The sequence below is a fragment of the Panthera uncia genome, chromosome D1 (genome assembly GCF_023721935.1).
Source record: "Panthera uncia isolate 11264 chromosome D1, Puncia_PCG_1.0, whole genome shotgun sequence".
In the NCBI taxonomy this organism is placed as follows: domain Eukaryota; kingdom Metazoa; phylum Chordata; class Mammalia; order Carnivora; family Felidae; genus Panthera; species Panthera uncia.
The window spans coordinates 99,309,686-99,370,633 of NC_064808.1; the positions used below are offsets into that span (position 1 = coordinate 99,309,686).

The window sequence follows — 60,948 nt, forward strand, 5'->3', positions numbered from 1 at the left end:
GGCGCTCACAGTGTGGTCACGGACACCAGCGGAAGAAACAGACACATAAATTACAAACTTCAACTCAGAGTAGCAAATGCCATAATAAAAACACAGTCGATTCTCATTATTCACAGAATCTGTATTTGCGGATCTGCCTATTCGCTAAGATGTATTTATAACCCCAAAATCAATATTTGCAGTGTTTTAGGGATCATTCTTGGACATGCACAAAGTAGTGACGCATTTGAGGTGCCCGACATGCACATTCCTAGCTGAGGCTGAACAAGCCAATATTCTGTCTTATTTCAGCGATCCTACTTTGAGTGTCCCTTTCATGGTCTATTTAGTGCTGTGTTTTTTGCAATTTTGTGCTTTTGTCAGTGATTTTACCGTTTAAAATGGTCCCACAGCATAGTGCTAAAGTGCTGAAGTCTCTTGTCACTAAGCAAAGAGCTTGTGATGTGCCTTACGGGGAAAATACATGTTACATAAGCTTCGTTTGGGCACGAGTTACAGCGCTGTTGGCCATGAGTTCAATGTATGAATCAGCAATATATATTAAATAAGGTGTCTTTAAATAGAAACACTCATAAAACCAGGTTGCGTATTGATCAGTTGATATAGATGTTGGGACTAGAGGCTTTCAAGACACTAACCATGTGTTTCCCCCAGGAGCAATGGCTCAGCATTCGCTCAGCATTTGCGATGACTAGATGACCGTATAGACTGCAATCACCAAGAATAACCAAGAATCACCAAGAATAACAAGAATCAACTGTAGGTACAAAGAGCCCAGAGAACCCAGAGGAGGATAAGTCAGCTGTGCCAAGGGAAGAAGCTTCTCAGAGGAGGGACTTGAGCTGATTTGGCAAAGGAAAACTGAGAGCTTCCTGGTGGATCAGAGGGCTAGTGCGATTGAGGGAGGTGAGCCAACACACTCAAGGCTCGAGGGCCTGGAGGCAAATCTGTGAACTACTGAGCTAGAAGTCCAAAGGCAACCCATCATTCTTTCATTTAACAAGGAACGACCGAACATATCCAGAGCCAGGCAGGAATGGATGGGGGCTGAGAGTGGGGGCAGAACTAGGTGGGGCCATTGAGAAAGACCCCAGACGCCACGCTGAGGGGTCTGAAATTAATCCATGAGCAACTGGAGGATCACCAAAGGATCTCAGACAGAAGTATAGAGTGACCTAGTGCAGCCATTGTGCAAAAGGCTTAGGTAAAATCAAACGTTGTCTTATAGTTGCAAAGTAGACTAAGTCACCCAAAGAAGCTATGACATTTCCTTCCCCGGAAACGTTGAAGGGCAGTGGAATCTGTTTCTCAAGACCAGGTTTTGTTATTCCCTCACTAACAGCTTCGAGGGTCTCTCATCTGAATTAAATACAGATGCCTCCAGCCTGTCTGACTCGGCCCGCTTCTCAGAGCCTCTCTTACCACTTTTGCACTTCAACCCTGCACACCAGCCATAGGCAAGGCATCTCAGTTCCTCAGTGAGCCATGCTTTCTACTGCCTTAGGTCTTGGCTGCATTTGGTCTGGAATATGGTGGCCCCTCACCCCAGCCCTATGCCTGCAACACATGCTTTGCTTACCCTCCCTGTCCTCCAGTCTCAGATTAAAAGTCACTTTCTCAGGGAACCATACCCAAGCACGTTCCTACGGGATGCTTTTCACACTGCATTGCTTGACTTGATTTATGGTCCATCCTTGCCAAATAGGCCGTAAGCTCTGAGCGGGCAGGACCACAGGGTTAGATTTACTATCTGTATTCCTGGTACCTAGTACCTGGTACCCTAAAGGTGCCTGTGAGCCCAAAGGCAGGGAAAGAAAAGATTTACTCAGGGGACTTTGGCCTCCAGCTCACCTAATCTATGAATTGGAGGTTTTTCATCACATTGAAGGTTGAAGGTTCCATTCTGTTCTATGGGGATTGCATAGTCCCCCAGGATCCAAGCTTCCTTACACCCCACATTCTAATGATTATCGAGTCACTGAGAATACAGAATTTGCCCCCCAGCCAGCAGGACCCTCTGTGAACTGTGCAACAATTGATTCTTCTCCAATGCACTAAGTGCACTTAAATGTCTATAATTACAGTTGTATTCTCTAGAAGGACACTAATTATCTTTAATTCATGGATTATACTTATTGCCTAGGAGCAAGAAAGGAAAAAACACATTGCAGTGGTGGGGAAGTGTTCTGCTTCTTTGATTCATAGTGGGGTTTTGTAGAATTCTTTCTACTCACCATTCGATGTCCAGCTGCCATCCTGTTCCACTATGGTAGGTCATTCACCCTGATATCTAGGGGCTAAGAGGAGAGAGGAAAACATGGAACACTTCCAGGTTAGTCTCCAGTTAACTTATCTTACTTCAGTGTGTGGTCTTCTAGGCTCTGAAACTTAGTTTATCACTGTGTCCATGGCCGCTCTGGTCATTGATTCACAGTATTCAGACTCCTAACAGATGGAGTCATAATCAGAAAGCAGACTGTTTTCACCTGGTGAGAGGAGTGTGCATTGCCAGAGTTGGTGGTTGTGATCCAGGGGCATTCCTGTTCTCATACCCCAGGTCAAAGGACATTAGATATCTTTGAGGTGTGTTTTAGTCTAGTTTACCCTGATAAAGCAGAGAGCATGATTATTCCCACTTTTCAAAAAGACTAAGGCTCAGAGAGGTTTCACCCAAAGGTCATGATTTTCTGGATCTTGTCATCCTTTAGAACAAATTCAGGTAGAGGCCTAAGTTTTATTAACTGTGATCTAACAATCAGAAATATAAATGGATATATCATATGTGAATTTTTATTGAAAGCCCTAGTAACTTAAGTCAGTGAAGCCTTAACCTGCTAACAGGTGGGGCTCAAATTTGAACCGAGTGCATATAAAGATTTCAGTCTCAACAATTTTCTCTTTGTCACTGTCACTTTGTGACTGTCACTACAGTCACTCACCCTGTGTAGTATCCCTCTCATCTCCAGGCATTTTGTGCTGCTCTTCTCTCTGCCAGGAACTTGTTTCCCTCCCCTCTGCTCGGATAAATCTTATTTCTCCTTTAAGCCTCATCTTACACATAACCTCCTCCAGGAAGCCCTTGCCAACCTTTCAAGACTTCTCTAGATTCTCTTCTGCTTTCCCATCTATACCACATGACATATTAAAGCTGACTCCCCACTTGCCCATGCCCACTTGACTGTAAGCTTTGGGAGGTCAGGCACCAGGTCTGACCTACGTTCCTCTCTATCCAGCACTTAGAACTGTCCCTGGCATTCAATAAATACTTTCTGAGGTACAGGAATTAATAATAGCCTTCTAAGGGTTTAAATTTGGAAAAAATGAAGTTGCAATTTGTTAGAAATAAGTCCATCAATCCAGTCACTGGAGGGACACAGAGACTCCGAGCACAGTGAAGCAAGGCTTTAATCAACGTTCTTACAAGAGCCAGTGTCTGATGGAGAGGCACGATCTGGGCAGTTTCAGCAGACAATTTATCTCCTAGTGTGCAAGTCCCTCCCCTGGTTGCTCATTAGCTGAGCACTAAAGAGGTAAGTCCCTCCCCTGGTTCCTCATTGGCTGAGTACTACAGAAGTTACAGCCTTACCAGAAGTCACCTATGCCCATGTAAGGCAAAAAGCAGTCTGATTGCAACAAATGTACATTCCCTGAGGTGATGCAGAGAATTTCAGTCCCCCCTCCCTTTATTCTTTGGCACATGCTGATTGCAAAGCCTGCAAAACTAAGTCGGCAAACAGAGAGGGGAGGAAGAACCAGGAAGTGAAGTGTCTAAGGGTTTGGGACTCCACTGGGGGAGGGGGCAGTTTGTATGCATTTCCAAAAGATTGTAAACCTACCGTTAAAGTAGATAGCACTGCTTTTTACTTGGTATTTCCGAAAATGAATCATCTCCCTTCTCACAGAGTGCACCACAATAGAGGCAGGTGGGTGAGAGTTGATGTCATTTGGAGTGCTGGGGTTCAGATCTGACAGCCAAGAAAGAATTCCTGAGACATCTTTGGTGCAAAAATGTGGTTTTATTAACGCACAGGGACAGGACCTGTGAGCTGGACTGGGATTGTGAGGAGTGACTGGTTGTATACTTGGGAGTTGGAGGAAGAAAGGATAAGGGGAATTTTCCCAAAAGATTTTCATATGCGAAAGAAGACTCCTAGGATCCTGGAGGCCCAGCTATTGTACAGCTAAGGTTCTTTTTCCCTCTAGAAAAGCATTAAGACAGTTGGGAGTTTCTGGAAGAATGTCATTCTTGGCCTGTCTGAAATATATGTCAACGGGCTTCAGATTATAAGGAAATTTAATTTTATCTACATTTCTTTCTGCCTTTGTTTCCCACATCGAGTGACATATACATTATTGTCCCATTATCATGAACAACGGGAGAGTTTTCGGGCCAGAAAATGTTGTCTTTATGCCGAACAACAGCTGACTTGTTTTGAAGTGACAAGCACAGTGAACCTTCTAACTGACGTTTTCCCTCTTTGCTTTGGGGGCTAGGAAGCTCACAGAACCAGCCCCCGATGAAGCCAAGAGGGCAAATTTTCTAATTCTAAATATGGGCACTAAAGTTTCTTTTAAGGAAAACACCCTGAAGTTGTGAAGTGAAGCCACAGGGGTGAGGTCTAGACCTGAAGCAGCCAAGTGAAATGAAGAGCTGGGTACAGATATTTGGAAGGGGAGGCAAGAAGTCAGGGAGGAGGGGACTGGAGACCAGAGAAGGGACAGCAAACCCACCTGATGAGAGGCAGCTAGAGAAAGTGAGTCACTGAGAAAGTCCCCATAAGGTTAAAGGCAAGGGTGCCCGTATTTTAAGCTGCCGCCATCCCACCACATGAACTCCTTCCATTGCCTCCAAGCCTCAGCAAAGTCTGTTATTCATATATGTTAAGTGCCATGGGATTCCAGAGAATGAAGGGATCGGGAGTGTGGTCAGAGCATCACGTGGTACAGAGAAAGATCAGCACATGCTCAAAGTAAGACAATTCGCAAACTGGAACTCAGTGCCAGCAGGAACACAGACTCAGGGGTCACCTGAAGAAACCTAAGTCACTGCCCCCCAAGGCCCCCCTGGAGGAATCATGGATTGTGTGAAGGACAGAGTTTTGAGCCAACTTCCCTTGAGCCTTGAAGAATGAGATAAATGTAGGTGGCACTGTGTTAGAACTCTATTTTAATAAGTATTATTCTCTGATCCAGGAACCATCCAATGCTGGACCTCACAGCTACTTAATTCAGCCTCTCACTTTACAGCAGAGACACCGGCACGGGAAGAGGAAGTTCCTTGCCCCTGGTCACCGTCTTAATTTTGTCCCCCCTAAAATAGGACGTTTTGACTTTCGCTTTTGTAAACCTGAACTCACAAGGAAGATTACACATTCCATGAGGGTCAGGGTCCCTTCAAGTGAGTGGAATTTCCATGGCATTTAACTAATATTATAGGGCCATGAGAAGGAGACAGAAATACCCTCCTCCTGGAAACATCTTCTTCTTATGGCGCATGGGCACTCACTGTCCCTGCTCTTAAGGAAAATACCAGTCACCCTGCCTTCGGCTTCAAAGTGAGTTGGTCCCAGTACCGTTGATCTTTCTGAAGAGAAATCTTACCTTTGACAGTTCCCATCTCCTCTCCTTTTTTAAATGTTTGAAAACTCTTCTCTGGTCACTGCGCCCAGCGGTCCCCTGAATGTAAGTCTTGCTGCAACAGTGTTTGGATGGAACACACCCAGGGAGGCGCCTTCTTCCAGCCCCCGATCACCCTGCAACCTCCTCCATAGCAGCAGCCTTCTCCACCACCTTCACGCCCCCTGCCTCTGGGACCAGCCAGCACCGGCTTTTGAGCTTCGCCCCTATTGCCCACCAGCCAGGAGCTCCCAGATTTGCAGAACGATTCCACCCACGTGGAGGCCGTGGCCAGCTGCCTGGCCAACCTGCATCTTGCGGGCCTCCTTCCCTACCTCTCTCTGGGCTTCTATTCACACCGCGACGATGTGGCATTTCCTCCGCCAGTGGGCAGACGACCAGCGCCAAGGCACTGAGAGCCCCTTGATGCCAACCCTGCACCGCGGCTGTGCCCTCTTCCAGGACGAGCAGAAGCCTCCCAAGACTGACAGGGCAAAACCCTGAGCTCAGTGGAAGCCTCCGCCACCCCGCCCAGGAGAAAACCCTGAAGCAGGCCCTTCTGGATCTGCAAGCCCTGGGCCCCGCCCACACACACTCGGGGTCTTGCCGGAGGACCGAGTCCTAGAGGAGCAGGTGAACCTCATCGAGAAGATGGGGTGCACCTGCCTGAGCTCCGGGGGCCGGGCTGCGCAGCGCCTCTTCCAGAGACTCACCCTCCTGCCCCCTAGCAGCCTCCGGAGCCCACGGCTTTTGAGGGGCCCTTCTGCACCCCCTGGCGTGGGGGCTTCTGCCAGAGCCTCTCCCCGCAGCCCCTAGGCAGCTTTTTAACCACCCTGGAGCCCTCTCCCAAGCCCTAGGCCAGATAGAAGCAATAATGCTTTTTGCGGGGGGGGGTGGGGGGGGGGGGGGGGGGTGGAGCTTTTCTCTAAATAGAGAAAGACCTCTATAATAACCAACCAGGGAAGAAAGTATTTCCTGAGGTCGGAACAAAGGCAATATTAACTCCCAATTATTTGGGGAGGGTTTGAAATTCAACTCTAACTGGTCCCCTGAATTCATCAGACACTACTCAGCTAAAAATTAAAGTTTTAAGTATTGCGGTTTGGCCAGCAATTATAGAAAGATTTCTTCACTTTTAAATATTAAAATTAAAAAAAAAAGCTGGGTTTTGAAAAAGCACAAAAAACTTCTTTTTCCTTTTTTTTAATAAACAGGAAATAGAAGGCGATGGTGAGTTAACTGCATAATCTAATATTTAACATTTCTTATGCTAATCTTGCCCAAAGCCTCTGTATGGTTTTATTAAAATTTGTATGTTCTGTATAGGCCTAAAAAGGAAAGTTTTACATGTATGTATCTATAAAAATAATTATACATATTTTTTTGTTAAAGAAAAATAGGTTGACTTCTCCCTTCCCCTTTCCCTGGCAGCCTCATAAGTGGAGTACACAAAAGGAAATAACTGTGGAGAGGTTTCCTGTTTCGGAAGGTTTAACTCAATTTAAATTCCTTTCAAATTCAGAAATGAGGGTCTCCAAAAAGAGCCACGTGCGCCCTCTGCTGGCGGCCGTACAGCCAAGGAAACATCTCCATTCAGGGCAAAACTTGCCTAACAACAGAGAAGAGACAATGGTGGAGAGGTTCTGGAAAACCAACTCACTGCTCCCACTGGAATACGTCAAGTAGAAAGCTTCAGTGATTTTGCTCACGGTGCTGTTTTTCTTTGTGACAGACTTCCTTAAAGACCCGGAATATCTAGCACTTATCCTAAGGTTCTGTGAGAGTGTGTTACTTTCTGGTAAGTCCCATGATGCCAGAGTCTGTGAGACCTTCAGCATAACATCCACGGCACCCAAACCCAATGCATGGCACATAACAGGGACACGATAAATGTCTACTGAATGAAGGAACAGCTATGAACAAGGCTCTGGATTCGAGGTGCCCGTGGTGCTGACTTCGATACGATGCATACTCGAGACAGGTTTCCCCAGTCATAGCTGGACCCTCTCTATGACGTGATGAAGAGCTTTTGAAGAGCTTTTTAAAGAGCCTTTGAAGGCCATCCTTACTGATTCCATGAAGGGAATCTTAATGAACTTAGCAACATGTGGCTCAGCAGCTTTCCTAGCAGGGGTATCAAAGTTAATCTGGTAGCTATGTATCCCTTAACAGATTGCAAAGTGCCTTCACAGGTATCTCATTTGCTCTCAATAGCCCTGAGAAATGATTATCACCCCTATTTTACAGAAGGGCCCTGAGCCCAAGAAAGGTGGAATGATGCTTTCACAGCAATCAAGTGATAAGCTAAGATTCACACAGGTTCTCTGTGTCCCAGCTCTGAGCTGTTCCACCTCTTCCTAAGCTCCATAAGATGTAATGGTCCCCTTGTATTCTCCGTGTGGCTGAGGCTAAAATTAGATGGGACAGTCACAGCTTTTAAAGATCATCCCTGGGGGCACCTGGGTGGCTCAGTCGGTTAAGCATCCGACTTCAGCTCAGGTCATGATCTCGAGGTCCGTGAGTTCAAGCCCCACGTCAGGCTCTGTGCTGACAGCTCAGAGCCTGGAGCCTGCTTCGGATTCTGTGTCTCCCTCTCTCTCTGACCCTCCCCCGTTCATGCTGTCTCTCCCTGTCTCAAAAATAAATAAACGTTAAAAAAATTTTTTTAAAAAAAAGATCAGCCCTGTAAGTCATATCATGGGCACTTCCTCTTATTAGTCTGACAGCCAGATGATGGGAATTACAAAGGCTGGGCTGGTCAGGCTTCATGACACCAAATGGGTGAACAACCTTTTTAATAGCTTTCTCTTCCCCGGTCATTGACCAGGACATTACACACAGACTTGCGTCTTCCTGCATCATAAAAGTTGGCTCAGGGGGAGACTGTTGAACGCTTCCCAGAAAGTGGACTGAAAACACTTGTGCTGGGTCAGCGGTCAAAGAGATTTATAAGTTAGCACCAGAGTGACCCCAACTCAGTGTTTGTTACTGACTTGGTTGGTCTGTTTGATTTCAGGGAAAGCAAACAAAACCCAGCAGCCAAATGTTTGCTTAGGTCCTGACTTCACTTGGAGAACAAACCTATGAGGATCGTGATAGCAGGGAGTCATTTCATGGCTTCGTACGCAGTGTTCCTCAGCTTGCCTTTCACTTTCTGTCTGCCAAACACACCCCTGTTTGGCCGGCAAGACCCAGAGCAAATGCCACCTTTCCTGACATCCCCCGTCCAAAGCACCCTGTGCTTACTCATCTCAGAGCTCCTACTTCAATGATTTTCACCGTTTCACCTCAATTTCCCCCGTGACTCACATTTTTATAAGAACAGAGGTCGTATGTTTCATCTCTCTGTATGGAACACAAGTGTTGGCCTCCAGAGAGGAGTCCCAGGAGCTTCCAAACTTTTCTGATCACAACCTACAGTAACAAATACCCTAATCCAGTAACAAATACTTATGGTTATATGTACATACATGATTGTTTTACAAATTCGAAGAAACTTCACAAAATCATGCAATACTGAATTGCTACTATCTGGGATTTTTGTCTTCTGGTTTATTCTCTATTATTTTTTCAAATGTTCATTGATTCATTTTATGACACACGAATGACAATCTGCAGCTTGAAAAATTTTTGTATAATTGAATTCATCTGGCCCCAACTCCAGGTTTCTGTCTGCAGCTACGGGATGGCTTCAGATGGGGGGGAGGAGGGTGGGGTTCTGACCCAGGGATGCCACAGGGAAGAGAGTAATGAGCACGGGCCAAATAGGGAGAAAACAATGTTCTTCCAATTCCCTTTTCAGCCCCTTGACCTGGGTTTGGGCTCCTATTAGTAGGACTGAGTGTTAGAAACTACTAGAATGTGGGGACCCCTGGGTGGCCCAGTCGGTTAAGCATCCGACTTCGGCTCAGGTCATGATCTCACGGTTCATGGGTTCAAGCCCCGAATCGGGCTATGTGCTGATAGCTCAGAGCCTGGAGCCTGCTTCACTTTCTGTGCGTCTCTCGCTCTCTGCCCCTCCCCCACTCCCTCTCAAAAATAAATAAACATTAAGAAAAAAAAAAAGAAACTACTAGAACGTTATAAAACTTTGGGCACAAACCAGGCTACTTCGGGGTTCTAGATCAGGAATGAGTAAACTACAACCTTCGGGCCAAATCCACCCGTCCACCTGTTTTTATAAATCATGATTTATTGGAACACAGCCATGCCCGTTAATTTGCATATTGGCCATGCCTGCTTTTGCTACAACTATAGATCTGGGTAGTTGGGATTGAGACTGCGATCGCATGTACTATTTGTAGATCGAGTAGGTACTATTTGTCCCTTTGCAGACCAAGTTTGCCCACCTCTGGTATAGACGGAAAGCGTCCGCTATGTCTCTGCGAGGAAACCAGCCTGGCTCTGAGACACCCAAAGGGCAGCTTCCTTTTCCAGACAGGCGATGTCATCCCTTCCCCAGCGTTCAGAGGCCAGGGATGTGCACCAGCAGCAGCAGAGCCCAAGCAGGAGAGGCTGCCCGGGGCAGATTCTGGTGTGGACCACGGTTGCAGGTTGGGGAGTGTCTGGAAGCACTTGGGGTGTTATTGGCGTGAGCCGGCTGACACTGGGGGTTCCATCTGCATTCCCACTGCCTGGTTCTAAATCAATAGTAAGTAAATGTATGGCTTCAATGAGAAAGGAATTGGCAAGTGACACAGAAACTATTATCAGAGCTCCTCTGGCAGGCGGTGCCGGAAAAGAGCCTGCGTGCCTGCAGCCCAGGACGATTTCAATTCTCTCTCCTACGTAGTGATTCAGGACAACTTTGCTCTGCAGTTTTGGCAAGTAGTTTGAAAGATGAAGACTACAATTGGGACGCCCGAGTGGCTCAGTCAATTGGGCATCCAACTCTTTTTATTTTTAATGTTTATTTTTGAGAGAGAGAGAGAGAGAGACAGTGCAAGCAGGGGAGGGGCAGAGAGAGAGACAGAGAGAGACACCAAATCTGAAACAGGCTCCAGGCTCTGAGTTGTCAGCACAGAGCCTGAGGCGGGGCTCCAACCCACTGACCGCGAGACCATGACCTGAGCCGAAGTTGGATGCTTAAGGGACTAAGCCACCCAGGCGTCCCTGGGCATCCATCTCTTGATTTTGGCTCAGGTCATGGCCCCACCGTCATGGGATAGAGCCCAGTGTTGGGCTCTGTACTGAGCATGGAGCCTGCTTAAGATTCTCTCTCTCTCTCTCTCTCTCTCTCTCTCTCAAAAATAAATAGAGAGGCCTGGGTGGCTCAGTCAGTTAGGTATGTAACTCTTGGTTTCAGCTCAGGTCATGATCTCTCAGTGTGCATGTTTAAACCCAGCATTGGGCTCTGCATTGACAGGGCAGAGTCTGCTTGGGATTCTCTCTCTCTCCTTCTCTCTCTGCCCCTGCTTGCGCCCTCTCTCGACTCTCAAAATGAATAAAATGAACTTAAAATATAAACAAACAAACTTAAAAAAAAGATGAAGAGTATGATTATCACTAACAATAAATATGATGTGTTTACCAACTGCTAAGCATTATTCTAGGTCCGTTATATGTAGCAATTCCATTTTTTTTCTCATGACAAGAAATTCTACTTAAATCTCAGTTTACAGTTGAGGAAACCAAAGCACAGAGAGGTTATGTCACTTGCCCAAGGAGAAACAGCTACTTGCTGGCAGAACCAGAATCTGAAAACAGGATGATCTTTGTAGTTGAAAGAAAGAAAAAAGGATTGCTGCGATGCCACAGATGTTGGCTCATTCATCAAATCCGGTGGGTTTTCTTGCTTGCTTGTTTGCTGTCACCTAAGAATTCGCTTAGCAAATCACCAAGCATGTGCCTATGTTTGTTCTCTTTCTATCTGTGATTGGTCTAGAGGTGGATGTGTTACTCATCTGGGTCAATAAGCTGTCAGAAACCTGCTGGGGGCTTCTGAGAAAGATCTCCTCACATGAAAACCCTACTCACAGGCAAAGGCAAGTGGAAAGATAGATGTGACCTGGCTGCTTAATGATGCTCTTGAGCCACCATTTTCTCCTGGAAGTGCCTACCTCTGAATTTCTTATTAGTGATACCAATAAACCCCTACTGTTTGGACCATTTTTAGTCAGCTATTCTGTCACTTACACAGTCTCCATTCCATTCCACTGTACTTTGTCCTTCATAGCTCTATTACAATCAGGAAGTATCTTATTTATTGATTTCTTTCCTTATCCCCCACTTTCTCTTCTAACACACAAACTCCCTGGGGCGCCTGGGTGGCTCAGTCAGTTAAGCGTCCAGCTACGGCTCAGGTCATGATCTCTGGTTTGCAAGTTGGAGCCCCACGCCGGGCTCCGTGCGGACAGCTCAGAGCCTGGAACCTGCTTCAGATTCTGTGTCTCCCTCTCTCTCTGCCCCTCCCTTGCTCGCACTCTGTCTCTGTCTCTGTCTCTCTCTCTCAAAAATAAATAAACATTGTTTTAAAGAGCTTTAAAACATAAATTCCCAAGAACAGAGTTCTTACATCCACCACTCACTGCTCTGTCCCTGGGGTCTAGACCATGTCTGGCCAATCTAAATGTAAACCCAAGAGTCTCACAGTGCAGTGGGGAAACAGAAAAATAAAGTTATAATACCATGTAATAAATGTAACCTTCGAGGTAAAAATCAGAGAAGATTGTCCACTAAGGGGCTGTGCTTTATAAAACTGTTGCCAGTGTGGTCTCAGATTTCCCCCTTTACCCAAATTCTCATAGATAAAAGCTCTATTATTTGAAAGCTTGCTTTTAAAAGAGATCACACAGCATCCATTTAAACCAGGCAATCCAGTTATGCAAATGTGAGTAAGGACTGGTCCTTTGGGGAGGTGACCCAAATGCCTAAAGTTTCAGAAGCTGTGACCTTTGTTCCAGGCTAGGGAGGTACATGGCACTTGAGATGGACAGGACCCCAGTCTCCACAAACTTCGTTGCTTCTTTGGGGCCCTGGTGGCTCCTGGGGAGTTAAGTGCGTTCTTGCAGAAAGGAGGCACAGGCCTGGTCATCCCACCTGCTTACAGGAACAGGGATGGACTTGGCCTCCTCCATGCAGCCTGGGTTGGCCTGTTTGTGTCCTTCAGGATGGAATCTCTAGAAATTGCAAATGTGAATGTCCTATGAGATTGAACAATTGTAAACATCCCCAAAATGGACTGATACTGTGTTGTGACATGATCAGCCTACGCAACCAAATGAACAAACACGTGCTGATAATTGGCTCTCATGCTCGGACTGATTGCCAGTGCAGGTGGGGGGATGGGAGGGAAGGACTCTCGCTTGTGGGAAGCAGCGATGTCCGCTGTCAGCAGTCCTGGGAAGAGGGAAATCTAGGGATGAGAAACAGACTGGAGAGATGGGTCTCAGGCTTGAGGGAGGACACTCCTCTCTCTAGGAAAGGGGTAGGCAAACTTCCTCTGTAAATATCCAGATACCAGATATTTTAGGCTTTGCAAGCCACACCTCTGGTTGTTGTCACAATTACTCAACTTTGCCATTATAGCATGAAAACAACCATAGACAAGACATAAATGAATGGGCCTGGCTGTGCTCCAATAAAACCTCACAAGACAGGCAGCAGGCTGGGTTTGGCTCATGGGCCATAGTTTGTCTACCTCTGTTTTAGAGCACCGGGGTGAAGGGATGGGGCCTAGGAACCAAAGGAGGTAGATACACCATAGGCAGGTAAGCCTAACTCCAAGTAGGTGCTTGCCCAAGAGTTATGCCAACAGGCTACCTTCCAGAACCCTGTAAGGATGTGAGCTCTGAAGATACCTGTTTCTTATAGCAGCTATAAGACAGTACCTGTTATCTCTCTTGCTAACTCCTAAACTTGCCTTCAGGTAGAAGTCACAGCCTTGGCCTAGTGTCTTAAAGGAAGCATGAGAAGGGCCTGCCTTATATGGGGGACCCAGGAGCAAAAGGGATGGCTGTTCTCTGACCCCAGAGGCGGTGGTGGCACCAGTGGACCCCAGCAGAGGATGGGGTCCCCAGAGAAGGTGGCTGTCGAGGAACAGGAGAAGCATGTTCCTGAGAGAGAAGGAAGCAGTGGAGCCCTAGGAAAGAAAGCCAATCACCGCAGACACTGCTCTGTTGGCGTGTGTGAGTGTGGGCCGCCATGACTAGGATGCTTAAGGAAAATGAGGTCTTCTTTTCTAATCACGGGCAGTGAAGACTGGGTGTGCTGGTTGCTCATCTTCGGACACACAAAGGAAGCACGGAGTAGGTGGTCAACCAGTTGTTCCTTCACTGACTGACCGTGCCCATCCCATCCTACATGACCTGGAGAGCCCCTGCCGTTAGATTCAGCTCAGCATAGTGACCAGGCAGTTAGAACCAAGAAGTTAACTGCTTTATTTTCAATCACAGGAGTCATACAGATTTGCTCAGCTTCCGCCCCACCAGAGAGAAAAGCCCTTCGTTGTCGCACATGGTGGAAGAATACCTTCGAGAGATCACCTCAAACTGCTCAACTGAGAAGCCAGCCTCTCTCACGGCAGCTTCTATTGCCTCCCGGCCCAGGCAGAGGCTGGAGAACTTCTGCTCGCCGATCATGTAGTAGCTGCTCTTCAGGGCATCCACCACCACCAGGAAGCCCCCCGGCTTTAGCAGGCTGCTGAGGTTCCGGAGGGCTGTGCAGTAGGCAGGGAGGTCTGGGCAGGCGGCATCCAGGCACAGCGTGCTGAGCAGGCAGTCGGCTAGGGGCAGGGGGACGCTGCCCAGTGGCCGGCTCTGGGTCACGTCGCACTTGAGCACCTGTGTGACCACACGCCTCAACTTCTCCTCCTTCTCCAGCTCCTTGATTCTGAAATACACAAACCAACAGATACCACTTGCTACCCTATACTCATGATAACCCCGGATCTCTGCAATCAGGGCTGAAAATGGCAGTATTGTCCCAAATGTTATATCCTTGGGGCCATCCCTGATGGAAAAATGGAGGAAGAAGAAAAATGAAGGATGTTTAGTCATATTAATGTGACTACGTTACCCTGTGCTGGATTAAATCTCTTTATAACGTGAGTAATAATATGGAAATGATAACAGAAGTACCTAGCTGCCCGCTTCGACCATGGACTGTCTCCAAGAAGTTATTCTTCCTCCACTGCTTAGGATAGTGCCTGGCTCATTTATTACTGTTATTGTTATTATTATTATTATTATTATTATTACTTATTTATCTGTTTGTGTATTCATTATTACACTGGTCTCTTCTGCCAAACTGCAACATGGTGGTCATTCGACCGATACATATCAGGTAATAATGGCTTTAAAATGTGGAAACGGTATTTTTGCGTAGCTGCTGATCAGGCTGGGGCATGGGGTCATCCACAGACATTTAGAGAAACTGTTGATAAGCACCAAACAACGGTGGCCAGGGCCCCTCTAGAAAGAAAAGAACCTCTAGTTGCCATTCTCCAGCCACAAAACAAAATGCAGAGAGTGTGTTTTATGAAGGGGCTCATTTTCTTGGTAGCTTTGCTCAGAATACTTTCCTTTTCTGCAAAATCAGTGGGGTTTCCGGAGAGAAAACTAGTTCACGAAAGAGGCAGAGAAGGTGAGAGCTGGAGATGAAATAGAGTGTCTGGGATCCTTTCGGAATTTGTTAGGGGAGTCATGAAGGAACAGGCGGACAGAGGATCCAAATTAAATAAACATGTAGAGTGCACAGGAGAAACTGGAGAAAAAAGAAAAGGAGAAAAAAGTAGCAGAAAATCAGAGGGGTAAGAGAAAAGCAAGAATGAGTGTTTAAAGTGCCCAGAAGGCCACAGAGCCCAAATAATAGGAGCGATGAGTGGGTATCTAGTGCTTTGAGGAAATTAGTCAACAGAGCCCCAGGGGTGCAAATCTAGCCTTACGTTCAGGAAACACACAGTCCATTTGCTGCAGGAGAAGACAGCCTCTTCTTGACGGAGACCACAGAGGAAGGCCCAACATCAGAGCAGGTGAGAGAGGCACGTACTTCGGGACCACTTCGGGTCACAAGGAAGTCAGTGGTTCAAATAAAACTTGAAGATTTACCTCCACATGGAAAGATCTGAGATAATATCAATTGGTTGTGGACCTCCTATTTAAATATTTAGTTAAAATCCTAAGTCCCATGCATAGACTCAGCTATTTATAGACATCCTATATGTTATAATTTTCCTAAGTTTAACAATAAGCCTATGAAAAAAATTCTCAACATTTTTGGCCGTCAGAAAAATGCACATCAAACCATGAGATAGCACTTCGCATCCACTAAGATAGCTGTACTAAAAAAAAAAAAAAACAGAAAATAACAAGTGCTGGCAAAGATGTGGCGAAACAGGAACCTCCACACACAGCTGGTGAGAATGCAAAACGGTCCAGCTACTTTGGAGAAAGTTCTAGAAGTTCCTCAAAAGATGAACACATAGTGTTGTGGATGACCATTGGATTAATTCTTTCTCCCCACCCCCTTCCGCCCTGTACTGGAATCCCCAAGAGGATAGGATCCGTTTCTCATTCCTTCCATCTTGGATCCCCATTGCCTGCCTCTTTCCTGCCACATCACAGAGGTTTTAAAAAAACAAATGTAAAATAAATGACTGAAAATGGGAGTTGGGGTCAGATGAAGTCAATTACACCAATATTTTTCAAACTGCAATTTGTCATTCATTCACGTCTCATAAAGTTAATCAATAAATACGGGGCACCTGGGTGGATCAGTTGGCTAAGCATCTGACTTTGGCTCACATCATAATCTCCTGGCTCATGAGTTCGAGCCCCGCATCGGCTTTGTGCTGACAGCTCAGAGCCTGGGGCCTGCTTTGGATTCTGTGTCTCCCTCTCTCTCTGCCCCTCCCCCGCTCATGCTCTGTCTCTCTCTGTCTCTCAAAAATAAATAAACGTTAAAAAAATTAAAATTTATCAGCAAACATTTGAAAAAATAATGGAGAATAAACCAGAAAACAAAATCCCTGATAGTAGTAACTCAATATAGTATTATTTTGTGAAGGTTTTTCAGCATCACTTTGTTTGTAACAGCCAAAAGATTGAGACAATCTAAAAGCCCATCAACTTACGAAGGGATTAATTGTGGTATACCCACGCGGTAGAATAATACTCAGTGGTAAAAAGGAATGAAGTGCTGATTCATGCTACAACGTGGAAGAACCTTGAAAACATTATACTAAGTGAAAGAAACCAGACACAAAAGGCCACCTATTGTGTGATTCCATTTACATGAAATGTCCAGAAAAGGCAAAGCTCTAGAGACCAAAAGCGGACCAGTGGTTTCCAGCAATTGAGAGGATCCAAGACGTGAGAATGACTGCCAGTAGGTACAGGGTTGGTTTGGGAGTTATGAAAATGTTCTAAAACTGGCGTAAAGATTGCACAACTACGTGAAGATACTAAGAACTATCATACTTTAGATGGGTGGGTCTTATGCCAGTTTTATCTCAGAAAAGCTGTTATGCTAGAGAGAGAGAGAGAGAGAGAGAGAGAGAGAAGTAACATAGCAAGGTGTTAGTTTGAGGGAAGTCCTGCCAGACAATAAACTGGTCTACACAGGGAAAATTACCTCTGGTTGGGTCTACCTACTCCCCTATCAAGGGTAGAAATGGTAGTAGGGTAACCAGTTTGTCCCGGTTGGTCTGGACTTTCCCTGTTTTCCCACTGAAGATCCCATGTCCTGGGAACCCTTCTCAGTCCAGGCAAACAGGGAAGGTCAGTCATTCTAAAAGCAGGGAAATCCATTACAAAGCTGCCATTCAGCCTGATAGAACGGGGATGGTGTGGCCGAACTTTTTAAGAATAAAAGATAACAATTCAACCTTATGGAAGTCTGTGTGAAACACAGATTTGACTAGGTAAAATGAATCTAGAAGAGAAACATTCAAACAACCTATCTGCACATATGGATAGCCTGGGTGTATACAAAAAGCTGAAGAAGTGGCAACGTGGCAGGTTTGAATGTGTTTAGAGATGATCCTTCATATTCAGAACACCACGGGCATGTGTGTTTACGTGATTATGTCAGAAGCAGGTGGATCTCTGGGCCCTGTTGTCTATGAAGCTATTTGAAAGATACAAGTTACCACAGAACGAGTACCTGCCAGTCAATTTACGATGGAAATTGTTCCCAAACTGGAAGATACACTGTGAAGTCTAGAAAGCTCATGGAGAATGTGCCAATTTGAGAGGCAAGTTGGCTGGAAACACCCACTGTTGTGGAGACCTGCTTGTCTTTGGGCATCGAGCAAACACTGTAAACTTGGCTGCCAAGGTAGCTGTGTACAGATTACATCTCAGGGCTTCTCGGCACCAGGGAAATGAACTCGCCTGGAGACACAGGCAATTACCGCTCAGCTTCACGTCCAGCTCCAGGGGTAAGGAATAAACACACACCAGAAAAGTGTTAGGCAGTTCTACAGGGAGATAACAGCAGTGTGGCCATTTCTGTAGTTCCAAAGATCTACCCTTTCAAATGAATCACTATGCAAAAAAGGGCAGGTGTTTCTTCTGTAAATAAGCGATCCACAGAAGCTGGGGAGAGAGGGGATAAAGAGTAGGACTCCTGGGAAGAGCGCTTTGTGAGAATGTATTCCTGCACTCCAAGAAATTACCCCGAGGTTTACAGAGGTTCCTCCTGCCCCATCTCTGCAAGGCAGGTGGCGGACCAAAGCCCCGGGATGAGATCTTTCGATGACACTCACTGCCTTCCCCAAGCCCCATACCCAGAGGTTTCAGCAGGCCCTCCTGAGGGAGAACCAGCAGAATGTATAAAGGATATAAAAAGCTTCACACACTTGGATATCAATATAAGAATTGTGTGAGCCAGGAATAATCATTGGTAAGCCTCTGGCACAGGCAATCGCTGACTCAGGTGAAAGACAGACATTTCAGGAGGGAGAGGCTGGAAAACAAAATACATGTAGTCATTTGTTTGACTTTTTTGTTTTTTATAACCTCTTTGATGTGACAGGAAAGGGGCGGGCGATGGGGACCCAAGATAGAACAAATGAGAAATGGATCCTATACTCTTGGGGATCCCAGGCTGGGGCAGAGGGGCGGTGGGGAGAAAGAACTTATCCAATGCTTATCCACAAAAATGACAAATTAATACTAGGAAGCAGAGGGCCGACAGAAGAATGTTGGGAGCTTGACTTGGTCTGGAGTATCAAGGAGATCTCCTCCAAAATGGAGTCAGGTAAGCAGAGGTGCAGGAGGTAAATAAATAAGAGTTCACCAGGCCAAGGGGAGTAGGAAAGGGGAGATGTTCCAGCCAGGGGCAACAGCATGTGCAAAGGCCAGATGGTGGGAGGAAATACGGAGAGAAGGCTGATGAGGCTGGACTCAGAAAACAAAGCACAGCGTGGTAGGAAGTGAAGCAATGGGGTTTAGCAGGTGCCAGACAAGACGAGGTTTTGGGGACCAGGTTAAGAACTTTGCTTTTTACCCTAAAAGCTGTGGGAAGTTACGAAATGGTGCCACCAGATCTACATTTGAAGGTGATCGCTTTGGGACGAGAGTGGAGGTGGAAGGCCACTTAGGAGGGAGAGGATGGGGTCTTGGACCAGGAAAATAGCCTGGAGAGAAAATATTGGAAAACATACACTGGTTTGAGAGAAACTCAGAAGTAAAATGGACAGAATTTGGGGCACTGGGGTGGCTCAGTCGGTTGAGCGTCCAAATCTTGATCTCAACTCAGGTCTTAATCTCAGGGTCTGAGTTCAAGCCTTGCTGGGCCCCGCACTGGGCGTGAGACCTACTGAAAAAAACAAAATGGACAGAACTTGGTGCTGATCATAGACCATGACTGACAGGAAGAAGGCAAGAATGGCTTCCAGGCTCCTGGCTTCTTTAATTGATTATATGATGGCAACACCCAGGGCAGGAAGCATGCAGAAGCGGAGCAAACCTGGGAAGACTGTAGCTCTATTTTGGGCACTTTCAGACACATGAGTAGAAATGTTTACAGTTTGAAGGAAATGGCCAGGTGACATTTCCTCAGTCTGCCCTGTTCATTTTCCTAGGGGAAGAATGCAGGGAGAACATCTAAGAGAAAGGGATGCTTTTAAAAGGGAGAAACTTTTCCTAGGGATCGCTGAAACAATCACCATGACCGTGGAGATGCCAATTCTGAGAAGGAACATCAATCTTTTACAAGACATGAAAATACAGACGTCAGTATTTCTCAAACTGTAAAATGCGTACAGCCCCCTGCAGATCTTATTAAAATGCAGATTCTGGTTCTGTAGGGAGGGAGCCAGGCCTGAGAGCCTACATTCCTACTAGACTCCCAGGCGCTATGGAAACTGCTTAGCCTGAGGACCACAAGGCAGGCAATGTGCTCCAAGCTGTAGGGGCCAGAGGTTAATCAGTGCCGTCTTTTAAGATCTTTTCAGGTAAAACAGGCTTGAGTAGTCATTTCTACCTTAGCATTTGACTCTCTGACCTGATAAATAAATAATGCGAAGCCAGAATTTGGTACCGATGGCTTACAACTTTTCCGAAGGTTTTAAAAAGGAGTGGTATTGGGGCGCCTGGGTGGCTCAGTCGGTTGAGCGTCCGACTTCGGCTCAGGTCATGATCTCACGGTCCGTGAGTTCGAGCCCCGTGTCGGGCTCTGTGCCAACAGCTCAGAGCCTGGAGCCTGTTTCAGATTCTGTGTCTCCCTCTCTCTCTGCCCCTCCCCTGTTCATGCTCTGTCTCTCTCTGTCTCAAAAATAAATAAACATTAAAAAAAAAATTTAAAAAAAATAAAAAATAAAAATAAAAAGTAGTGGTATTCTAAAAGTATGAGTCACACTCCAAAGGCAGAGGACCAGGAGACAGCTCAAATTGTCTTCGGCAGCACTCAGCACAAGAAATAGCTTCAGATAAAGAAGAAATAATCTCAGAGGAAATAGGTTGTGAGCTGATAGAGGTACTTGAAGATGCAAGAAAGACATACGTTGAATGGGATCGCTATCATTCTCAAAATAGTTGAAGCCACAGGATCTGGCACAAGGATAAGAGCAAGAATGCAGAATTTTCCTGCCAAAAATATAGTTCCTTCCTCTAACAGCGACTGGGAAGGGACACTTTCTCAAGAGCCAATTGTTAGGAGCTGACGATTCTGGCAGGAGATAAGCAATGCTTTTAGTATCCTGCTAGATTTTAAGGGTTCACTTCTGAATGAGATGGAAAGGCTTATGATAGCTAGGGAAATTGAGAAGAAAGTTTTAAAAGCCTTCTTGACATATGATTTGGACTTCGGAAAGGTGTATTGTCTGACTGACTGAAAACTCTTTTATAAACTTTCCCTGAAATTCTATAAATCCTGGGAAATTCCGTATTTATTGAATAATTTGGAAATACTGTCCGAATCCTCAGAGTTATGGGTTAGTTTTTTTTTTTTTTTCTAGTTAGTACCAGTTCATTCTGTGGAATCACAAAGTCGATAGAAAAAAAAAAAGAAGTTGGAAATTACATTTATTTTGAAGAATGTATCTTTAGTTTGAAGACTATCGCTAGCATAAAATTCTAAGTAAGGAGTTTCTAGGATTAAAATGGCATTTGAAAGTAGTCTCTCTCAGCTTCTTGCCAGGAAAAAGTAGGGAAATATTTAGCAACATTAAACAGTTTTGCGTCGTTGTTCACTTATAAAGGCTACACAAATATATTCCCGACACACACAGACTTAGAAAATGTCACTTATGTGTTCTTCTCGAAAACACTATTTGAAGACCTATTCTACAGACTAAAAGATGCCTCAGAATTAAAAACTTAAAAACTAGAAAAATCACATTAAATGAACATAAAATAAAACTAAATGTTCGTATAACCGCAAATACGATTACAGACTGATAGCAAATATCCAAATTGATCCTTGAAAGGAAATTTGAAAATAAGACTTTAGGGGCGCCTGGGTGGCTCAGTTGGTTAAGCATCTGACGTTGGCTGAGGTCATGATCTCATGGCTCATGGGTTCAATCCCTACATAGGGCTCTGTGCTGACAGCTCGGAGCCTGGAGCCTGCTTTGGATTCTGTGTCTCCCTCTCGCTCTGCCCCTCCCCTGCTCTCTATTGCTCTCTCTCGCTTTCTCTCTCTCAAAAATAAACATTAAAAAATTTTTTTAAAAATAAAATAATGCTTTAAATTACTATATTTGGATTTAAAATCACCAATTTTAACAACAAACACTGGGGAGATAGATGCCAGAAGGACTTTGGGTATCAAAAAATGTTAAATTCCTCATATAATGAGGAACAAAAAAAATTACTGATTCTTACCTGGCCTTAACAAGCTGAATTTGTTTCCAGAAGACCTGCATTTTAAGAGATACTAAAAAAAAGTTCTTCAGGTGAAGGGAAATGATGCCAGATAGAAGCCTAGATCTGTAGAAAGAAATGAGGAAAACTATGCAGACAGATATGTGGATAAACATCAAAGACTTCATATACGTTTGTTTAAAATACTACTGACTAGTGTGCATATACTTAAACTACTGAACTGTCTACTTAAAAATAGTTCGGGGGTGCCTGGGTGACTTAGTCAGCTAAGCATCCGACTTTGGCTCAGGTCATGATCTTGTGGTTCGTGAGTTCGAGCCCCACACAGGGCTCTCTGCTGTCAGTGCAGGGCCCACTTTGGATCCTCTGTCTCCCTCTCTCTCTACCTCTCCTCTGCTCACAAGCCTGTGTTATCTCTCTGTCTCTCCCTCTCTCTCTCTCTCTCTCTCTCTCTGTCAAAAATAATAAATAAACATTTAAAAAATAGTTCAGATGCTAAATTTTATGGTATGTGTTTTTTAACCACAATAAAAAGTAAAATAAAATAAAATAAGTAAAAGCACTACTGACTTTTTAAAGCAAAAATAGTAACAAAATATCATAGTATTATCCTAGAAATAAAGTAAAATCTAGGACTAGTGCAGGGGCAAGAGTGGATGTAGGAATTACACTGTGGTAATGTCTTACATGGCTCATGAGGTAAAATGTTAAAAATATAGGGGCGCCTCGGTGCCTCAGTCGATTAAGCGTCTAGTTTCAGCTCAGGTCATGATCTCACTGGTTAGTGAGTTCGAGCCCCCTGTGGGACTCTGTGATGACAGCTCAGAGACTGGAGCCTGCTTCCGATTCTGTGTCTCCCTCTCTCTCTGCCCCTCCGCTGCTTGTGCTCTGTCTCTCTGTCTCAAAAATAAACAAACATTAAAAAGTTTTTTAAAGAATTAAAAAATATATATGTACTGTAATTTCTGGAAAAATTACACATGCACACACATGCATACACTCACACAAAACACAAAAGAGGTCAATAGAAAAAAAGCCAATAACAGAAGATAAAAAGGAATACTAAAAATGTTCATATTTATACTAACTGGAATACCAAACATTATTCCATTCACCAAGGAGAAGCAGGAACAAAGGCACAAATGAATAACAAAACAGACGGGACAAATAAAAAATACATACCAGGATGTTTGACTGAGACTCAACCATACAATACCAGTAATTACCTTAAATGTAAGTGAAATAAAGAATCCAGCTAAAGGACAGAAATCATCACACTGGGTTGAAAAGCAGGGCCTACTACATACTACTGGCAAGAAAAACATTTTAAGTATAAAAACACAGACAGATTGAAAACAAAAGGGTGGAAAAGATAAACCATGTCTATTAGTTATCTATTGCTGCATTATAAATTACCCCAAAACATAGCAATTTAAAACAGACAAACATTTATCTCACAGTTTCTGTGGGTCGGATATCTCGGTACCAATTAGCTGGGTACCTCATGAGGCAGAGTGTTGGCTATGTCTTCAGTCTCACCCGAAGGTTTGACTGGGGGAAAATTTGCTTCCAACTCCCTCCAGACAAGCAAGTGAGAGGGAACACCCAATAAGGAAGTCATGGTCTTTTGGTAACCTAATCTTTCAGAATTGATGTGCCAATACTCTGTTAGACTATACTTGTAAGCATCTAGTCACTAAATCTGATGGACACCCAAGGGAAAGCAATTAAAGAAGAGATGAATATTTGAGGTGAAGATTACTGGGGACCCTCTTAGAGGCTAACACTTCATGCAAACACCAAGCATAAGAAGGCTAATGTGGTCATATTAATATCAGAGTAGACTTCAAGACAAAGTATATTACTGACAGTAAAGGGATTTATTTCTTAATGACAAAATGATCAATAAATCAAGAAGACATAACAATCCTAAAAATATATGCAGATAGAGTACAAGACTTCAAGCTATGTGAAGCAAATATTAACATAATGATGGGGAACAAGAGATAAACCCACAATCATAGTTTGAGATTTTTAATACCTTTCTCTCAGTAATTGATAAACAAAAAATCCTGTAGAAAAATCTGAAAAATACTATCGATCTACCTGACCTCATTGATATTTATGAAACTATAACTTACAACAGGATGATATACATTCTTTTTAGTGTAGAAAGCACATAGATTATTCACCAAAATAGACCCCATGCTGACCATAAAATAAATCTCTGACTACAACAAAATTTAAATAGAAGCCAATAACAATATCTAGAAAATCTTGAAATTTTTGGAAATTAAGCAACACAACTCTAAATAACTCACCGTCAAAGAAGAAATCACAAAGGAAATCAGAAAATACGCCAAAGTGGATAATAATAAAAATATGACATATCACAAATCATGAGCAGCAACTAGAACAATCCTGAAGGAAATTTAGAGCTTTAAATGGCTACATTAGAAGAAAGAAATATGTGAAATCAGTGATCTAAGCTTCTATCTTAAGAAGCAGGAAAAAGAAGAGTATATAAAAACTAAAGTAAATGGAAGAGAGAAAATAAGGGGAAAAAAAAGAGCAGAAATCAACACGACTGAAAATGGAAGGACAATAGAAAAAAATCAACAAAACCAAAAGTTGGTTCTTTGAAAAGATTAATAACATCAATCAATCTCTAGCAAGATTGATCAAGATATTTTTTAAAAGACAAATTGCCAATATCAAGAATGAAAGAAGGAAGATCATGGTAGATCCTACAGACATTAAAAGAGTAGTAAAGACGGGCGCTTGGCTGGTTTAACATCTCAATTTAGGCTCAGGTCACGATCTCACTGGTTGGTGACTTCAAGCCTTGTGTCGGGCTTTGTGCTGATAGCTCAGAGCCTGGAGCCTGCTTCACATTTTGTGTCTCCCTCTCTCTGTGCCCCTCCCGCACTTGCACTCTGTGTGTGTATGTGTGTGCACGTGTGTGTGTGTGTGTGTGTGTGTGTCTCAAAAACATCTCTCTCTCTCTCAAAAATAAACATCAAGAAAATTTTAAGAGTAATAAAGACATATTGTTAAAAAACTTATGACAATAAAATTGACAACAAAGATGAATAGGATAAATTCCTTGAAAGATACTATTTATCAAAACAGACAAAGAAGAAATGGAAAATCCAAATAGCCAGTGAAAAACATTATTCTTAATTTTAAAAACATCATACACATGAGACAACCCTTCAGGTACAGGTAGCTTTGCTAGTGAATTCTATCAATCATTTAAGGAAGAAATAATACTAATTATACACAAACTCCTTCAAAAATAGAGGAGGAAGAAATATCCTCAACTTACATGAATCCAGCATCATGCTGATAACAAAATCTGCCGGGCATATTTCTAGAAAAGAATATTACGGCTCAATATCGATCATATTTGTAGATGCAAAAATCCCTACCAAAATATTAGCAAATCACATCCAGTCATACCTAAAAAAGATACTACCTCATGACCAATGGGTGTATTCCAGTTAGATTTAAACAGTCAAAAATCTTCCAGTATAATTCACATTTTCGGAATAAAGAAGAAAAGTCATATGGCCATCTCAATGAATTCCGAAAAAAATTGACAAAGTTCAACATTTGAGTTAAAACTCCCAAGAAATTAAAATGTAAAGAAATTTAGTCAGATAAAGAATATCTGAAAAATCTAACTAATATTATACTTAATGTGGACACTAAAATTGGACATTTTTCCTTATGATATGCAAAAAGGTACATAGGTCGACTTCCAACCTTTCTATTCAATATTGTTTTGGAAGTCCTAGCCAGTGTAGTAGACCAGAAAAATAAATAAAAGGCATAGAGCTGGAAAAGAAGTAAAACTATTTTTATTTGCAGATGATATAAGAGTATACATAGAAAAGACTAAACTTAATTAATGAAGTCAGCAGGACTGCAGGACACAAGGTCAGTATATAAAATGCAATTGTACTTCCATATACTAGGAAATTTTTATATTTTATATTTTTTCACAAGGAATATCATTTTATTACTGTAATCACAAAATCGTAATTTTTGCATCTACAGAAATGCGTAAGTGGACATTAATCAGTGAATTGATAATTCGCTTCATAAAGAGGGCAAACATACTACAGAATGTATTGTAAAGAAAAAAAGATTGTAAAATTCTCTGGCCTTGCAGTGCACTTTTTAGTGCAAGTATTTAAGACACAATAGTGTTCAATTAAGCAAAGTATATACTAGCAAATTAACAATAACATTAAAAAAACATAAAACAAGATTTTTTTAATGCTTAGTTATTTATTTTGAAAGAGAGAGAGGAGAAAGCATGTGCATGCAAGCTGGGGAGGTATAGAGAGAGAGAACCAAGAGGGCTCCACGCTGTCAACACAGAGCCCAATGTGGGGCTGGAACCCAAGGACAATGACATCTTGACCTGAGCTGAAATTAAGAGTTGGGCACTCAAATGACTGAGCCATACAGGTGCCCAAAACACAGGAAATTTTTAACAAAACATATATAGAATATGAGAACTACGAAACATTACTGAAACTAAAGAAGTCCCAATAAATAGGGGCGCCTGTGTGGCTCATTCGGTTGGGCAGCCGACTTCGGCTCAAGTCATGATCTTGCGGTCTGTGAGTTTGAGCCCCGTGTCAGGCTCTGTGCTGACAGCTCAGAGCCTACAGAGCCTGGAGCCTGCTTCAGATTCTGTGTTCCCCCCATTGCCGCCCCTCCCCCACTCGTGCTCTGTCTCACTCTGTCTCTCAAAAATAGATGTTAAAAATTTTTTTAAAATAAATAAATAAATAAAGTGATAAACCATGTTTATGGACTGCAGATTCCTTATGTCCATTCTCCTAAAGTGATATGTAAGTTCAAAGATCACAATCAAAATCTCAGCAGCCTTTTTGGAAGAGATTGACAAGTTTATTCTAAAATTTATATCAAAATGTAATGGCACTAAAAATGCTTTTGCACAGTGAAGGAAATCCTCAACCAGACAACAAGGCAGACTACTGAATGGGAGAAGTTATTTGCAAATGATATATCTGTTAAGGGGTTAATATCCAAAATGTATAAAGAACTTATACAACCTGACACCAAAGAAACAAATAATCCAGTTAAAATGGGCAGAGGACCTGAATAGATATTTTTCCTAAGCAGATATACAAATGGCCAACAGACACATGAAAAGATGCTCAACATCACTCATCATCAGGGAAATGCAAATCAAAACCACAACGAGATATCACCTCACACCTGTCAGAACAGCTAAAATAAAAAATATAAGAAATAACAAGCGTTGGTGAGAATGTGGAGAAAAGGAACCCTCATGCATTGTTGGTGCAGCCACTGTGGAAAACAGTATGGAGGTACCTCTAAAAAATTAAAAATAGAATCACCATAGGATCCATTAATTCTACTACTGAGTATTTATCCAAAGAAAACAAAAACACTAATTTGAAAAGATGTACACATCCCCATGTTTATTGCAGCATTATTTACAATAGCCAAGAAATAGAAGCAACCAAGTATCCATCCATAGATGAACAGGTAATGATATGTGGGGTTTGTGTGTGTGTGTGTGTGTGTGTGTGTGTGTGTGTGTTTGTGTGTGTGTGTGTATCCAATAGAATATCACTCAGCCATAAAAAATGAGATCACCTTGCCATTTCCAACAACATGGATGGACCCAGAAGGCATAATGCTAGGTGAAATAAGTCAGACAGAGAAAGACAAATACCATAAGAATTCCATATTTTTAAAATTCCACCATATGTGGAATTTAAGAAACAAAACAAAGAAAAAAGAAGACAAATAAAAGAAATAAACTCTTAAATACAGAGAACAAACTAGTGGTTGTCAGGACAGTGGTGGGAGAGGGGTAGGGGAAAAAGGTGACGGGGATTAAGAGTACACTTATCATGATGAGCACCAAGTAACTGAATCACTATATTGTGCACCTGAAATTAACATAAGACTGTATGTTAATTATACTTCAATTAAATATATATATTATACAAATATATACAAAAATTGCCAAAATAATTTTGAAAAATAACAGAGTTAGAGGATTTATACCCTCTGATTTCAATACTTACTTTCCCTGGTAAAAAGGATAAAAGACCCAGTGGAAGTTTAGTGACTCTACATGCAACAAAAACATTAACTGGGAAACACAAAAGAAAACTCGCAGTTCGTTTATATCACTATAGTCTAAGGAATTGTATAATCAGTGAATCACCTGGATAACTTATATCCGACAATCCACACTATCAGTTAGTGTAGTAACAATATGTAAGAAAACAAAGTATAGAATATTCCAACTAAGCTTGAATTCAGCACAGCATTAAAAAAATGAAAGGATTAAAGAAGTAGAAGCAGACTATAGAGTTAGTTTCAGAAGAGAACCTGATTCAGGAATAAATAAATTTGGTAGAGTGAAGAGGAAGAAAATTTAAGCGCACATATAGAAACATGAGTTGACCATAACTCCAGAGGAAGAGTATGGAGGTAGGCATACCCCTGGGGACATGTTAAGACCACATGATTTTAAATTTATCCCTGGAATTCCAGAATATTACTTCACTCCTGTTTCTCAAGTTCAGAAACATCAGAGTCATACCTGATACTTACCTCTCATCATTCCCCATGACCAATCATTACCAACTCTTATCCATTCTGTCTCAAAAATTCATCTTAAAATCATCTTCCTCTCTCCATCACCAACCAATCCATTAGTCCAAGTCATCATCATCTCTTACCTGGATTAAAGTGTCTCCTTTCTGCATCTCTCATTCTCCTCTAAACACAGCCATTCTCCACACAACAGCCAGAGATCTTTGTAAATGTAAATGGGGTCACATCACTTTCCGGGTTACACCTCTAATGCCTTCTCATCACACTTGAAGTACAGGATCTTTAGCCTGCCCTCAAAGCCCTAAGTGATCTGACACGTGCCTGCCTTCTCTGATATAAGGTCTAGGAGACACAGGACTTCCTCCATGTTGCCCACCAGTCTATCCGAGTAGCTAGAACTGTGTGGCACATCCTACATGCCCAATATGGGTTCACTGAATGAACAAACACTAGTTCCTTTAACCAAGAACCAAAAAGTGTTAGCACCTGTTTCTTGAGGGAGATTGTCTTGCTGGGAAATCAGAGCCCTTTCCTGACCAAAGAATGGGATATGTTAATTAAAAATACGTGTGCTTTTCCATTGTGAATGAAAAGCCAAGAACAGGAAGGACAGAGGATGATGTGCTGTGCAACACACAAAGTGTGCAGTCCATGAGCAAGGGTGGGGGTGCAAATACAGGAAGAAGTGGATTGGGGAAGGAAGGGAGTTATGTAAAAATTAAATCATGGGGAAGAAGGTGTGGAAAGACAGGGCGAAATGCACAAAAAAACATACAGTAAGAGCAGGGGGGAAAAAAAGAAATGTAAAGATAACTGAGCCTATAAGAAGTAGTGGACAGGTCTAGTAGGATCCTGGGAGGAATACTGAAGTGGTCTTTTTAGACAGTTTGCGAAGAAGCCTGTGGGGCTTCAGCAACATGCTTATAACAGCAAACAGTCAGGTGGGCGGGACAGCGGAACTGGGCTGAGCCACTGCAGGACCATTGCCAGAGGACGGAGGTACATCAGGACAAGGGAAAGACAAAATGAAATGCAGACCTCACCCTTCTGGCTAGTAAGCCATTGACAATTTCTCATGTGGAGAGAAATTAATCATTTAAATAAGACTTGTCCACATAAACTGACTTGTAGACAGAGTCGGCTAAGAGGTTGATCATTAGTCGTGAGTAGGTAAAGCTCTGATTTTTGTGGATGGAGAGGAACACATTCTTTTCAGATACTTCCTTTATGCTGCTAATCCCAGTTTAAAAACCTGGGCAGCTTTTAGTTGTCTCTGGTGGTGTCAGCATTAGCCACCCTCACAGCAGATCCCTAAGCACTTGGGTAGTTAGCAGCAGGATGGCACTGGGGAACACCCAAAAGCTGCTGGTTGAGGAGACAGTTTCCCCTCTTTGTTGAACTTGGATAAATGTCATTGTCTCATGGTATCTGACCTGCATGCTGTGCCCCCACACTGGTCTGGGAAGATTTTGTCTCCTCTTGGGTCAGTGGCCATTTCTTCAATTCTCGTCTGTGCCTTCTGCTGTTCTGGTGGGCACGCGTGCACACGTACACGTCCCTCTATCTCGTTCTCTCTCTTTACCTCTTCCTCTCCATCCGGATTTCTCTTTGGCCTCTCCCTGTTCCCTTTGCTTTTTAACTTGGGCTCTAAAGATAATTCTTGGTTCAGAAAACTGAACTGTCACTCAAGGACCGTCAGAAAGCCCGGAAGCAGACCCTGGTTTCTCTACCTGTTCCCTTCGAGCTCGCACACGTAGGTTACCACTGGGGACCAGTCAAAGGCCCCTGGTTCCTTCTTTAGCCATTTCTGCAGCTCCTGCAGGTTCTGCTCAGTGTAGTCGGTGACAATGATCTCCTTGAAGGATTCACAAGCAGAGAGGAGCTGGTAGATGGTAGGGCCAGAGCCAATGTCGATCAGGAGGTCCCCCTTCACACCATCTGGTTTAGAGAAGGGAACAAGGAAAGGGGATGAGGCCTCATATGACAGTGGACAGAGCTGGTATGCACTGTTTTCACTGGGACTGTGCTAGAAAGTCGCAAAGACAGACCATCTCTCTACTCACTCCTCTTCCCTCAAAGGTTTTTTTTTTTTTTACATGATTGCATTTTCCATTATCCAATCCAAGCTGGAAGCATGTTGCTGGAATATTTTTAGGTGTAGGAGAAGAAAAGATTGACATCTGATGTACAGACCTTTAATCCAGATAGAATGCTACACAGAGAATATAAAAACTATTAAGAAATACTTGGGGAAAGTTAAAATTTTGTTTTTGGTTTTGACTTTGGTTTTGGGGAGAAGGGAGTTGAAAGTTCAATTAAAATAAAATTGACTTTTCATGTCTCTCTCTAAAAAGCATCCAATTCTTCACGTATTGGGAGGTCTTTATCTCATGCACATGTGCAACATTCCTTTGAGTTAGGAACAGAATAAGTATTAGAATCTCCATTTCTTAAGTGGCCCATCATGGTTCAATGGCTGGCTCTGGTCACCTAAAGAATTGATGTAGAATCAAGGACAGAACGCCTGTCTTTTGGTTTCCATTTGGCACAACCAAATGAGACAACACATAAAAAAGCACTTTGTAAATGGTAAGCTATCCCTATCAACATTAGTTTTCATCCTTGTTAAATAAATGAGTGATGCCAAAAGGGCTGTCACATCGCAATGTCTAGACACCAACCCAGCAGTGCCCTGAGATTCTATTTATATGACTCACGTTTTGGTGGGGAGACATAGGGATAACACACACACTTACCGAGGCAGAATATCTTGAAAAGATTTTTCAGAAGATGCCTAAGTATCTCATTTTCTGCAGAGTGTCTTGACCCAAAGTTGTAATATTTTTCTAGGTAATCCCGAGGGTTAAAATGTCTCAGATAAGTGTCCTTGGAGGTGAAGGTCGATTCCATTGCGTTTTGCTCCTGTGTCCACTCTTGCTCTCTCTTTCTCCCTCTCCTCCAGGACTCAGGGACTCACCCTGCAGAAGTTGTCTTTTTAAGTCTCAGGCTTCAATCCTTCTGTTAGTCCAACCTACCCCTTAGAGACTGTTATTTGGTTAAACACTAACTGGCAGAAACATCCAAGAATGTTCTGGCTGTTCTGGGAAGTGATGAAATTTTTGGGTAAGGGAACCTAGGAGAAGTGGGTGTGGGAAGGGGAGGGCCATGAGCTGTATGCAATTCTCGGCCAAGGGGTGAAGTTCAACTGCAGGAGAAAGCATCTGGGCTCATCGGGGAAATCATTTGACTCAGAGAAGAACCACTAAGGCTAGAGAGGTGTGTCATGTCCCCAGAGCACCATCAGTTCTTCTTGTAATGATTTTCCCAAAAAAGAGCCACAAAGAATGGTTTAAATTAAACGGTCTTAAAGAAAGCAAAGAGGGGAAAGAGGAGGATTAGGAAATGTCTTTAAGGGCTAAGAAATGTTGGCTAAAGAAGGAAACTCAGAGGAAATTTGGAAAGAGGGTAAAAGTAATTTTAAAAATGGGATGAGGCTTCCTCCAATGTCTAGGCAAGCCACAATCCTGTGATCCTCTCCTCATGCTCTCACATCCCTCCCTCCCCTCCCTGTACATGTGCAGAGTCCCAAAGCTACCAGTTTTCAGCAGCTGGCAACTACTTCCTCCCTAAGCCTCCCCACTCATTTCAATCCATTGAAATCCTGATGGTTCTTTCAAAGTGAAATGTATGTTCTCTACTTCCTTTAAGAATGCCTTATATTTCCTTTTCTGAAGCTCGCATTGCCCTTAGAATTCTCTCACCCAGCCAAGCCCTTGATTTTGTCATGTCATGTATTTGTTCCTGGTTTTGTCTGTGTCAATCCTTCTCCCAAAACTATTTTTTTACATGAATGATACACTAAGCTACCAGCTCCTTTAGATCAAGGACTATGGCTCAGTTCTCTTTGTGGTCCCCTGCCTATCACATCTACATAGTAGGTTTCAAAACACTGGTTGATGAGTTGACTCTTGTCATGTTGCAGCAAATGCAATCGCAGTGAGTGCCCTATATTCCATGAGTGATGACTTAGTAAGGGACCATCTGGCTACAAAGCAGAGAAACTCACTCAAAGAAGCTCAAGGAAGAAAGGAATTATTAACAGAATATAATGGAAACACACTGGGGCACCTGTGTGGCTCAGTCAGTTAAGTGTCTGACTTTGGCTCAGGTCGCGATCTCGTGGTTCATGAGTTTGAGCCCCACGTCAGGCTCTGTGCTGACAGCTGAGAACCTGGAGCCTGCTTCAGGTTCTTTGTCCCCATCTCTCCCTGTCCCTCCCTTGCTTGCATTATGTCTCTCTCACTCTCTCAAAAATAAACATTTAAAAAAAATAATGGAAACACATTGCAGGGTATCTCACTGGGTCTCACCAACCGAAAAAATCATTAGGCAGCTAATTTCTATCTCCCTCTCTCTGTCTTTCTCTCCCTCCTTCTCTCTTTCTTTTTGTCTCTCGTTGGAGGTATAGGGTCTTGATTCTCCACAAACAGGCTTCTTTTGCTCATCTACTACACATTGCTTCATTCTGACTGTTCCAAATGGTGGTCTCTGTGCCTGACCTTACAGAATCTTCTAACCCATCTCCTCACAGCTGGCTAACTAGGTCTGCATGGTCCAAATCCACAGACCTTAGAGAGAGAACCTGTCTGGTCCAGTATGGGTCAGTCATCGATGCTTCTCAGTAAGTGTTGGGGTACAAAAGAGGTATGTGTGATATTAAGACTGCCCATTATAGAGACTTAGATGGAACAGACAAGTTGTCTCAGATTATGTAATTGTTGGACCTTCAAAAGTCAGATCACAGACTGGAAGCACGTAGAATCAACACGAGGTATCCTTGTGAGTGGCTCGGAGGCACGGCTGCTGCAATGCTGATTATTTCCTGCTTCCCCCAACCACCCTGGTAGTGGAGTACAACCACCAGGGAGCATCCAGAACTCAAAGTCAAAAGACACAAATTGCCATCCTGATTTGCCAACAACGGTTTGTATGACAATGGCAGTTAGAAAAACTAATTTTTGGGTTTCTGAAGCCTCAGTTCCAATAGGGATAATAATATAGGAGAAGAGAAAAATTCTCTTTTCCATCTTGGGATCTCTGGCTGGGCCTAAGAATTAAACTGACATGAGACAGATTAATAGGAGAAATGAATGTGAATCTTAGCAATATTTTACATGGGGGACTTCACAAGAGAATGAAGACCTCAAGATGTGGCCAGAGTGAGAAGCTTTTATATATCTTTTGACAAGGAAACAATCAATTTGTGAAGAATTGACAAGACAAAGGGGTTTGGCCTAGGGGTAGTAAGTGATAAATAAGTAACTAAGAAAGTAAAGATTGGCTTAACAAGGTTTGTACAGATTTCTCAGCCCCAAATTTCCTGTGTCTGGTGATAAGAATGCCTTCCTTCCTCCTGGTACAGAGAGGGTACCTTTCATATGGGACTTTCATCTCCTGCTTACAGGAAGAAAAAGGAGGATCAGAGCAACCTTCCTATACCTACTGTTTTTTAAATGCCTTTAATTCAAAATAATCAAACGCCAAAGTGACATGTTTTGGGGTTTTCTTCAATAGTATCTATTCTGTTCAGTGTTCCCTGTTCAAGGTATTGAGAAAATTAATTCATAGTTTCCCTTACACTGAGTCCTTACCTTGGGAAATGTCCCTTTTTCCACCCATGAGTCTGTTTAACAGGGAATTTTAAAAATAGTGGTTATGTAGCTTATATGTGGCCTTGATACAGTAGTACCCCTCGCCCCCTCATCCCGTCATTAATTTTTTTCCTACCCTTTTCAGAAGCTGCCAAGATGGATGGTCAGAATCAAATTTTACTACAGATAGAAACCCGCCCCCGTGTTGGCCTGCTGCCCACTGTTCCATGAATGTCTGTTACAATTATGAACGTATGAATATACAAATACACACGTGGTGAAGACGTCCTTCCAAAATCAACAGCCTCTGGAAGTTTTTCTGGAAGGAAAATCTTCTTTTCTTTTTTAGGATTAACATATACTCTATGAAAACAAACTGTGTAATCATATAAAACAAAGGCCAGATTTTTAAATCAGATCCTGAACAGTTCAAACAAAAATTTAAGCGTGTGGCTTATTTCATTATCCCAAACTGAATTTTTCTTTTTTCCTTCTAAATGGCCCACTATGGAATTTTTCTTAGAAGCAATTAAACTAAAACCTCCAAATCCTTTCCTTAGTAGTTGTTATGAAAAAAACTAGAACCCCGTATCCCGTGTCTAAGAAAGATGCATAAATGAAATGCTTCCTTCTTTATCCGGATTATTTGGAGTCTCCGGAAGTCTTAGTTTCCTTTTGGATATGAATTCAGGAGCAATTCAACATCCCAATGGTGAAATGGGACCAGTCCTTGAGTGGAGTTGCAACAGTACCCTCATGGGCATCGAAGGGCACATCTGCTCGTCCACTGGCCTTCCCACTGGAACTAGATTCCACAGTGATTCTAACAGGCTTCAGTGAGCAAAGAAATTTAAAATGCCTAGGGTATTGGCTCAGAAAGGCAATCCTCTCATGGAGACAAAATGTAGTGAAGACAGAGTTCCAAAATCAATAGACTCTGGAAGAAACAAAGAGCACGAAGGAAATAGAAAGGGAGGAAGAGAGGCAGGGAGAGTGGAAAGTAGGGAAGGAAGGAAGGAAGGAAGGAAGGAAGGAAGGAAGGAGAAATGAAAGGACTCAAGAAAGCACATCACTGCCATCTAGCCTGGGAACTTGGTCTACTGGTAGCTGCTCTTCCCATGAGGTCAGTTGATAAAACATTTGCTTCATTACCTCAGGTCATGACCTCATGAGAAAATAGTTCTGCAATACCAGTGTGCAAACGATCAAGGTCTGAGATGAAAAAAAGAATGAAGAACAAGTAAGGACACTAACTTGTGGGTAATTCTAATGGATGTATAAAAAATAATGGCATATGTGGTTAAAAACAAGCAAGATGGAGCTAAAATACACAATATCAATAGCCTATAAATTTCAGGGGAGGGTAAATACATGGAGTTGAAGTGTTCTGGATCTTTGAATTGTCCAGGAAGGGTAAGACCTTGCTGAGGGTAAGACGTTAGTTAGGCCTTGCTAAGTAGATTATGCATATTGTAATTCCAGGCAGATGATTATACACTGCCCATACTTCCTGAGCCTGAGAATTGTCTCTGGTTGTAGGAGTATGTTTGGCCCCTACATAGAGCAGGTGAGAAAAGCTGGGCAGCAGCCCTCAGGCCCTCACCCAGTGACAGAGGAGAGCTGCTGAATGATTATACTGGCTTCCTTGGTCCTGGGATGAGAATGCCCAAACAGGTTCTATGAACTCTTGCAGAGGTCCGCAGCAGAAGTGAGCCCCAGTTGCCCACAGCAGAAACTGGTTCATGAATGGGGCCTGATTGCCTTCCTTTCTTTCTTTGTCTCACTTTCCCATGCCCTCACCAGTGCTTTGGGGGATCCAAAGTAAAATACCTACACTGCAATCTTAGGCACCACAAAAATAACACAATCAGATTAGTAGAGGAGAGGAAATGGAATGACAAAAAAAAAATTCAGAAGGAGGCAAGAACTAAGAGAGAGAGGGAAAACAACAACAACAACAACATAGACTTGTCAGACAAATATAAAGCATAAAATAAGAAGGCAGTCGATGGAGAGTTAAAGATAGATAAAAACATCAGTAAAAATATGTAATACGTGAGTAGCAGGATTCCTCGACTAGACTTAATGGATGCATATAAAATACTTCACCCAACACCTACACACGTGTTTTAACAATACAAAGCACATTAGAAGTTACCCTATACTAGCTTACAAAGCAAGCCTCCACATATTTCAAAGGACTGAAATGAAACAGAGTATATTTTTGACCAACGTGTTGAAGTTAAAAGCCAAAAAACCAAAAAGATAACTAGAATACCCTGATTTGTTTGGAAGTTAAGGAACATACCAATAAAGAACCTGTGGCCCCCAAAAAGCAATCAGAGTGAAAATTATAAAATAGTTTGAACTCAGTAGTAATGGAAGTACCACATATCAAAATTCGTGGGTTGAAGCCAAAAGAGTATTTAAGGGGGAACTCTAACCCTCAAATGTACATACAGTAGCGTAAATGGGGGTGTGGAAAGAAAATAATATCATAGAGAAGAAACTAATGAAATAAAAAGCTAAAATACAATTGGGAAGATCAGCAAGGCTCAAAAATCGGCTCTCTGAAAAGACAAATATAATTAGCAAATTTCTGTTTTTAATGATCAAGGGGGAAAAAAAACAAAGGAAAATGCACATACACCCAATGTCAAGAGTGAAAATGGAAACTTCATGGCATATGGTACAGACCTCGCAAAGATGGCTATTAGTTACCGTGAATAGCTTTATGCCAATATACCGAATATTTAGATGGAGACGTTCCCAAGTAAACGTACAACACATGCAAAGCCTGAACTGACCTGTAACCATCAAAGAACTTAAGTCGAACATTGTTCCTTCATGAAACCCTCCAGGCAGATGGCTTCACAAGCGAGTTCTAGCATATATTCAAGGAATCGGTCATTTTATTTTTACCCAAACTCTTTCAGAGGATAGAAAATGAGAAAACACCCCTCAACTAATTTTATAAGTTGAGCAAAACCATAATGCCAAGGTTATTTATGAGAAAGAAAAATTACAAGCTAAAAATCACTCATGAACACAAATACAAAAATCCTAAACAAATTCTTGTCTAGTCCATAAAACAGCAAACACTTATATGGTGCTTACTAGGCGTAGACACCGGTTTAAGCATTTTGGATGTGTTACTAAACCTTACAATAGTTCTGTGAGTTAGGTACTATTATCCCCATTTCAGCGTATAAGGCACAGAGAGGTTAAGTACCCTGCCCAGGCCACACTGCTAGGTAGCTGTATAGCTGGGGTTCAGACCTACAACAGTCTGACGGGACAGCTTATTCATTTAGTCGTTACACTATGACCAAGCGGGTTTATTGCTGGAGTACAAGGCAATTTAACATTCAAAAATCAGTTAACGTAAGGGCACCTCGGTGGCTCAGTTGGTTAAATGTCAAACTCTTGGTTTCGAATCAGGTCACGATCTCGCAGTTTGTGAGATCCAGGCCCACAGTGGGCTCTGTGCTGATTGGGTGGAGGTTGCTTGAAATTCTGTCTCTCCCTCACTCTTTGCCCCTCCCTCACTCATACTTTCTCTCAAAATAAATAAATAAATTTAATAAAATCAGTTAATGTAAATCATCATATTTACATATTTAAGGAGAAAGGTCTTCTGATCATTCAATAGATATATGGAGGTGGGGGGAGCTCAAAATCCATATTCATTCACAACAGTAACAATAAAAACCACTTGGCAAATGGAGAGTAGGATGGAACTCCCTTCATGTGAAAAGGATTACCTACAAAAACTTCAACAAACATCATACTTCATGATGACACTTTTAAAAGCTTTCCCTCTGAACTGAGGACCGAGGTGAGAATGCTAACAATTGCCAAGTTTTATTTCTTCTATCTTAACGATTACCAATGTTATTCAACATTCTACAAGGGGTCTTGGACAGCACCGGAGGTAAGAAAAATAAAAGGTAGAAGCATTGGAAATGAAAAAGTTAAAATTATTATTAAAAACAGATAAGATAATATATAGAGAAAATTTAAAATAATCTACAAAGAAACTGCTAGAATATAAAAGTCTAGCAAAATTTCTGGATACGAAGTGAATATAAAAAATTAAATTCATTTTTAACCAGCAACAGTTATAAAATGAAATTTAAAACAGACTTCATGCACAATGGCATTAAAAAATGAGAAGTACCTAGGAATAAATCCAACAAAATATGTACAAGACATTAATGGAGAAAATTATAAAATTTTATGAAAAGACATTAAAGAAGACCTAAATAAATGGAGAAATAGACCACTTCATGGATTGAAGGACTCAACATTGTAAAGATGTCATTTCTCTCCAAATTGATTTATAGACTCGGTAAAATCTCAATTAAAATCCCAATAGGTTTTTGTTGGAACTTGACAAGCCAGCTCTAAAATTTATATGACAGTGGCAAGGGCCAAGAGTAGCTACTCTTGAAGAAGAAAAATAAGGTAGGAGGGCTGGCTTTACCAGACATAATACTTATTATAAAGCTGTAGTAATGAAGACCGTATGGTATCGGTGTAAGGACTGACAAATAGACTAATGAAATAGTAGAGAGCCCATAAACAGACCCATAACTTTATCAACCCTTGATATACAGCGGAGGTGATATCCCAGATCAGTGGGGGAAAAGATATACTCTTCAGTAAATAGTGCCAGGGTAATTGAGTATCCATAGGGGACAAGATGGAATAGGACCTTCTTTGCACACTAGACACAAAAATCAATTCAGGTGGATTAAAAACCATAGACGAAGGGTAAGTCTCTGAGGATTTAGAAGGTAATGTAGAAGAATATCTTCATGACCTTAGGGGTAGAGAAGGATTTCTTAAACCGGATACAAAAAACCATTCATCAGAAATTTGAGATTTTTTAAGTTTGAGTATATTACAATTAAGACCATCTGTTCAACCAAAGACACATTAAGAGAGTAAAGAGACATACCACAGAGTGGGAAAAGTTCTCACAACTCATAAAACTGACAAAGGACCAGGATCCAGAATTTATAAAGAACTTCTGTGAATCAAAATGAAAATAAAGAACAACCCAGAAAACATGAACAGACCCTTTATAAGAACCCTATGAAAAGATGCTTAATCTCATCAACGAAATGCAAGTGAAGTCACAATGAGATACTACTACAGAGCCATCAGATTGGCAAAAATAACGTCTGCCAGCACCAAGGACCTTGAGCACAGATATTCTCATGTATTTCTGGTGGGCAAATAAACCAGTGCACCGTTCTGGAAAACAGGCTGGCACGAACTAGGAGACTTGAGTTGGGCATACCCCATCTCCAGCAATTGCACACCCAGGATCATACCTAGAGCAAACCTGGCACAGGCACGTGACTGTTCTTAGCAGCATTGTTTGAAGTAGCCCCCAGCAAGAAACAACCTAAATGTCCAGCGACAGTCGAATAAATAAATCAGAGTATACAGTGATGGAACTGCACCAATTATAGCTACAGGTATCAGCGTGGATGGTTCTCCAAAGACGGAGAGGGAGAGAAACAAGAAGATACACATTTTTATTCCAATGATATAAAGCTCAAAACAGGCAAAAGTAAACAAGCTTATCTAGTGATGCATAAAGGAATGGCAGACTATAGAGAAAAACAATCATTACCTTAGACGTCAGGATGCTGGTTGGCTCTGGAGGGGAAGAAGGGGGTGCTACTAAGACCCTTCACTGTTCTATTTCTCAACTTGGGGGGCAGTTACCTGGTGTTCATTTTATATTCATCTTCAGACTATATGCAAATGTTTTATGAGCATTTCTATATATGATCAAGCTCATGATAAAAAAACAACAACAAAAAAACATCCTGCATGTCTAGGTGCAGGACTGCTTTTGACATGTGCACAGATGTAGAGATAAAGAATCCTTGGTCATTTAGGTGGCCCCAGGTTTCCTCCCTGAGGCGTGCCCAGAGAGGCTCCTTTTACTCAATTTCACCCAATGGGGTTACAGCATTCAAGGGCACCGAAGGATAAATGACTGGTTCAACAAAAACGGGGCAAGAATGATGGGGAACATAACAGAAACTACCACTCAAGTTTCCCTTCTCCAACACCAGAAAAAGTCTGTGCTTCAGACATCAAGGCCTACTTGAGATCAGAGGCCCGGGATGCTCCAGAAATGATTCAGACTCCCGTAGGCACTGATCTCGCCTTTTACTCTCCCTGGCTTCTGCTTATCTCCAAGAGCGAGCCGCACCCCCAGGTACACCGCAGCAATTAGGAGCCTGCTTCTGCTGCCAGCGCGGGGCAGGGGTTTGCTCCTGCTGTAGAGACGGGCCTGCGCTGAGCCTCTTCCTCGTTCTCTGCTCAGACCAGAACTGAGGCCAGGTGTGAGGCCTGAGATTGGAATCCAAGGCAGAGCCAAACTGAGCAACTCCCAGAGTCAGAGGAACCAGCAATTTGGAGCCTTTCATGTGCTTGGTAATTAATAATAAACAAAATTACAAGCAAAATGATAACTCATCAAATTTGATGCGGCCCCACAGGGTCTGCTTTAGGTTTTAATGAATACGGATGGTGAGTCCAGGGATGATTCATCTGAGCCTTAATTGCAGGGAGGCAGGGAGCCCTTTCCTTGAGTCTATCACCTCTCTGTTCCCCTCTCTTGTTAGAGTCATAGCTCCCTGTGGACAAGAAAGGAGGCTGTCCCATCAGAACGCGAGGGGGTCCTGTGTGTGCGTTTCTTAGGGTTCTAACAGCGCATCCTCTCACGGAGATTTGGGTTTTCAACCTAAAGCCACACAGCTACTGGTTCAGCCAAAAAGTTTAGTTCTCTACTTATCTATACTCACGATTTCCAGATTTCTTTTTTATTCTTATTTATTTTTCAGAGACAGAGTACAAGTGGGAGAGGGACAGAGAGGGGGGAGACACAGAATCCGAAGCAGGCTTCAAGGCTCTGAGCTGTCAGCACAGAGAATGACGCAGGGCTTGAACCCACGAACAGCGAGATCATGAGCTGCCATCAGACGCTTGACTGAGCCACCCAGGTGCCCCGAGTCTCCAGATTTTAAACTGGCCACTGAATCCATTGCCTGGGGTGCAGGAAGCTTTGAGAAGGATGCCAGAGCAGGGAAGGAGAGGAAGGACACAGGATGCGAGCTCTTCTTGGAGGAGAAAAGAGAGAGCTGGGGTGGGGGTGGTTGAGGGAAGAGAAGGAGATTCCTGAGCCTCAGCTGGGCCCAGTTCCATAATCCAGCAAAGAGGTGCCCAGCCCCAACTCACCCCCTTGGCATGGTTTGTGAACTGCAGCGACATGGCATTTGGGGGCTTTTGGCAAAGCTGGGGACCAGCGGCTTGGCCGCGGCAGGTGGCCGTCAGTAATGACCAAGTTCATGAGGCTAAAAATCATGGCGGGGCTTCTACAACACCCACCTGGCAAAAGCTGAGAACTGGGGTGGCTTCTGGGCTATACAGATGATTCTGCTTTGCTTCCCTGTGGTGTGATGTCCCTTTGTCATGCACTCACTTACCATAATTGCTACCTTCTGATTTAGGTCTATAGTCTCCGTTTCCACTGATTTTTTCCCCCTTGTTTCCTGCTAATTGCCATTCGCAGTATAATACATATATTTGAAACACCTGTCCTGCCAGGTTAATGTATGTCACTCTTTTCCTCTGCGTTTAATACAGATGTGAAAAAGCAGCTAGTCTTACTTCTTGTGTAAAAAAGCTAGACTAAGACTTGATGTTGTAATTCTGTTCTTGTACCTGTCTCCTGTTTTGTTTTTGAGAAACCATGAGGTCAGGCGATTAAAAGGGAATGCTTAGGAAACTGGAAAATTAGCAGTGATGGCTGACCGTGGGGTTTTCAAAAAAAGTTGAGGAGAGATGTCACAGCCTCATGGGAATCCGACTCAGTAAAGGAAACCCAGTCTAGGAAGTAAAAGCTGTGACTGTCAGTCTTCGGTCTCTTGTTAGAAAGCTTCGGAAAAGAACGTGTGTAGGGGGAGGGGATCCCTCTGTTCAATCCTATCTTCTTGCTCCCCACGCATCTCCCACCCTCCCGAGGATTTTCTAAGAGGTTTAGTGCGTGTTCTTTTCGTTATGTGTATTTCCGTGAAATAGGTACTGTTGTTTTGTATGTATATATCTTCATTTACATCGTTTTCACTGTGCCCTTAAGGCCCGTGCACGTGGCTATGTGGACATGTGGGCCATACCTTCTTGCCACTCCGTGACTTGAATCCCCCCATTTACGTATCTACTCCCCCAGGGATGGACACCCAGATTGCCTCTAACTCCCCCACACAACGTTTCTGTAGATGCCCAGGTCTCCTCTGTGCAGACCTGTGTGGGAATTTCCACAGGGTATATTCCCGGGAGTAGAAATGCTGAGTCACAAGCCAATTAAATATTTAATTTTAGTGAGAACCACCAGGGTCCGCCCCCCCTGACAAGCCTATACCAGTCTACATCCCCAGCAGCAGTACATGGGAGTTCCTGTAATCACCAACACACCCATACACACCTCTAACCCCTACCAAAATTCTTGGAATGATCTACCTTACCAGTTTTTTCAAGTCCAATGAAAATACATGAAGTTACACAATTTTTTTAAAGTAGGCTTCATGCCTAATGTGGGGCTTGAACACACCACCCTAAGATCGAGTCACATGCTCTACCACTGAGCCAGGCAGGTGCCCTTATAATTTTTTAAATTTCACCTTTCTCTAACCAATTGGAGCTCATCTAAGTGTGCACATCGGTGAGGTAAGTTCACTGATGTAACAACCCACACATCTCAGTGGCTTCACAAAGTAAATGCTGATACATCTCTGTTCACTTCACAGTCCGGTGTGGAGGGAGTCCGGGGAGGGATACAGCTCCAGGCGGTCAGACTTCTACAGTGCAGCTGTCTCATTTCCTAGGGGCCAGAGGTCTCCACTGGATTCTCTGCATCCAGCCCTTGGAGTAGGCATGAGATGCGTTCACATTCCTGGGGCCAGAACCCAATGCCACAGCCTGAGGCAAAGGACCCAAGAAATGGGTGTGCCAGAGAAGAGAAGACAGAGAAATCAGTGAAGAGTTACACAATCTGCCACAAAATGTTTGCTAACTTTGGAGATTCCTCTTCTACAAATTTCCTAATCACACCCTCACTCCTTTTTTTCTTTGGACTTCCTCCTAGTCCAAATTTGTATATTTTGACTTGGCTGTTTTTTGTATATTCTAGAAGGTGTTGGTTTTATCCATTGCAAAGATTTCTTCCAGTCTGTCTGCCTGATCACTTTGGCTACGGGTCTATCATCAATCAGCAATCTAAGTTTTATCTAGTTTAATAAATAGTTAAATCTAACTATGTAACCTAGTTAAGCAGTACGTAGCCTTATGGTTTTTGTTTTTGAAACTGCGTTTGTTATTTGCTTACAGGCTTAACCTCTGAATTCCTCTTAAATGCACCTTGTCACTTGTTAAGGCAACATGTAGTAGAAAGTCCCAAAGGAAAAAGCCCACCCCAAAACTAATTGCCCTGCTATGAAGTCTTTCCCCCAGCATACAGTTTCTCACAATCCTATAGGTCCTAGCCTGGAAAAACTCAATTCTCTGAAGCTTCTGTCTGAATGTACAAAACTGTTCAGAAAGCCCTTTCTACTGGCTGGAGAGTTGGGTGACAGCCAGACCACAGAGCGCGTGCCATTAAAATGGTTGCAACCTTCAAGGGTGTTGCGTTGGAAATTTTTCAGACACACTGGAATGTCTTTTAATCTCCCTCCCATGTTGTTTCTTGACTTTGATCTCTTGCTCATGTTTTCCCCTTGCCTAAAAAAGCCCTTGGCTAAACCTTCCTATTCTTAAGACTCAACCTGGGCATTGCTTCCAGGAAGCCTTCTGTGACCTCCCTCGCCCCACCCCACATCTACGTTAACGCACCTCTTCTGTGTTCCCCAGTACCTGTCCTACTCTCGTGCGGAACAAACCACTCCGCGTGGCAGTGGCCATTTGCCCACCTAACTGTGAACTTTTTGGAAGAGCTGAATCCAATTCTCCTTTGTTTCCTTAGCACCAGCATGAGACCTGACACATGTATTGGCATTAATAGCTGTCGAGTGGATCTGATGGACTTGCTGGGCCCTATCCACTGCACTTGACCCTCCTGCCCCTGCCTCATGAAATTTGGGGAGATTTTCACTACAATAGAGAGGGCTCAGAAGAATTCCACTCCAGCAGCCAGCTAGGGCGCCTCTCCCTTGCTCTTTGTCCAAGCTACTAATGGGCTGATCCTTCAGCACAAGGACCTGGGCTTTAGTTTCTGTTGTGGAAGGGGAGGGGGGCATTCATCCTATATATGGTTGAGTGAAGGTCAGTGAAAATCAGGGTCCTCTGGCCGGGCCGTGGCCCTCCTCTTCCTGATTCCCACATTCAGAGGTCAGGTTGAAAAGGAGAGCAGGCCTCAGGCAAACAAGGTTGAGGGAAGACTGTCCTCTGCCCCATGGACCTTGCAGTCCGCCAAGCTCAAGGCTCCACTGCCCCCTTGTGTCCGGAGAGTGAAGGACAAGGGAAATAATCCAAAACAGGTTTAGGACTGGTCCCCAGGGAGCCATCTTGCTGTCCTGCCTCCTTCCCCTGAAGGACACACTCACATACAGAGACACATGGTCAGGTGGACGGCCTGCCTTGTCTTCCAGGGGTGTGCCAGCCATCCCCCTCACTGCCTGCTCTTTCCCCTGGAGGTCTGAGTGCCTGGGATCCTCCTCTGGAAGGCAAAATAAGGGGGGGGGGCTTGAACATTGTAAAGGGGGTTTCTCCAGGGGAGGCTTGCAGACAGGATGGGAACAGGTAGGAGGGCAGCTCCCTTCTGCCTGTAGATTCTGCATCCAGAGGCATCCTCCCCTGCAGCTTTGGGGAGCTCTGTTATAGAGAGAGGGACACTGCTGGGCTTGGCACCTCCCCTAGGTGCCCCGCCCTCATAGCCCTGTCCAGCTGTGCCAGACCTCAGTCTAGGTCTGTCCATCCCAGCAACTGTCTGAGCCCTTCTCCCACCCCCTCTGCCCCGGTTACTCTCCACAGCACCTCCCTGCTGATTTCCTTCTTAGTGCTCACTTTTTTTTTTTTTTTTTGTCTATTCCTTTATTGTCTGCCTTCCCTTCTCCAAAGTTGAATGAGGGCAGGGCCTTGCTGGACTCATTCACCATATCCTCAGAAGACAAAACAGGGACAGGAATATAATGGCCACTTATTCTGTTTCCTGACTGAGGTTCCCCAAACATGACTGATGTCCCCGCCCCCCAAGGCTCCCACCTTGGCCAGGCTGCTTCTTCCATCAGAAATGCTTTCAACACCGCAGCCTACCTCCACCCCACCTTCTGTTTGCCTGGCGATCGGGTACTCACTGTGAGTTCAAGACTCACTTTAAACATTACCTCTTGGTTACTGGAGGGGGTGTGGGAGGGAGGATGGGCTAAATGAGTGAGAGGCACTAAGGAATCTATTCCTGAAATCATTGTTGCACTAGATGCTAACTGATTTGGATGTAAATTGAAAAAAATAAAATTAAAAACTAACTAAATAAAAATAAACATTACTTCTTTGTGGTGTGCCTGGGTGGCTCAGTCGGTTGAGCATCCGACTCCTGATTTCAGTTGACGTCATGACCTCACGATTTGTGGGACTGAGCCCCACATCGGGCTCTGCACTCACAGCGTGGAGCCTGCTTGGGATTCTCTCTCCCTCTCTCTCTGCCCCTCTCCCACTTGTACTCTCACTCAAAATAAATAAATAAAACTTTAAGAAGAAATATTGCCTCTTTGTGATGCCTCCCTTATCTCCCCCAGATTAAGAATGACCTTCTGTGTGCCCTCCCCTCTTAACACTGCTGTCATACCGTCTGTGAATGAGCCCAACAAGGGCAAGAATTGTGTCATATTTGTTTTCACCTTCTTAGGGCCTGACAAATGGCAGGTTCTAAATGAGTATTTATTGATGAACTCTGATTACCCCCTGGAGAGTCCAATGCCCTGAGCTACCTTCCTATCCTTCCTTGTCCCCCAGCGTTCTCTCATAGGGATCCCGCCCTCCAGGCAAAGAAAACATCACATCATTTACCTGGTATCTTCCTAAGGCCATGTTTTTTAGCAGTAGAATTTCTTCCAGTGGGAGCACTTTTCCAACCAGCACCCTCTCTTAAAACTCATCTTGGCTACCACTTACTCCGTGACACCTTCCTCAGTCCCTGAGCAAGAATGAATCCTGCCCAGTGGCGTGGTTCCCATCACCATCCCTCTCCCAAATAAAGCCTGCCTTGCAGTAGAGTCCCAGGCCTACTCAGTGTCAACTTAACAAAAGCGTGTCTCTTGTTACTCCAGTGAATCGTAAACCCTTTCCGTACTTTCCAGGCCACGAGCCACGTCTTGCACATATTGGTATCTCTCTACCTCCCATGAAGCCAAACACAATGCTCACTCACAGCCCACAAAGTTTAAGGGGTAACTTGAATATCACGTAAGGGAGTCAATAGCTCCCTGAGGTGACTGCCCGTGTAACTGACACCAGGACCCCAGGACCCCAGGGGAACACACCCCGGGATGCGTGCCCACACTTGATGCAGTGAGGTAGAGCATTGGGCAAGTCGGTCCCACTGAGACCACCTGTGCCTGGACACCCTCCCCATATGCCCACCCACCTTGCTCTTTGCTTTATGTTTTCCAGCCCAGCCCAGCTTTCTGGCTGCACACTCCAGTGTGCCCTTGGAGCTCTCCTTGGAGGAGGTGCGAACACTCAGCCTCTGGGTGCATCTACTGCCAGCTTTTAGTAGCTAACTCCTGATCTGATCCTAGCCTTTGAGAGTCAGCTTCTCCTATCACTCATGTGGTGACACCATGGAATGGATCTGACCCACCCTCTACAACCATCATCAGCACACACACACACACATACACACACACACACACCCATAGCCACATATACACACAAGAATATACACAGATACACAGACATGGGGTAGAATGTGATCAAGGGCTTAGATATGGCAAAACTGTGTTTACTGCGAGGACCAGCCCTGGGCAAAGTTTCTGACACACCTAGCACAGTGCCCAGTATTTCGTAGGCACTCAACAAATATTTGTTGGATGAACAAATCACTTGCTTACCCATCTCCCAACCCCCGCCAATCGTCACTGCTTTGGCAAATTCTCTGCCCACTTGAAACGCTGGTCTGCTCTACCATGCCAGTGCCCAAGGTGTTTTATCAGAGATCTCCAGGGGCAGGGCCCCAAATTTTGCACCCAGGTGTCAGTTTTTCCTGCTGAAGTTCAGCAAACACAGCATGTTCTTTCCCCTCTGGGTCTCGGCACATGCTACTGCTACTGACAATTCCTGCTCTCCACAGACTATTCCCGCCCCGTTCTTTCTCCTGGCTTCCTCCTGCTCACCCCTCCCATCTCCCGGATCTGCTGCTACTTCCTTCAAGAGTCTTCCCCAAGGGCCCCGTGCCCGTCCGCAACTGGCTTAGGTGGGTCGCACTGGACAAAAGAGAACAACGCCTCCAGCTCCCTTTAGAACTGCTTATTACCGGGGCGCCTGGATGGCTCGGTCGGTTAAGCGTCTGACTTCGGCTCAGGTCATGATCTCACGGTCCGTGAGTTCGAGCCCCGCGTCGGGCTCTGTGCTGACAGCTCAGAGCCTGGAGCCTGTTTCAGATTCTGTGTCTCCCTCTCTCTGACCCTCCCCTGTTCATGCTCTGTCTCTCTCTGTCTCAAAAATAAATAAACATTAAAAAAAATTAAAAAAAAAAAAAAGAACTGCTTATTACCTGCACCTGCAAGGTCAGTGAAAACACATACGCCATCGCACACGTAGCTGTTCAGCAGGTGTGTTCATGTTATATATTTGGGGTGTCACAGGAAGCCTGGGGAGGGGTCTTATTATTTGCATTTCAGAGATGGGGAAACTGAGGCTGTGAGATACAAATGACCTACCTATCATCACAAGAGCCAAGTACCAAAACCCATGTCTTCTTGCGCCAAAGCCCGCGTTCCTTTCATTTTGTGGGACGGGGCAGCCGTGTCATCAGCAGGGGTGAAGCTGCAAATGATGAATGAGCTCAGAAGGCGAGCCGTCCCCAGATGCCTCAAGGAGGAGGGCACGGGGGACTCTACCCTCTTCGCTCCCATGCAACCCCAAGGTGCCCTCAAAACTAGGGGAGGCCAAGCTTTATTTTCTGGCCCAATTCTTCCCCAACCCCGGGACGTTAGTGGAGTATACTATGAACCTCTCTGTTTGAGAGGAACATCCCTAATTATCTGGCAATCACATATAATAAGACTCTAAAAGCATTTGCTGGCAATGAAGAGTTCTAAATAAAGCCAACCGAGCGCAGAGGGAAGGAAATGGGGTGGCCAAATGACCCCTGCATGCTCACCCCCCTTCCAAGTCCAATACGTCAGTCATTTCTCTGGGCCACGACGACGAACATCGCGGTGTAGTCTGACTGCTCATCCGACATGGTCTCAGCTGCCCGCGGAGCCGTCTCCAGCTTCTCGATGGTGAAGCCGGACTTCTGCAGAGCCTCACACACGAATTTCTCCTTCAGGGGAAGGCAGGGGAACTTCTTCGCCCCCACCATGTAGAAGGTGGTATCAAAGCCCCCGCCCAGCACCAGATGGCCCCTGGGCCGGAGCAGGGTCCTGATGTGGCGCAGGGCAGCCCGGAAGGCCTCCTGGGTGAGGCAGGCAGCCTCAAGGCACAGGGAGGAAAGGACGCAGTCCGCCAGGGGCAGGACTGCAGGTTCCAGGGGCTGTTCTTTATTCACATCACACTTGAGCACCTGGGTCACGGTTCTCCTTAGCCGCTCCTCCTTGTCAGCCCACTTGTCTCTGAGCGGAGGGAAGAGGGAAGAGCGGCCAGCTGGGTCAGGCTCATCATGTGAGAGGTGTATGTCACTCCCACCATTCTCTGCCTTCCACACAGACTCCCGGAATATCAAGTCACCAGTCTTACAGATCAAGAAACTGAGTCCCAGAGAGGGGCACGGTTGTGAAGCCAGCTGTGGATAAAGTCAAAGCCAAGGACCTGCAAACCCTGACCCCGAGGTCGCTGCTCTTTCCACCCATGGCCCCTCGCTGAGCAACGTATGCCTTGTGCTTGGCCTATTCTGTCTCCACTCGGTCCGTGTTTAACACGACCCGGGTAAGTACAACCAGAAATGGAAAGCCAGCCTGAAATCAGCTGAGCAAAGCTATAATGTGAGCTTGGCCGACTTTGCTGGGTCCCACAGGGTCTCCCGGTGTCTCTTGGCCACCCCACTCGACCTCCTCATCGCCTCATACGTTCTCTTCTTACCTACACCTGTTCTCAGCACACGGGGCTCATTCATACTGAGGTATGCACGGGGGCAAGCACTTAAAGGTTTACCCTTTCCAATTCTGTATTTTTAAAAAGTCACAGTCTTAAGCAAAAGGAATAAGAATCCAATGTACATCTGCAACCGTCCTATCTAACTGGGGAGAGTGGTATTTGGGGAGTGGAGGTGCTATGGTGGACCTTCCTGGTGCCCTGAAATGATCCAAGGTAAGTAGATTCTGTTCACTTGTGCAAGATGGGTCTTAATTCTAGGCCCAGCCCCTGCGATCTACAGAAAGATTCCCCAAGTCTGGAGCCACCTGGAGGTTGTAATTGGAACAGCAGGGCCACCTGCCAATCAGAACGGCTGTCTGCCCTCAAACACCAGCTGGCTGCCACCCTGCTCCATCCACATCGGCCTGGGGTCATGCCTTGGCATTCTGGGTAGGCGCTCGTGACAATTCCCTTCTGGCTCTGGGTCTGTCTATAGCCATCTGTTTCTGTTCCCTCTTTTTGGTCTTTATTGTATTCATGTCACACTCTTCCTCCTTTCTTCTTCTTGGAACCCCACTAACTTCCTTCCTTCTTAGTCTCCACCTGCCTCGCCATTTCCACACGAGGCCCATGATAAATTCTTGATTCGGACAGCTAAGTGCAGCTCGCATCGTGGCAACCCCAAAGCAAACAACAAACCCCTTACCTGTCCCCCTCAAGCTCACACACATATTTCACCACTGGGGACCAGTCGAACGCCCCTGGAATCTTCTTCAGCCACTTTTCCAGCTCCAGGCGGTTCTTGTCCGTGTAGTCAGTGGCGATTATCTCCTCAAAAGACTCGCAGGCGGAGAGGAGCTGGTAAATGCTGGGCCCAGAGCCAATGTCAATCAGGAGCTTTCCTTTCAGCCCACCTGTTTTAGAACAGACACATTCTAAGCCGTCAGCACCAAACCACAGCTCTGAGGGCCTTCCCAAAGGCTCCGCTCTCTTTCCCACTTGGAGAGGCTGCGGGGAGTCAACCATCGGGGACTGTAAACTCCAGCGTTAGGGATTTCGCCTGCCCGGACAGTCTTAGGCGCTACATCACACAGTGCCAGCACTGAGCATGGGGAGCGTGGTAGGAGGGGAGAGTGAGCAGCAGGAGAGCCTATTTGGGGTGTGTAGGGGGGACAATTACTAGAGAAGCAGCTTTGTCATTTCAACTGCCAATTTAGCACTGTAAATAAGTGTTCAGAGAAGAAATCTGGTCACATTTCCGAGGACACTGGCTTCCACATTCCAAGCACTCTTCGCTGAAGGGTCCTATGACCCCGAGACCATCTATAACATTCCAAAGATCAATCAGCAAACATTCATTGAGCACCGCCTGCATTCCCAGAAACTCTCTTAGCAGTGTGAGGACTAAAAGGGGAATACAGACCTGCCGGCAGAGTCCTTGGCCTCCCCTTCTCTCCAGCCAGGGAGAGACTGGGTTAACACAAAATGGCAGCAGCATTTGGAATATGGCAAGGGGCTTCTGAGATAAACAACAAGGCAGCAAGGACAGAAACCCAGCTGGACCGAGGGATCCTGACCTGCTACTGAACTGAGCCTGCCCCTTTGCTCCTGGATTCTGCTGCTACATTTTGTTTGTTTCCCCTTCATTTGTGTTACCTGGAGGCTATAGTGGCAGATAAATTGAGCAAGCATCAAAAGTTTCAGAAAATGTGATAGCAGGAGATTGTTAATTGGGGAAATTCTATCTATTGGGTTATGTTTCCTTCTCATGTGAATCATGAAAAGATCCCCAGTATTTGATTTTAATAGTTCGGGCTGCCGAGCACCTTTCTTCCCCTAGGGGCAAATCTGAGAGCCACCCACCCACAATGTTTTCACGAGCCACAGCGGTAATCACACAAAAGAGTGAACGCTTCCTACACTGAACTTGGAAAGAGGCTTCCTACACTTTCTTATGCCCCATGCAGCTTCTTTTGCCAGGGACTTCTTTTGCTAGAAGATAGGACCACGCAGGACCATGAAAGATCACAGCTCCTCAACTTCATGGGAGGAGAAAATCTTGTCCCAGAGACCTCAGAAAGGTTTAGGCATCCCACCATGTACCATACATCAAGTACATCTAACCTGGTCCCATAGAGCAGTTCTACAAACTCTCCATCCAGGTCGAAAGTTCCAGTCAATTGGCCACCCTTCCCCCCCTCCCACCTCTACCCCCATCCTGAAACTTGCCCTAGGGTTGAAGAAGACGAGCATCTGATTTAAAATTTGCATCACCACCCTTCCCCCCACAAACCTCCTCCAGGGTTCAAGGAAACTAGCACCTGATTTAAAAATGGTGTTGTAGTGTTTTAGCAGGAAGTAGAGGCAATCATCACCCACAGGGCTCTGGCCCATCTTGAAGTAGTCCAGGTAGACCATGGGTTCAAAATACGTCTGGTAGAAATCCAGCGCTGTGGATTCCTGAAGAGCCATAGAGAATCCTGAGTTTTGTCCAGGAAGGAGCAGGCAGCCTGATGCTCTGGGGCCTTCTTAATGGAGTTCAGACAGTCACTCCGCCAGTCCTCAAATACTCGGGGAAAGACCAGAACAGCCAATGAAAAGCACTCCCCGAGCCCTCCTCCCTTCAGCCATTTGCCTTTGCCACACTTGGCAACTCCCCTCCTGTTCTTCAGCTCCCTCTGCAAGTAGTCGACCTGCCCTTTCCCCCACCCCAGCCCCCAGGCTTTTCAGTGGATTTGACTTGTGCAGCAGGATTTCTAGGCTCTCCTGCTCCACTGTATTGGATCCTCTTCTACAGCGGTTTTGCAAACTATTTTAAAAGCATGTCCAGTTTTTAAACTACTCCCCTGTGAACCGCCAGTATCTCTGGCTGTTAATAGGATGGATACATCTTAGTTGGTTTTTGATCTTCAGCATTTTGTTTTTTTTTTTTAATGTTTTAAAATATTTATTTTTGAGAGAGTGAGTGAGAGAGAGACAGAGCATGAGGAGGGGAGGGGCAGAGAGAGAGGGAGACACAGGATCCAAAGCAGGCTCTAGGCTCTGAGCTGTCAGCACAGAGCCCGACGTGGGGCTCGAACTCATGGACCTGGAGATCATGACCTGATGCTTAACCGACTGAGCCACCCAGGTGCCCCAATCTTTAGCGTTTTCTGAATTACACCCACTCCCACAACACACAGTTTCTGCCCCAGACAACTTGTTGGATGCGGACAATATTTAGAAAGTAGAGAAGACAAGAAGAGCAGGTTTTAGTTGAGGGGTGAAGAGGACAAGATGATGAACAGAGATGGGTTTAGTTTCAGCTTGAGGCTGAAAAACCTAAGCTGACCCAGATCCAAGTCTGGACTACACAGAGAGATCTGAGCTGGAGCTGCCGATGTGGAATGAATGTGCAAAAATTACTTATTCTATAGCTGAACTGAATTTCTTCTTTGAGTCCCATTCAGATCGTGGCAGACGTTACATCTCAATCACTCAGAGTCCTCCTTCACCAGGCCAGGAAGTGGGGAATTTATGTGGCGCCAGGCAGGGGAAGCTGGCATTTGTCCACACTGCTGGCATCTACTAAGATTCCATTGCATAACCCCGTCTTAGATTACTGATTAACAAGGGTTGCAACATCCCCTTTCGGTAACCTCCAGGCCTCTGTCTCTCCCCATGCCCTATTTCCATTTCCCACTCGGAAACAAGGGAAATCACTCTCCCACTCCCGCAGGATGCTCTGGGCTGTGAAGCAACCACAGTAACATTTCTTCTGCTCTGGTGCCATATTGAGAGTCTGGGGTTTTGACCCTTCCTAGCCCATAATCAGGGAAAGGGCCATAGGCTTCGTATGTTCACATTTTCTTCAACAAAGAAGGATAGAGGAGATATTAAAATGGAATTAATAACACAAATTTGGTTGATTTATATGTTGAGCTCTGTAGTCTGAAAACAGAAAGTAAATACCTTTTGTTAAAGCTGTCCATGGAATATTCAGGAATTTACTGTATATAAAACAACAGAGTTGGGGCGCCTGGGTGGCGCAGTCGGTTAAGCATCCGACTTCAGCCAGGTCACGATCTCGCGGTCCGTGAGTTCGAGCCCCGCGTCAGGCTCTGGGCTGATGGCTCGGAGCCTGGAGCCTGTTTCCGATTCTGTGTCTCCCTCTCTCTCTGCCCCTCCCCCGTTCATGCTCTGTCTCTCTCTGTCCCAAAAATAAATAAAAACGTTGAAAAAAAATTAAAAAAAAATAAAATAAAATAAAACAACAGAGTAATTAGAAAACTCCCCCAAAGTAGAAACAATATACAATAAAATACTCTGATCAAAATGCAACAAAACAGATATTCATTACAAAACCAGAAGAAGAAGAAAAAAAGATACTCTACCACACACAAAAATAATTTATTTATTTATTATTTACAACATTTTTTTTTAGTTTATTTATTTTGAGAGAGAGAGCACGAGCATGGGAGGGGCAGAGAGAGAGAATTCCATGCAGGCTCCACACTGTCAGGGAAGAGCCTCATGTGGGGCTCAAACTCATGAACTGCAAAACCATGACCTGAGCTGAAACCAAGAGTTGGCCACTCATTCAACTGAGCCACCAAGGAACACCTATTTTTTATTTTGTTTTTAAGTTTATTTATTTTGAGAGAGACAGAGAGAGAGGGAGACAGAGAATCCCAAGCAGGGTCCACACTGTCAGGGCAGAGCCTGATGTGAGACACAAACCCATGAAACCGTTAAGATCATGACCTGAGCCGAAACCAAGAGTTGGACGCTCAACCAACTGAGCCACCTAGACAACCCCAGAAATCTTTTTTAGGTTTGTTTGTTTGTTTGTTTAGAGAGACAGTGTGAGTGGAGGAGGGGAGGGAGGGAGACAGAATCCCAAGCAGGCCCTGTACTGCCATCGCGGAGCTCGATACAGGGCTCAAACCCACGAACTGTGAGGTCATGACCTGAACTGAAACCAAGAGTCGAACACTTAATTGAGCCCCTCAGGCGCCCCTCTACCACACAGAAATTTTTTAATTTTCTCTTAAACACCCTTGGATCAATGAGAAAAGGAAAACAAGAATTTTTAAATATATATAGAAAACAGTCCCACAAATGAAAAGCTGTAAGACACACAGCAGGGGGAAATTCATGATCTTAAGTAGTTAGATTAATGAATGGAAAAAAAATTAATAAATTAGGGATCCACATCCAGGAGTTAAAAGGATAACAAATACATTTAAAGAAAGCATAAGGATAAAATGAATAAAAAGAAAAGCCAACATGAATAAATGGACTGGTAAGGAGTACAGAAGCCAGACTGGAGGGAGGGAGGGAGTTGAAGGTGAGAGGGCAGGTAGGAACACAGGGTAGTAAGCGACACTTCCAAATGCTTGACTGGGGAAGGGAGGACACCAGGCAGCAGCCACACATGGATATGCCTCAGCCAGAGAGAAAGAGAGAGAGCAACACTAAATATTTTGACAGCCGAGCAAAAGGCAAGGATAGGTGCCAATGCAAGTTGAATTTAGAGAAATGAGTGGGAATCTGAGAGTTCACAGCTGGAAATTGTGTTTTTCCTGAAAATGAGAAGGGAAGTACACACGTGTGAGATTCGAGGCAGAACCCACAGTCCACGGAAGGCAAAGATGAGGGCAAGACAGAAGTATTAGGTATTTTCAAAGGCTCAGATAACTTGGTAGGAGTTTGGTCTTGGTAGGAGTTCAGTGTGATTTTTCTCCAGAAAATCTCAAAAGTCTGGGTAGGGGAGAAATGAAGACACAAGGCTGATGTAATGTTGGGAGGGCACCTCCAGGGCAGGTGAAATATGTAAGGTGAATGGGCAACAAAGTAGAAGAGACAGCCATCTCTCTATTCATTCATTCAAAACACATTCATCGTGCACCTGTTACGTAAGATAACAGGTTAATATTGAAGAGCACGGACTCTGCAGCTAAACTGCGTAGTTTCAAAATCTAACTCCACCATTTATAGGATATATCCTTGGACCAGTGATTTAACCTTTCTTTGCCCCCCCCCCCTTTTTAAATCTGGAATTCATGACATTAATGACCTAGCTCGCAGTGGTGTTGAGAGGAGTAAATGAGTTCAAATACATAACTTACTCAAAGTAAATAACTCCAAGAATTTAGAACAGTAATTTCACTTCTGGCCATGCCAGAGTAACAAATACTGGAATTGACTTTCACCATAAAAACTACCAAACTGGATCAAATATGTGACCCTGCTGTTTTCAGGGATGGGACAACAGGCAGCACAGAACTGCTATCACAGGAAGTGAGCCCGAGCTTTACCAGCTCTCTGCCTGGGGACACTCTCCTGAGACAGTGGAATCCAAAAAGACTCCAGCAGTCCTGCTGAGCTGAGAAGGCCAAGATCTGGAGCTTCTAGAGCCTGTGGAATGCGTGGGGCTGGCGCCAGGGAGGAGGGCTGGAGCCAGGGAGGAGGGAGTCACGTGCATGGGGGGGCCCAAAGTCCATGTGAATTCTTTTGCTAGGGTTGCTATAACAAAATACCACAAACTGGGTGGCTTAAACAACAGAAACTTACTCTCTCATAGTTCTGGAGGCTGGAAGTCTGAGATCAAGGCGTCCAGCAGCGTTAGTCTGTTTTGAGGGCTGTGAATGAGAATCTGTTCCATGCCTCTCCCCTGGGGGCTGGTGGTCACCGTCAATCTTTGATATCGCTTGGCTTGTAGGTGCATCACCTTGATCTCTCCCTTCACCTTCATGTGGCTTTCTCTCTGGGTCCAATTTCCCCTTTTTAGAAGGACACTGGTTATACTGGATTAAGACCCACCCTAATGGCTTCATTTTAATGTAACTACTTCTGTGAAAACCCCATTTCCAAATAAAGTCACATCCTAAAGTATTGGGGGATTGAACTTCAATGTATCTTTCGTTGGTGGGGGGGACACAATTTAACCCATACCAAAGGCTCCCTGTCAGTTTATGCCAAGAACTGGGCTGCACAGGCACAGATGGAGACTTCGCAACAGACTGGCTGCCGAGGACTTGAGTGCAGAACGGAAACACTATCGGTCACAGAGTGCTGGGAGCCATCATTTCAGCAGAGTAGAGAGATTCTCTTGTTGCCCCATTCAGCTGCCATACCAGAAATGTTTTGCTTCGGGAAGAAGGATTGTGCCCTAGAATAAAGGCTACTTTTGATTTACCCTAACAAACCCTTTGACCGGAGCAAGGAATACCTCCAAGAGATTAATTGCCTGCCAAAACCACACACAACACTCTTTAAAGGAAAACAACATAATCCAGACTCTTTCCAATAGATCACCCACAATATTTAGCCTACAATAAAAACCTCCCAGATGTTCCGAGAACCAGGAAAATTTTACCCATAAAAATAAAAGGTATCCATGGAAACAGACTCTGAGATCATCTGCATGATGAAATTAGCAGACCAGGACTTTAAGGCGGTTATGAAGAATGTGTTCAAGGAGTTAAAGAAAAATACAGCCTTAACAGCAAACAGGGAATCTCAACAGAGAAGTGAAACTTCTGTTTTGTAAAGAAATTCTAGACTGAAAATACCATTTCTGAAGTGAGGAAATCACTGGTGGCTTTAACAGCAAATTGTAGACTGGCAGAAGTCAGAGCCCATAAACGAAGATAGAGCCATAAAATCCATGTATAACCTTTGACTCCCTCCAAAACTTACCTACTGATACAGCCTACTGTTGACCAGAAGCCTTACTGTTAATATAAACAGTCCATTCATAACCCATATTTTATATGTTATGTGTATAATATACCGTGTTCTTACAATGAAGCAAGCTGGAGAAAAAAATGTTTTGAAGAGAATCATAAGGAAGAGAAAATATATTTACAGCACTGTTCTGTAGTTATTGAAAACAGTCATGTATAAGTGGACCCGTGAAGTTCAAACCCGTGTTGTATAAGGGTCAACTGTAATTACTCCTTTTCGCAACAAGTCAACAACATGGGTGGGGTTGGAGCCAAGAGGAAAAACAAACAGATGCAGTATGTAGGCCTAGCTCGGCTCCTAATACAAACAGATCAACTCTAAAAAGTTATTTTTGAGGCAATCAGGGAAATCTGAATACGGACCGAGTGATGATACTAAGGAATCACTGCTAATTTTTTTAAATGTTTATTTATTTATTAAGTTTATTTATTTTTGAGACAGAGAGAGACAGAGCATGAACGGGGGAGGGTCAGAGAGAGAGGGAGACACAGAATTGGAAGCAGGCTCCAGGCTCTGAACCATCAGCCCAGAGCCCGACACGGGGCTTGAACTCACGGACTGCAAGATTGTGACCTGAGCTGAAGTCGGACGCTTAACCGATTGAGCCACCCAGGCGCCCCTCACTGCTAATTTTTGAAGGTATATGAATGCCATTAAACTAATACAAGAAAAATTCATTTAAAAAATGTAGACATTGGGGGCGCCTGGGAGGCTCAGTCAGTTAAGTGTCCGACGCTTAATTTCGGCTCAGGTCATGATCTCGTGCTTCGTGAGTTCAAGCCCCCCATGAGGCTCTGCCTGGCAGTGTGGCTTCCTGTCTCTCTGCCCCTCCCCTGCTCAAGCTCTATCTCAAAATAAACAAACTTCAAAAAGAATGCATACATTGAAGTAAGTAGCGAGGGGAATGGCATGATGACTGGGATTTTCTTTAAAATACTTGAGCAGAAACAAAGAAGAGAAAAAGAAGGGAAACCAAGAAGGACAGACGACGCAAGCGTGGTAAAAGCCTGATAGTGTTGGATCTGGGAGACAGTTTTTATGAGAGGTTCAGTATTACCCTACTTTTGTGTATCTTTGAAACTTCTCAGTAAAACAAGTTTTCAACAAAGAACGAAAATTGTGTCTGGCACATGGTGTTATGGAAGCACTGGCATTTTTTCTCATAACAACAGTGTGGCAAGCACCTTCCTGAACAGTAGAGATGTGGTGGCAGAGACGAACGGGACCCTGGACAGAGGTTCCATGGAGGAAAAACACGGACACGGACCAGGATGAGTAAACAAATAAAAGAAGAGAATGTCAGATGGTGATAAATGTGACGAAAATCAACCTTGAGATGGAATGGTCAGGGAAGACCCCATTAACAGGCAACATTTGAGCTGAGACCTGCATTACACGAGAAGGAGGCAGCCAGGCAAAGACTGAAGGAACAGAGGGGTTCTCAGCAGAGGGAGTATCACCTGCAAAGGTCTGTCCTGTCTGAGGGAAGATGGAAGACGGTGAGGCTGGGTAGTGATAGAAGGAAAGCCAAAGCAGATCAGTCAAGCAGACATAGATTATTCGGGACCTTCACCCGCAGTAGGGAGAGCTTGGCGAGAGAAAGTGGAGGCCCCTTGCTAGGCAAGCAGAAGACATTTGGGGAAATTCTTGCCTGCAATAGCCTGGAAGGCAGACCAAGTGTATTCCAAGCATGGAGTGAGGAAGAAGCAGAGGTTAGTGTATGTTGGTTGCCGTCCAGCTTTGTAGCAGGATATTCTCATCAAGGGATGGGTGCCGGAAAAAATGGCAAGTTTCCAAGAAGAAATGAAGGATAGTAGGGGAAATCCAGATATCTGTATTTTCTTGGATAGAAGCAAGCTCACTGCTTCTGCACACTAAATTACAGGAAATAAGGCTGGACGAGGCTTTAGGCAATAAAGGCTCATTATTTAAAATTCTCTTATAAAGGGATTTGGTTCTGTGGCAAACACCAAATTAAGAGTGTTGCCTTGGGGCGCCTATGTGGCTCAGTCAGTTAAGCATCCGACTTCAGCTCAGGTCGTGATCTCATGGTTCGTGAGTTCGAGCCCCGCGTCGGGCTCTGTGCTGACAGCTGACATCTTGGAACCTGCCTCGGATTCTGTGTCTCCCTCTCTCTCTGCTCCTCCCCCACTTTCACTCTGTCTCTCTCTCCCAAAAATAAATAAACATTAAAAACAATTTTCTTCTTTTTAAATAAAAGAGTATTGCCTTTTCAGGGGCGCCTGGGTGGCTCAGTCCGTCAACCTTCTGACTCGTGATCTCGGCTCAGGTCATGATCTCACAAGTTTATGGGTTCAAGCCCCACATCGGGCTCTCTGCTGGCAGCACAGAGCCTGCTTGGGATTTTCTCTCTCTCCCTCTCTCTCTGCCCCTCCCCTGCTCATGTGCTCTCTCCCTCCCTTTCTCTCTCTCAAATAAATAAATAAACACTTAAAGAAAAAGATGGCCCCAAGGTAGCCAACAGGAAGCTGACAAGGAGGCTCAGATTTGAGGGGGAAAATAATTAATAATAAGAATAGCAATAATAAAGGCATGTTTGACAGCTATGTCTAAGGAAGAACTTTAGGTGTGGTTACCAGCTTGAGGAACGGATTGGAAGTGAAGGTCTGAAGCCTGTTCTTAAAGAAACTGAGTTGCCAAATATCCATGAGCTCAGCCTAATAAAGCTGTGAACTGTGGGAGCTTAAAACCATACTCAGTCCCCCAAATTTATACAAGTGGGAATCAGGCTGGTGGTGAAACTGTAGTCCCAAGGGGGCCCCAAGTTCAAGGACCCACTTTGGATGTGGCCAGGGCAGATAACTGTCAAGAAATGCTCTCCCACAGGCTGGAGCCAGGAACTTCAGCCAGTGACAAGGGCACTTTTCCAAGACAGGAGATCCAAGGTCTAAGTAAAGAACTTTTTCCATTACTAGGGCAACAGGTCTTTACAGGTGCCGGGGTACCAGGGCTCCAACAGCTCTGGACCAGGGTCTTGTGTGGGTTCCATTCTTCCCATTGCCAAAGGGCTTTTTGGTGTAAAGGGGGCAAGGGGATTGGACAGTGTCTCCAAAAAATTCATGTCCACTCTAACCTCAAAATGTGACCTTACTTAGGGGCGCCTGGGTGGCTCAGTTGGTCAAGCGTCCAGCTCAATTTCAGCTCAGGTCACGATCTCAAGGTTCATGGGACAGAGCCACGCACCCGGCTCTGTGCTGACAGTGCAGAGCCTGCTTGGGATTCTCTCTCTCCCGCTCTCTCTGCCCCTCCCCTGCTAACATACTCTCTCTCTCACAATAAATCAATACACTTCAAAAAACAACAAAAAGGAACATGACCTTACATGGAAAGGAGGTCTTTGCACATGTGACGAAAGTGAGGACGAAGCTGAGGGTGGGCCCTAAATCCACTGAGACAGTAAACCACACAGAGACACCCCCAGGAAGGAAGGCCATGTGAAGACAGAGGCAGAGGTGCTGAACAAGCCAGAGAATACAGGAACCACCGGGAGCTGGAAGAGGCCAGAAAAAATTCTCCCCTAGAGTCTTCAGAGAGAATGAGTCCCTACCGACATCTTGGTTTCAGGCTTCTGGTTTCCACAACTGTGGGAGGATAAACTTCTGTTGGCTTAAGCCACCAAGTTGCAGTAATGTCTCATGCCAGCCTCAGGAATCTAATGCAAGGTGTCCTGCCCCTTAAGAGACCCTGTCCAGGGGCGCCTGGGTGGC

At 44.4% G+C, this 60,948-nt stretch overlaps 2 protein-coding genes across 4 annotated transcripts; both read right to left on the reverse strand.

Annotated features, from left to right (window-relative positions):
* Positions 1 to 13,975: 13,975 nt before the first annotated feature.
* LOC125909580 (nicotinamide N-methyltransferase) lies at positions 13,976 to 31,496 on the reverse strand. The gene is made up of 3 exons (XM_049612913.1): positions 31,280 to 31,496; positions 30,254 to 30,461; positions 13,976 to 14,445 (listed from the first exon to the last, which is right to left on the reverse strand). Exons 1-3 carry the CDS (start codon positions 31,431 to 31,433, stop codon positions 14,013 to 14,015), a joined length of 795 nt encoding a protein of 264 aa, XP_049468870.1. The 5' UTR covers positions 31,434 to 31,496; the 3' UTR covers positions 13,976 to 14,012.
* LOC125909590 (nicotinamide N-methyltransferase-like) lies at positions 14,291 to 52,058 on the reverse strand. Of its 3 annotated transcripts, none has more exons than XM_049612940.1 (4): positions 51,811 to 52,058; positions 50,196 to 50,403; positions 48,576 to 49,029; positions 14,291 to 14,445 (listed from the first exon to the last, which is right to left on the reverse strand). In XM_049612940.1, exons 1-3 carry the CDS (start codon positions 51,959 to 51,961, stop codon positions 48,597 to 48,599), a joined length of 792 nt encoding a protein of 263 aa, XP_049468897.1. In that variant the 5' UTR covers positions 51,962 to 52,058; the 3' UTR covers positions 14,291 to 14,445; positions 48,576 to 48,596. The 3 variants fall into 3 exon arrangements, with proteins under 3 accessions (XP_049468897.1, XP_049468887.1, XP_049468881.1); XM_049612930.1 differs by lacking the exon at positions 14,291 to 14,445 and adding an exon at positions 34,674 to 43,180; XM_049612924.1 differs by lacking the exon at positions 14,291 to 14,445 and adding an exon at positions 48,162 to 48,238.
* Between the last annotated feature and the right edge of the window lie 8,890 nt (positions 52,059 to 60,948).

Excerpts from the sequence above, each read along its gene's own strand:
- LOC125909590 (XM_049612940.1), bottom strand. The coding sequence starts at position 51,961 with ATGGCTCTTCAGGAATCCACAGCGCTGGATTTCTACCAGACGTATTTT. Across the intron at positions 50,404-51,810 it reads CAACACCATTTTTAAATCAG|GTGGGCTGAAAGGAAAGCTC; the intron begins GTGCTAGTTTCC and ends GTTCTAAAACAG. Across the intron at positions 49,030-50,195 it reads TGTGAGCTTGAGGGGGACAG|AGACAAGTGGGCTGACAAGG; the intron begins GTAAGGGGTTTG and ends CCCTCCGCTCAG.
- LOC125909580 (XM_049612913.1), bottom strand. The coding sequence starts at position 31,433 with ATGGAATCGACCTTCACCTCCAAGGACACTTATCTGAGACATTTTAAC. Across the intron at positions 30,462-31,279 it reads TTTCAAGATATTCTGCCTCG|ATGGTGTGAAGGGGGACCTC; the intron begins GTAAGTGTGTGT and ends TCTCTAAACCAG. Across the intron at positions 14,446-30,253 it reads TGCGAGCTCGAAGGGAACAG|AATCAAGGAGCTGGAGAAGG; the intron begins GTAGAGAAACCA and ends TGTGTATTTCAG.